Source organism: Populus trichocarpa, chromosome 7 (assembly GCF_000002775.5).
Source record: "Populus trichocarpa isolate Nisqually-1 chromosome 7, P.trichocarpa_v4.1, whole genome shotgun sequence".
Lineage (NCBI taxonomy): Eukaryota > Viridiplantae > Streptophyta > Magnoliopsida > Malpighiales > Salicaceae > Populus > Populus trichocarpa.
Window position 1 is genome coordinate 6,075,103 of NC_037291.2, and position 72,089 is coordinate 6,147,191.

At 34.8% G+C, this 72,089-nt stretch overlaps 2 protein-coding genes and 1 long non-coding RNA gene across 3 annotated transcripts; 1 reads left to right on the forward strand and 2 right to left on the reverse strand.

Annotated features, from left to right (window-relative positions):
• Positions 1-1,668: 1,668 nt before the first annotated feature.
• On the reverse strand, positions 1,669-9,286 carry LOC112328136 (uncharacterized). The gene is made up of 3 exons (XR_002982770.2): positions 9,024-9,286; positions 7,666-7,811; positions 1,669-1,835 (listed from the first exon to the last, which is right to left on the reverse strand). It is a non-coding gene; the product is annotated as an uncharacterized LOC112328136 (long non-coding RNA).
• Positions 9,287-14,392: 5,106 nt separating this feature from the next.
• Positions 14,393-16,115, forward strand: LOC18101082 (uncharacterized). The gene is made up of 3 exons (XM_006380525.3): positions 14,393-14,560; positions 14,717-15,009; positions 15,393-16,115. The coding sequence occupies exons 1-3, from the start codon at positions 14,470-14,472 to the stop codon at positions 15,927-15,929; spliced, it is 921 nt and encodes a 306-aa protein (XP_006380587.1). The 5' UTR covers positions 14,393-14,469; the 3' UTR covers positions 15,930-16,115.
• Positions 16,116-26,802: 10,687 nt separating this feature from the next.
• On the reverse strand, positions 26,803-57,904 carry LOC18101081 (uncharacterized). Its single transcript, XM_024604823.2, is given in 36 exon segments — positions 26,803-27,262; positions 28,182-28,391; positions 28,481-29,032; positions 29,238-29,516; positions 29,729-30,160; positions 30,421-30,841; positions 30,843-30,904; positions 31,001-31,291; positions 31,373-31,633; positions 32,369-33,664; positions 34,105-34,534; positions 34,608-35,014; positions 36,222-36,566; positions 36,647-36,907; positions 37,494-38,147; positions 38,592-38,813; positions 38,946-39,167; positions 39,265-39,414; positions 40,023-40,413; positions 40,509-40,731; positions 41,069-41,327; positions 41,884-42,219; positions 42,292-43,287; positions 50,438-51,670; positions 51,739-51,837; positions 51,943-51,995; positions 52,150-52,231; positions 53,200-53,268; positions 54,137-54,196; positions 54,284-54,346; positions 54,458-54,553; positions 54,821-54,929; positions 55,546-55,631; positions 55,725-55,850; positions 56,716-57,437; positions 57,670-57,904. Coding segments are annotated over 36 exon segments (11,676 nt in total). The 5' UTR covers positions 57,728-57,904; the 3' UTR covers positions 26,803-27,142.
• Positions 57,905-72,089: the final 14,185 nt, after the last annotated feature.

Here is a 72,089-nt window from a genome sequence, read left to right on the forward strand (position 1 = left end):
TTAGGGATTTAATTGGTAAAAAAAATTAAGTTTAGGAGCCCAATTTAAGCTTAATTGACAAGATTGGAATTTCAGGAGACCAAATTTAATTTTTACCAAGTCAATTGATTGAAATCAGGGGTAAAATTGCAAAAAAATTAAAGTTTTTGGGTAAATTAAAGGTTATATTGAAAATATTCACAGCTAAGGACCATTTTGCAAAAGGTACTAAACTCAGGCACCCAAATGGCTAAAATCAGGGGTGAAATTGAAGAAATTTAAGAGTTTGATGGTCAATTAAGGGTAAGATTGCATAAATTCGAGATTAAGGACCAAAATAAAAAAAGGCACTAAAATTTAGGGTTTAAATTGAAGTTCGTCAGGGGAAAAATTACATAACATTATAAGATTATGGTCAATTAGGGATGCAATTAAAATACATTAAAAGTTGGAGGACTAAATTGAACTTTGGCTAAAAATCTAAATTAAAACCTTATAAAATCCCAAAATGGCACTGTTTTGAACAGTAAAAAAAAAAAAAAGGACCAGACGACGCGTTGTCTGGTGAGACTGTTCATCTTCTTCTTCAGAAAAGCTGCTCGAATGGCTTACTTTCCAAGGCATTTGACGCTTTGTTTTTCACCAAATTGGACAAAACATCAACGCAAACGATCATCTGACATCTAACTACACCTTAGTGTGGTCAGTTCTGGCCAACTGACACCACAGAGGTGGTGTGACCGCCCCAAAATAGCCAACCCGACCAACCATTCCTCTGCAACAAATTTGACAGCCCATGATGCCTAATTTGAACCAGTGGTTTGAATCCTTCTAGGTCGATCCAAGGCCTAGATTTGGCACAAGTGGAGATCAAACATCCCTCTTTCATCCCCTATAAATATATTTGGATTTCATGGCCTGAAGGAGGGAAGAATGAGGTGCAAAAATTGAAAAAAGACAGCCTCCCCCTAATGCTGGTATTGTCGTTTGCACAAATGCTACAATATATTAGGGTTCCTTACCCTGCTCGCTCACCCTTTCATTGGGCTGAATTATTGCTTAAGTCTGAGCAAAAATGCTAGCTCGATTGGACAAACCTTCACTAAAGGTATTTCTTAGCAATGTGAGCCATGCTAACATTTAGGGAGTCCAACTTTTCTTGGAAGTAGGTGTCATGGTTAACATGTTCTTCATCTTTCATATTTCTTTGCCAGAGTTGGGTGTTGTAAATTCTACAAATCTGAGCTTTTCTGTAACATCCTAGTTAACGAAACAACATATCAAACATAATAACATAACATAAATAGCATGGTAATTTTTTTTTTATTTCTGAATTCAAATAGAAGTTGATGAAATTTCTACTGAAATTTTGACAGAATTTCCCCTATAGTTAGACATACCAAGTTATTAACAATTGCCTACTTTTCAAGGCTTTTATAACCACATAGGTTATTCATCTCAATTTCCTTTTTATATTATCCCATCCTTGGAAACATTCTCAACATCACATAGACCATTCATCTTTCAGTATTAATATCACATACATTCTTAAGAGTATAATTTGAAACATGCATTAGATCAAAGGATATAATTATTAAATCAATCATGCATAATTTTAAAGTAGGACAGTTTAAAAGATAACATGTATGGAAATTGTTGTGAAAAGTACTTAGTTATTGTTTTACATAAGACGTTCGTCTAAAGACTTCATTATATGAGAAATACAAAGATAAACATTGTTACAAAATAAAGTTATTGTTTAAATTACAAAATCTATTATATGCCCAACAAAAGTTCCTTGAAGTCCTGGAGTTCGTCTGTCGTTTAGTTATTTGGTCTACCGATATATGAAGGTCCTGCAATAAAATTAATTAAGCAAATTTTTGGATTATGATCATAGTTTTATCTACTAAGGATAACGAGATTGAGAGTACTCATTCTCTTATCGAGTATTATAGGAAATCCTCATAAATGATAGTCACATCTTTTATAACAATTACGTAGCATAATTCTTAATCATGCAATTGCTCAACAATCATGCAATTTATCTAATCATGCAAGATAAAATCAAGAATTTTACACGACTATGCTCAACAATCATTATAATATAATTCCTTTTCGAGTTCCCAGAGGGTCTTCGCTTTATAGGCCTTTGCTCATTACGAATGCAAACTCAAATTCATCGGTTACCAAAGCTATGAAAAATAATACCAATATTGACTTTCAGTCATTTTAAAAGCAAATCAAATTTGTTGTTTTCATCAACTTTGAAAACGATTCCAACATTGGCTTCCATCTATTACGAAAGAAAATCAAATTCAATGTTTCCTACAACTCTAGAAATCAATCCCAACATTGGCTTTCTCCAAATTCAATGGTTTCCGCGACTCTGAAAACAAATCCAACATTGGCTTCCGCTCATTGCGAAAGCAATTCAAAGTCAATGGTTTCCGTGTCTAATTTATACACTCAAATTTGTCAAAATACAATGGTATGCAGGTCTGTCCTGTAATGTATAGCCCGACCTCTCCATAGTGTTTTATCCATATTTGGAGTTCTATAACTCACAATAGAATAAGGCTTATTTCTTGTGAAAGTTAAGATAATGACACACATCTTTCATGCAGACATTTATTCCAATTTCTCTCAACTATAAGCCTAACATTTCAGTTCAAGGTCTAGGTCACATGGTGTCCAGAATTTTCTAATCTGACCTGTCTTCGGTTTCCTACCAATATCTAGAGTTATATAGCTCTAATTTAGGGGATTCTAGTTCCATTTAAAATTTAACACCCAATTCTACAACATTTATGAAGGACGATTCTTCTAGATTATGCATTTATCTAGGTCAATTCCTAGTCACAAGTTAACTAACAACACAACCCATATTTTTGGTTTGAATGTCCATCATATAAACCATCATTTTCATGCATTTCTTTTCTTTCTTTAGTTATTATTACTTACAAAATTCTATTTCCTCATCAATAATAACACATGGGATTATAATTTATATAAAAGTTAGGCTTCACAAGAGTATATGTAACTAAGATTTGTTCATGTGTCTAAATTTCCAGCACATCATAGTTTCTTGTAGGATGCTACATTATTATTTTATCATGTATACATAAAAATATAAAAAATGTTTTCCCCTCATCTTGTGTTCATATTTGGCCAAAGGGTTGTAAGCCTTTTATTAGTTTCCTTGTTCTTTAATTTAGTTAAGAACATCATCAAGCCTTTCTCCACCTCTCTTCCACATTTCATCCTCACCTTCAACTTACCCAAAAAAATTCCCCAAGAACTCTAATCTAAGAGCTACTATTTTTACATAAAACTTCCCCATAACATTTTAAATTACTCTAGGAAGGTTTTCGATTTGTTCTGGTTGTGTTTTCTGCTTCTTGAAACTCCTCCCTCAAATATTTTAGCTTCTCTTCCTTTCTTCTTCTGTTGCCATCAACTCCTTCTTGTTCTTCTCCCTTACTTTGTTTCATCTTTTTTGGGTATAAATCTTCACTCAACCTTCTTGTCTCCTCTCATATATTTGATTGCATGTGGTTTTCTTTGTTGTTCTTGAGAGGAGGTATTAAAGAATTGAGTGTCTCTTCTTCTTCTTTCTTTCTTTTTATGCCGTCAACTCCTTCTTTTCTTTTAGGGATGGGTTTTTCTCCTCTCTTTTTTGTTTTGTTTTAATCCCTCACTTGTTCATGCCTTTTAGATCTAGTCCTCTCTTTTTTGCTTTTCCTAAATTAGGTCACAATCTCTTTTTATTCACGTATGTATTTTTCACACTTAAAGTTAGAGTTTTTTTTTTTATCTTACCAATTGTTCTTCTCTATTTACTTAATCTCATGCATTGATTTTTAAGGGGTTTACATTTTCAGGGACCTATATTTCAACTTGTACATATATGTGATGGATATGCCAAACTATATTGGATATGGATTAGCTTTTCCAAACTAATTCATGACTACCATAGCTCATTAGGCAGGATTTCTAAGTCCAACTAGTTGTTGAAAAGGATCATTTGTCAAGTTCTTATCATAGTTGAATCCCAAAACATATTAGAGAGAAATGTGGGTCGTGACTCTCTCATAGATAATAAAAGAGTTCATACATGAATTGAAATTCTCAAGATTTAAAAGCCATATACATCACTACTTAAAAAAAAACATCTTCTCTATTATCTATGTTCTTGATAAAAGATGTGATGACACTTACATGTTTTTGATACTTCACAACATCACTTCCGATCTACGTGGCTTGTTGTTGCAACCTTTTAGCATGACGAGCTACTTACTCAATTTGCTTTGTCATTTGTCTTATCTTATCATGGAACAAGGTATTATCAGCAACCAGTACCTTGTTATTGGTTGTTAAAGCCTCATTACTTCTCTCTAACACTTGTATTATAGTCTCTAACTATGCTACTTTAGTCATTGCCCTTTGCAACTACTCTCTCTCGATATCAAGCTCGACTATTTTAGAGTTAATTTGAACTCCAAAACTATCAATATAGTCTTAGCATTCTAAATGCTCTTGCTTAGTCCTAAGTAATCCTTCTTCTATTATGAGGTAATGGCTTTTTAACTCTTTCATATGCTCTTGAATTTCCAGCTCAGATTGTAATACCATGATTTGTACCATTGAAGACTCAACTCTCTTTTGGTAGTCTCTCATGTTAGACTCAATAGTATTTATCTTGTCTTTGGTTGACCTATTGACTTTGGCCACCTCTTTTTCTATTATCACATGCTTGTTTAGTAGCCCATCATACTTATCTATTTGGTTTCTCAACTCATCTTGGATACCCTTGGCTATGTCTTCGACTACCATGACCTTTTTCTTTCAGTCTTTCACTACCTCGTGATTGTTTTTTAAAGCCTCTGGCTGTTCATCTTTCTTTTTCAACTGTTGGTTTAAGTAATCCCTCATTTTATCTTCCTTATTTAATTGTTTTTCCAAGAGTTGTTGCTACCCTTTGTTATGGCAAAGATCAGTTCTGCACTTCTCTACTTACTTTCTTAACTCCTCTTTAATATCAATTCTTTTTCTTTTCAGTAGCTTTACTTTCTATTCTGAATTTTTAAACATCCGAGAAGGCCCTTTGTTTCTCTAGATTGCATAGTTTTGACTAAATGAAGATTCAACTCCACTTCCTTCTTCTTTATTTACTAGTAGAAGCTTTTCTCAGTCTTGTTTAACACGTTCCATTTCTTTAAGGGATGATTGATTCTCCACAGACCGGTGAAATCTGCTAAACTTAGTGTTTTTGGTACATATTGTGTTCCACGTAGTTGTCTCGTTACAAATGCAAGTGCATAAATAATGTATCCAATTACACCAATCAGAGGAACCCATATCCTAGTACCACAACTCATTATACAGACTGCATCGTTCATCCCTGATGGTTTCCATTTGAAGTTGTTTTGTGGTACTGTGACATATTTCTCCACCCATACTTTCTCGTCCAGGTTCTTCCAACTTTCATCTATAATAATTTTAATGGTCGAAGATCAAATCAACAAAAACTATTAAAGATATTTCTTGGTGTTTCGATATGACTGATGATCCATAGGTGCACCATTGGAACACAGCATCTCATAGCTCATTTTCCATGCATCCTACAATGGTTAATTGATAGCATGGTTTTAGCCAAAATTTTAACAGAAGGGTTGATTCGATCACACTCATACTCCATAAAGGTATCCTCCATCAGCTACTCTACACCGGTTGATTTTTCCTAGGCATAATAACTTGACTACTTCTGAAGCTGTATCTTTAAATTTTCTTCTAATGTAGATCTTATGGCTATTATTTGGGGAAATCTAGAATCCACTACCAAAAAATTGACAAATACAAATGGAAAAACCGACATAATGTTTCTGTCGGTAAATTGCAGTAAATTTTACCAACAAAATATGCTCTCGCTATATCCATCGGTAAACACTGATGGAAATATTCATTTGGTAGATACCGAGAAAAATACAATGGGAAAAGAAGGAATTAGAACAAAGTCAAAAAGTACAATGACGTGTCATTTATATCGACCGATTAATACTTTTGGTAAAATCTATCTATAAACTTATTGGTAAACTATTAACTTCTCCCTTACATTGTTCATTATATCAATTACAAAGGATATCAATGACGAAGCTCTGGAACTATTCACTTCTCAATTGTACTATTAATTAGTGTTCTTTACAGACAAAATCACCGACAGATTGAAAAATCATCGATGATATTTGGGGGTTTCTAAAATTTTTTTATTAAATTAAAAATTTAAATTAAATATTATAGACAGAATCACCGACAGATTGAAAAGTCATCAGTGATATTTTAGGGGTTTTTGACATTTTCAATTAAATTGAATATTTTAGTTAAATATTACAGACGAAATCACAGATAAAATAATTAAAAATATTAATATTTAGTTATTCATCAGTAAAATGCCCTAATAAAAAGATTAGAATCCCTCATTTCATAACAAATGCGCCTCTTCTTCTTCTTCTTCTTTGTCATCCCTTTATGTAAAAAACATCAACGTCCATTTCTTTCTTTCACTTCTCTCCTCAACTACTTCTCTTTTTTTTATTTTCTCCTTCACGTGCAGGTATGTTTTCTCCTCTCCTTTTCTTTTCTCCTCTTAGTTTTTTTTTAATTAACATACTTTATAAATTTGTTTTTTCTTTTCTCTTCTTAGCTTCACTTGTAATTACATTAAGGTAAGATTTTTCTTTTTTCTTCTCTTTTTTGTGTTTGTTCTGCGTTATATTTTTGTTATATTATTTTAAAAAATAATTGTTCTTAATAATTGTATAAATATTGTTGTAGGATTTTTTTTTCATATGAGATCAATTTTGTTGGATTTTAGTTGGATTTTTTTTTTATCAATTTTGTTGTTCAATTTCAATTAAATTATTTTATTTGTTGTTGGATTATGGGTTATGAAATAGGTTTTCTAGGTTAGGTGGAAATTATTTTTAGTTGATTTATTTATTTGTTGCAAATTTTTTAACTTTATTTGAGTATTATGAAGTGTTGATTTATATTAATTTAATTATTTTCTACTTCTATTAAATAGATTTCTTGAAAATGTTTTTAAATAATTATTAACGGTGTCACACCCGGACGTCGTGGCGACCCGTTTAAAAATTAAAATCTCATGGAAAAAGAATAGATTTCTGGCATCTAACTGGTCAACAAAGATTCTACGGTACGAGACTGGTTACACGAAAGAGAAGATGTTATCACCCCTTAAGAGTCCTACCTGAGGCAAGCTGCATTGCTGGTTTTGTTTTAAATTGCTAAGAGTTTGTCTTTGTTCTATTTTTCAGGTCATCCTATAATATTTTTGACTCTGGTGTCAGTGAATATTCACCTATGAATATTTCCAACTCTGACGTTGGTAAATATTACGCAATCCATAAAAGTATGATATTCCTGACTCTGATGCCAGTGAATAAATCCGCAAAATTCTATATTAAAAGTAACAACAACTATATATATATTTTTTTATCTTTTTTTTTTGTCATTTATGTAGCCCGATCTTAAAACTAAAAAAAAAGATCGGGTCACTGGTCTAAACCAGTGACCTGGCTGACCATTGTTGCATGCATGCGTGATTGGTTCACACATGTATGCAACAATAACCAGTTAATTATTTTAGCAAGGAAGGAAACTTACCTGGGCGTGCGGCTGCTGGAGGCGTCGCTGTTTGCTGTTATTGCGTTGTTTGGTTCCCTCTCTCTCAACTAGTCTCGTTACTTCTAGTGCTGAGGAGGGATGTCTGCAACCATGGCTAAGGAGAGACAGTTGTTATGGATTGCCACCTGCACAGTACAGAGAAGGTCGCTCGTTGGAAGCGCAACTTGCTGCTATTCATTTACTTCTAGTTAAAATATTCAGATTGAATTGAACATAGCAGACTCTTTCAACACATGAAGAAATCGCATAGTAGCTAATATATTCAAAGACTAATTCATGAATTCTGGATCCATCCTGCAGGTCATGTTTTGTTTTTCAACTTCTTAAGATAATGGCACCATGAAGAAAGAAAATATTAAAATGCATCGTTCTTCTCTCCATTTGTTTCAGATAATGAGTCTCCATTGGTTTCAAATAATGAAAATCAACATAACTACGTACTAGTTAAAAACAAAATGAAGCACATTGTCGTCCTCTGCCAGCATAAATGAAAAATGTAGCACGTTGGAGAAAACAGAGGTTAAAGGAGACAAAGCCAAAGCCATATCGAGAATGAAGGAACTACATATTGCGATGGGCTGCCTCTGCAAAATCGAAGAAAGCAGGAAAGTATATCGGCCGGAAGGTAAATTTTTTAACATATTTGAGTCATTAATCTTCTCCCTGAACCGAAAACTTTAAAATTTCTCCTCTCTCGGCATGTTTGGACGTTTGAGTTCATTAAGTGCACATGCAGTATCGATAAAGCCTTGAAATACAAAAAAAAAAGCCTTCAAAAATTAATTAAATAAAAAAAATCAAATTAACTGATTATAAAATCCAAAAAAACTATTATCCAGTTCATTTTTAATTTCAAAAACTTGAAATTGATTCAGCCAAAATTAAATCTAAAATAAAAAAAATATATTAATATTTTTATTAACCCAAAATTAATCAAACCCACATTCCCCCAATCAGCCCTCTTTTACATTTCTGCTGCCTAGCCAACCTTCCTAAGACACATTACCCAAACTTTGTATGGAGAAGTTGGGAAGCTTTGCTAGGAAGCCGGCTAACACACATTCCCTGCTGTCATATATAGTTTTTACCATAAATTTTGCACAAACTCTACCATCTTTTCTAAGACACATTTCTCATATTTCTCCCCCCAAAAACAACACACATACACCCGTAAAACCAAAAAACCCAAAACCCTATAAAAAGTCTCACTACTTCCATATTTAACAAATAATTTACAATAAATCTACAAAATTATTCTGTAAAATTAGTTAATAAAACAATATATATTCTCTCTAAATTACAAACATAATTTTTTAAATATGAGTTTTTGATTATACCTGCTATCACACCATGTTTGCTCCCTGCAAGATTGAATTTTTAGAAGTGTAAAGTAACTGTAAAGTAACTTGAGAAAAAGTTAAGAAAACAACAAGTTATGTTTGTGGAAAATGACGCATGACAAGGATATGTAGAATTGAAATGGACATATGGGTTTGGCTCCTGGAAAAGGAATAAAAAGGAAGAGATATGGGTTAATTAGGTTTTTGAAGAATTATAGAAAGGGACAGAAGATTGGGTTCTTTCGGAGAATGAATAAAGTTTGCAGTTGTGGGGTTCTTCTTTTGTTGTTTTGAAAGTATAGATATATAGACCAATAAAAAAGCGATACGTAATTATTATTATTTTATTAAAATCAAAATTTAATTTTTTATATTAGTAACTATATTAGCAACGGCAAATCCGTTGTTGATTCTTAATATATTAATTTATTTTTTAGTATCTGATTTTTTGTTGTTGAATCCGTTACTAATATTAAAAAATTAATATATATTTAATCCGTTGCTAATCCATTATTAAAATTGCAACTAAATTATTTTGATGCTAACATCCTATACTAATTACCCTTCTTTTTAGTAGTGGTTGCTGGAACCGAGTGGCCAAGGAAGGTCTTGCTCTATGCTGAAACTACTTACTGTTAGGGCTGCTAGAATGTTAAGCTTTCAACCACACAGAAGACAGGTCATTGCTTAGGTTGAGAGAGTACCCAGGACGACACTGCTGTTGTGGCTGGAAGAAGCTGGTGCTCGGCTGGGGAGGGGAATATAACCAATGCTACCCCCCGCTGAGAAGTTGATCTTATAGTAGTCGATGGCCGGAGAAGAAGGTGTCGCTTTTTCTGCTGGAAGGAAGATCTTCCGCCACTGTTACGGTGTTGATGAAGACAACACTGCTGCTGCTGGGAAGGGAAGATTGCTACTGATTTCATCTGGGACGATGAAGACTCCATTGTTACCGTTACATGGAAGTGTTGTCATCTCGTTCATGGCCGAAACAGGAGACCATGATGGGGCAGCTGAAGACTTTGTTGATGTAGCTCTCGTCCACCATGCTGGTGCAGAGCTGTTGCTGGAGGACGATCTTTCACTTATGTCACTGCTGCGTGCTGGTGTAGACGGTTGAGAAGGAGGAAATATCCCCTGCTAGCGAAGAGACAAAATCTGTTATGGTTAAGGCTGACGTTATGTTGTTCTTCTCAGTATGGGTTACGGGGATGAGCTGAGGGAGGCCTGCCTTCTGGGATTCAAAGAAAAAAAAATGGTGAAGATGAGGGAGTCCTTGCTCTGTGAAGATCTAGAGGCCAGGGAAGAAAAGAGAAAAAGGAAAGGGCTGAGGGGGTGAGACCGAGACCGGAGAAGAAAAGTTAAAAAGTCTGAAGGGGGCGGTGGCTGGTATAGGGTTCGCCGGCCCTTTTTTTTTTTTTAGTGATGTGTTTTTTTTCTGATGTTTTTTTTATCTTATTTTGGGTTTTTATTTTTTGTAGTTCCCCCTCCTTCTTTGTGCATACACTGAGATCTATATTTATAGTGCAAGAGTCCTTCGCGTGTGAGAAACAATGTTTCAATCAAACTCATTCTCTTCTTTGAAGTTTTGAATTTGATTAAGAATCGAATTTGAAAGTTGATAACTATCATTATCTTGAAGTCAAGAAATATCTTGAAGATAGAGATTATCTTGAAGATAAGGAAAAGAATTACTACAAAAGTCATTGTATACGGTATTGTGTCGATTATATGGAAAAATTGTATACGGTATTTTATCATTGGGAAATACCGATGGAATGAAGCGAACAAATTTTTTTTGGCGTGCTTTTCCCGTCAGTAAACTCATTGGTAATTTTATTACCGACAGACCAAAAATTACCGACAAGAGTTTTACCAACAGAACATTTTCGTTCGTGAGCCTATTGCTAAATTTATTACCAATGGAATGAGAGAATAAATACTGATGAAAAATTCCGTCGGTATTTCTAAGAATTCTGGTAGTGATCCTTTCATACTCTTCTAAGGTCGGTGTCATATTGATGTTCTAAAAAATAGAACACTTGTAATTGGGATCCTAAAAATTCAATAAGGCTTTCACAGTTGCTGCTTATATTGAAAGCCTCATTAGCTGTGTAATCCTCTCATATCGCCTCTCAAAAAGGGTCTCATCAACGTACCCCATAATAAGTAGCAATTTCTCCAAATCATTTACCATGTGATTTATCTTAGTAATGTGTGGCAATCCACAGGCATCAATTCTTAGACAGTTTCCCTCAACCACTTGTGTCAACTCGGATTTTTACATTAATTCTTCAAAAAATGGATATTTTACGGGAGTCATGATTTTAGTTTAGAATCCTAAAATATAGGATTGGTATGGTCAGGCTTACCTTGATGCAATTTATAGGTAGCATATACAACCTAGAGACAGGTTTTATTCATTAAATGAGTATGAGTAGGTTTTCTTTCTAGTCTCAAAAGGATCTCAGATCTGTCTAGTGACGATCTTTGTAAAGACAGTATAGGAGCATTGCGAGGAATGGCTAAAGCATGTATGCCCACCATTACCAAGCAGGCACTCAGATATGAGTTCGGATTTTCACACACCTGAACCTTGATCGATAGTCATAGGGCAGATTGTTAATTCTCCACCTAATTTAGAAGTTTTGTTTGTGCTTTCAAAAATTAAAGCAAGTGATGTGTGAGGTATTAGTCCATATCCAATATACAAATACATGGGCCATATGTACAAAAGAATGCATGTTGATAATAAAAATGATGGACAAAAGCAGTAAAATTTAAAGTATACAAAGAATAAAAATGTACAGATTAACAAAAAAAAACACAACAATCAAACAAACAAACAAAGCTTAGTCCGTGGGGTCCCTAGTGGAGTCGTCATTCTATCGCACGTGTGCAACGTCGCAGTGATCATCCTTCTGTGTCAGGGTTATCAGGGTTGGTTATGGTGGATGTGAGTGGAAATGACAAAGAATTCTTATCTTTTACCAATAACAAAAAAGAAAAAGGGAATCACCACCTCGTATTATGGTTACTAGAAAACCTAATGGTCTACGAGAGTCTGGGTAATGGGACTGATTATGCAAGGGGAAGATGTATTACCCCCAATGCACCCTACCTATAGTAAACTACGTTGTGGTTTGTTTTAAATTGTGTTTCTATTCGTTAATCTATCCAAGGTTCGAAAAAAGTTCTCCTTAGTATAAAGATCCCTATCTCATCAAGTTCCTTAGTAGGGAGATCCCTATCTAAGGTTCAACCATTTTTTAAGTTATTATTTCCTTGAATTTGATGAATTTATTTTTTCTTTCTAGGATACATATAATAACCGGTTGAAGGAGAGATACGAGGGCAATTCTTCGACCCATCTGGATCTCGATCTGGATTTGTGGTTAGAGGCAGGATCGTCCTATGGACCCGATAAAAATTGGTTGTATGGACTCTCTGACACTACAACCAAGAACTTGCGGATATCCCGTAGTGTTTTGATAGTTGGATTCTCACAATCAATTATGAGCACTCAAACTCTGGAGTTTGCGACGATATTAGACCAACGAGTACAGGCTTGGACGACCCATCTTAATGAAAAATGTAAACGACTCACTGCTGATTATGAAGAACTCTGCCGATTGATAATAGAAATGAGATCACAAATAGGCGGTACATGTGCAACCCTTAATATGATCACAGTCCCAACGACGACCAACCTCCTCCTCCTTCAGCCTTGCATCTATTTTATATTTATTGTATTTGAACGTATAAATGTTAAAATTTGTAATAAATATTTTTTTTATTTTATTTTTTTAATTATTTTTTTTACTTATGTTTAATATATCTTTTTAAAAAATATATATTTTTAAAATACTATTGACGAGGTTTCTGACGGAACAACTCTGTCGGTATATTTCAGATGGAGTTAGAAAAGAATTACTATAAATGTCACTGATACTGTTAATTTACTAACAAAATTACAAATAGTACTATATCGGTGATATGTTATATTTACTAATAGATATATCCACAGAAAAACAAATATATTAATGACATTCCATACGGTTTTTTTTATTGGTGATATATATATATATATATATATATATATATATATATATATATATATATATATGGCAAAAACAATATTAATTCCCAACACTACATACCGATTTATACCATTCTATTTATCACTAAAAAGAAATAGTAAAGATATCGTGTCGTTGGGATTTATTTAGGGTTTGTTTGGCAGTGTGGTTGTGGTTGCTTTTCAAATAGCTTTTCGTGCCAAAATGCATGCCAATGATGTTTTTTTATTTTTTAAAAATCATTTTTGACATCAGCACATCAAAATGATTTGAAAACACTAAAAACATATTAATTTCAAGTTAATAAAAAAATAAAAAATTTTCAAATTTTGTCAAAAGCGCTTTTGAAACGCAAAAACAAACAGGGTTAATGGTGTGCAATCTTAAACGAATATATTCACTCATTTTGTAAAATATTTTTTTTAGATGTATAATGATAATAAATTAATAATTTACTATATCATCAGAGAGATCTCGCTATTATTTAAATCCAGTTTTGGTTGGTTAGGCTTCATTGCTAGGTGTTGCACACAAAATAACAATATGGGGTAACTATAAAAATGTCCCATATATATATATATATATATATATATATATATATATATATATATATATATATATATATATATGTTTATTAATGAAATACTTTTAAACATGCATAAAAAATTACCTTCGCTTTATCTAGCGGGTAATATGATATTTAGATTTCGTATACTCTTGAATAGCGTTTTAATTAATATATAAGAGATTGATGGATCTATAACTCAAAAGAGATGATATGATAAATAAATAAATAAAAAATTTATAACAATGTACAAAACATGACTTCGATAGATATTTTTATTTATAAAAAATAATGTAAAACAAAATATAAAAACTTCAATTTTATTTTTAATAAGTATTATCGCCAAACTTTCAATGTTTAAAATAATAATTATTGAACATTAATTAACTTTAAAATTACAATTTCTTTGCCCACTAAAATAATGTTAAAAAAATAACAAGGAAAATATATAGTTTCTCATTTTTGGTAGAAAATCACCCAAACTTTAATTTCATAGATTGTTTTACCCCAAGTATTCTCATCAATTAAGAAAGTTTCTTTACTTTTGGAAAGTTCATTAATTCGCCCAAATAACCAACCAAAACCAAGGAACTCTATTCAAAATTAATCCACCCTTAACGGCTAGTTTCCCTGCAAACGTGTGAATCCGTGCGCTCGTGTTTAGGCTTAACGGTCAAATTCTCTCACTTTATAAACCCTATCTACTTTGTCAAAAAATCTATTTCTTAGTTTGTTCTTCTTGCTTTGCATTTTTTTCTCCCATTCTCTTCTGTTCTCTCAGATTCTTTGTCACATTCAAATGGAAACCCCATCTTCAACAAAAAGAGTCACAAGATCACAAGCTCTTGCTGCTCTTACCAACACCACCACCAACAATATTCCTCTTTCAAGTGAGTGATTCGATTCTTTCTTAATCTTTTTCTCAAGATATCACAGATTGAGAAAAAAATGAGTTTTGCATTAAATCTTGGATTGATAATGATTAGGATTCTGCAGTTTCTTGATTTGTTTCATAAGATTTCTCGTTTTGTTGATTGCATTGTCAGGGGCCAAGATTGAAGATTCTTCTGATAAGGGTGAAACAAAATCAAGAAGGAATGCGAAACAACAACTACGAGATAGGTCTGCACTTATTGATATAACAAATGATTCGCCTATCGTTGGGCTCGCAATGGAAAGTTTAGAGACTCCATCATCAACATTACGCAATCAAAAGAGCAGTAGAGCCAAGAACAACATCCCCCATACACCCGGATCTGGAGAGGCATTGCTTAGGGGTCAAGTGAAAACCCTCTTGCATAAAGTTGAAGAAGAGGCAGAGCTCTCAAAACTTTCATTGGTGAGCCGTCCTTTTCTGAATCTTCAAGGATTTATTGATTCTCCAATAGAACTTCTTGCACGCAAATGCGCCTCAAGTCCTTAATCTTTCTGGAGATGACATTGCCTTGGCTTCTGTTACTCGTTTGCCGGTTATTGAAGAACAATTGAAGATTTGTCAGCCAATGATCCTGGCAGACTTTTCGTTAAAAAAAACTGAAAAAAATCTGAGTTATTTTTTTGTTCTTGTTGAGTTTATGCAAATTGCAAACAGTATATGGGGTTCTGGATAATCTAGAATTTGATAAGCTATTGTTTTAATTTTCGTATGGTCTTATTACATCTGTTTTTGTTAATTTTCTCAATTGAAAATATTAATTTTAACATGTTGTTGATACATGGCAGGGCGTAATTGAGATCTTTGAAGTGGAGAAACAAGACTGTCTTGAATCTCAAAAGACTCTGACAAGGTCATTAATGCTGGATTTCTCAGAGAAATCTGAAGGTTCTGATTCATTGGAATGCTCTTCTGAACTTACTTTCCAAGGAGATAGCTGCGGAGTGATGGTAAGTGAAAGCAAAGACAAGTCATCAATGACAGAAGATGACAATGCCTCAATTTGGTCCATTCAGGTCAATGCAAGTACTCATGATGAAGATGAGGAAGAAGTAATAATTGAAGGAGAGGAAGAAGAGTATTATTGTTACCATAATGAATATGAGGAGGTAGAAGAAGAAGAAGAAGGGGAGCAGGCTGATGACGGAGGGTTGCTTGATGAACTTTGTGAAGGAATTAGCAAGATAAGTGTGACAGCTAAATTTGAAGGAAAGCACACAAGATTTGTGTACAACAGTGATGATGAGATTGTTGAGGAAGTAGACTGTGGAGATATGCCAACTCCAAAAGGGAAGCATCTACGCTTTCATTCAGACGAGGAATGAGTGATTCTTTGATCCTTTTCAGTTGGTTTTTGTTCTTGGATGGATGTCTTTCTCGACACCAATTTGGAGGATAGTTCCTTGCTTTGTTTTCATTTCTTGTTTAGCATTCTGTGGGTTTGGTTGGACCAACACATTGAATTGAAACTGTGAAGCAAAGTTTGATGAAATAATAGCAATCTTTTCCTATTCTTGAGTTTGAGTTGTGTGACTAATAAAACTCTATCCGAGGAGCTTTTATTCGGTAAAACTCAATATTAAACCATAAAATTTAATAAAAATTTCATTCTAAATGATGACAACCCGGTATAGACTTGGTAATTTAATTTTTTTATTTTATTATATAACAAAAAATACAAAAAAAATATCAATAAAAATTTATAAATGATAGATAGACATGGAGAAAAAAAATTAAAAAAAAAATAATTGGCTAAGAAAAAAAAAGTTCAACCGCCTAAGCTGCCTACGGAGCAAGGCAAGTGAGCCGAAGGGTGCGCCTGCTGCTTCAATTAACTGAGCTAAAGCCATTACTTTGTTCTAAGACACTTTAAAATAATATATTAATTATTTTACTTTGTTCTCAAACTCTTGACCTCATGTTACTTCTACGTGTTAACTTACTGAGCTGCGACACGAACCAAATAATTAAAAAAATATTAACTTGTTTTATGAATTGTTTGCGTTTTCGAAGGCTTTAATTAATTTTTTTTAATATAGAAAAATAATATTTAACCCACCAGAAATTTCTTGGCATTGTGATGAGACTTGATATAAAAATATTTGCTTAGCGTAGGTTTTAAATTAAATAATATGAGAGTTGTCTCACGTGATCTTGTTTACTTAGTAGGTGTAAAGAAAGAAAAAGTCCTAAGCATGTAACCAAATAATTAAAAAAATATTAACTTGTTTTATGAATTGATCGCGCTTTTGCTACGGCTTGAATTAATTTTTTTAACATAAAAAAGTAATATCTAACCCATCAGAAATTTATTGGCATTATCACAAAACTCGATATAACTATTAAGACTTTAAAAATCTTGATCCAATTATTTTCTTAGCCTAGGTTTTAAATTAAATAATATGAGAGTTGGCTCGCGTGATCTTGTTTTTTTAGCAGGTGTAAAGAAAAAAAAAACCAATCCTAATAAAATGAAAGATAAGATTTAATAAAAACATCATATTAAACTATGCAATTGGGGAAAAAAAGATCAAAAAATAGAAGAGATCAAAAACCAAAAGGAATTAAAAAGCCCATATAAATGGATGAAATTGGAGGGAAAAAAAAAACATCAAACCAAAAAAAGTGCAAAAACCTTTTATTATATGATAAAAATACGAAATTGATTTACTATCAACTTAATATTGAATAATAAAATTAAATAAAAATCATATTAAAAGGTGGAATTGAAAAAAAAAAGACTAAAAATCTTAATAAAATAAAAACTTTATATTAAATGATGAAATTGAAAAGAAAAAAAAAACCTCAAAAGATCAAAAACAAAGGGAGGGTAAAAAACCTAAATAGGTGAATGATAAAATTAAATAAAAATTATTTTAAAGAAAGGAGTTCAAAAAATTAAAAAAAAAAGAGCCAAAAATTCTAAATGAAATAAAAACCTCATGTTAAAAAGGCTAAAAAACCTAAATGGCCAATAAAAATAGCCATGAGACAATTTTTTTTTTATTTTTTTTTCTTCAATTGCAACTCGAACATGCAATCTTCTGTTTGGGATTGTGGTAGTGGTTGCGGTTTAAAGTGTTTATTGCTTAGAAATACATGAAAATAATATTTTTTTATTTTTTAAAAAATATTTTTTATATCAGAATATCAAAACAATCTAAAAACATAAAAAAAATATTTTTAACAAAAATAAAATTCAAAACGGGCTCAAAATCTCCCACGTATTAACCACAATGCTAAAAACATGATGTGGGTACAAAAACAATTAAAATACTATATTAACCTCGAAATGTTTGGCATTATGAAAACGATTGAAAAACCATACTTATGTAGTTTACTGTTTAGAACAGTTTAATCAACTCTTAACTTAGTTTTAGATTAGTTGTTAGTATAATTCAATTTCTCCATATAAGAGACATTAATGTCTTTATTTTTGTGGCAAAGCCAATAACTTCATGTTAGGCATAACACATCTGCAATCCACTGGTGTTGTCAACTGAGCAGCAACTGTTCATCATAATACTGTTCTCAACTGATTGACGACCAACCAAGGAAATAATGGTGTTGTGCAAGTGAAAGCAAGGACAGGTCCTCAGCTATAGAGATTTTTAGAGGAAAAAAATGTTATCAAAGTGCGGACTTCTAACATTAATGTACAGAACAAATTCTCGTTTGTTTAATCAATGTGCACTTTTATCAATAATGAAAATCAAGTGTGATGAAGTTTAGCGAGATAAGTAAGATTGAAGGAAAAGGAGAGCTTCAAGATATCTTTTCCTGTCCCAGAGGTCGATCTTGAAGCTTCTGAAGCATCCATAAGATCATAGAAGAAAAGGCGAGTCCGGGCGCTGGCTTATTCTTAGCCAGGAGGCTTTTCCACATCTTCAGAAAGAGGTCGCATCACTGGATTCAATAAAGAAAGTGGTGTTTCAATATATCTCGTGTTCCACGTGTCTCAGATAAAGAAACACATTGGCAACAAGGTGACTAAGTCGTCTCTACCTCAATTTCAACAAGCTTCCACCCTGCAACCCCAAGCTATTTTGGATCGCAGAATGTAGAGAAGTAATCAAGCGACAACCCAGGTCTTGATACATTGGAAGGACCAATCTCTATCAAATGTCATCTGGGAATTCATGGATAAAATTGCCCTCAACTTCCCTCGAGGACAAGGGTGAATTGAAGAGGGGGGAATTGTCAAGGTTCTAATTCGAGAAAGGAGGGAACAAATTGCTTATATGGGATTTAAGAAAAGATGATCGTTAATAAAACGCGGAGTTTGATTGCTAAACAATGTGTCTCACTCAGAGTTGATGTGCGCCATTTAGTTTAAAAACAGTATAGGTGCTATACACTATTTGGACTAAGAACTAGTTATAAAGAAGTCACGTGTTGGCATAGCATTAAGCAGTCTTTTTTTTTTTTTTATCTTCTATCATTGTAGAATGTTAAAGTCTGTTATATATGCAGCCTAATTTATATAACAGAACGAGAAAAAAGATGAATGAATTGCTAAAGACTATAACCAATTTCTCTCTCACACGTACACACACACACACTCTCTCTCTCTCTCTCTCTCTCTCTCTCTCTCTCTCTCTCTCTCTCTCTCTCTCCTCTTACCTTCTCCTAACTTCTTCTTCCTGCTAATATACAATTTCTACAAGTCCACAACTGCAAGGCTTGTTACACTTATCCTAACGCTCCATTATCTTTATATTCGTACACACACACACTCTCTCTCTCTCTCTCTCTCTCTCTCTCTCTCTCTCTCTCTCTCCTCTTACCTTCTCCTAACTTCTTCTTCCTGCTAATATACAATTTCTACAAGTCCACAACTGCAAGGCTTGTTACACTTATCCTAACGCTCCATTATCTTTATATTCTATAGTTATTGAATCCATTCTAGTGTTGTTTGCAACAAGTGGTATCATAACCACTTATCTTCAAACAAAAGCAATGCTCCCTTGACACAAGGTCCCAAGATCTTAAAAGACTAGAAATGTAACAGTCTCAAATTGTAAACTCAAAATATATGATATATATTTGTAGTTATCAAAATTTTATATATATATTTTCTGAAATTTCGGCAGAGTTTCCTTTGTATTCTTTAGATACCAAGTTATCGACTCAATCATTTCTCAACCTGTAACATCAATTATAATATTTGTCTCATCATTTGGACTTCAAAAACTCAAGCATATTTCAATATCTCAATTCTATTTTCTATAGAACACTATAATAAAACTAATAAATTCTTAACATGCATCGTCTTTTTTTTTTTTTAAAGTATTTGTGCTCATATATACATACAACCAACCATAATTCAACTTAATAATAATAATAACATTATAAATTACATCATACACAAGATAATAAGTTAAACATTACAATTTTAGATATGGAAGTATATTACAACAAAATATTAGTTCTTCCAATTACATTAATCACATAATAAAATTATTTATCCAAGCATCTACTTTCCAGATCGAGGGTGCGATATACCTAAAAACATAATCGCATTAAACATGATTAAAACAATTGCACATTTCAATAAGTAATTGATTAAGGACTAATTATTCATATACATTAATAAATTGTTTTATTTTTTTTTTGAAGTTTCTAATTTCATAAATCCTCTTCTAGACATAGGGATAAATCTACTAAAATAAAAATATCAAGAGTGTATCCCACAAACCTGCATATTTAACTTCAAAGTTTTACAATTAATCTATTTTACATCGAGTGATTATCCCATTATGTAAATTAATTTTCTTAACATTGTCATTCAACCAGGCATAAATTCCAGTAATCAGGAAATGATCTTCAAGGCTTGCCCATTCACCAGGGTATTATTTCTAGTAACCAGGAAATAATTTTTAAAGGTTTGCCCATTCGCCAGGGCATTATTTCCAGTAACCAGCACTAGAATTTACAATCTATAAAATTCCTTCTACAATAATAATAAAAAATATATATAAACTAATTAATTACTCCAAGGTGTCGAACACCTACATGATGTCTGTACGCGTGAAGAGGTCCCTTGTTGCTAATTAGGTCCTGCGGTCTCCTCTATACAAACAAAAATTACTTTGTCATTGTTCATTCATTCGAACCGGTAAAATTCTAATACCCATTATATATTCTTTGATTAAATCCAACACCCTTAATTAAGTTTAATTGACTTTTAATTCAAGGAGGACAAAACCCTTCTTTTTGAAACATTTACTTATTTTTTCACAAAAGTCCCTATATAATTTAACCTATCAACATCAATTGTCTTCAATTTGGTAAGATTCCTCAATAATATTATTTAAACTCCATTCTCTAATTTTTCTTCTTCATTTAGCCAAAAACTCCTCAATAATATCATTTAAACTCCATTCTCTAATTTTTCTTCTCTATTTAGCCAAAAACAACCTAGGGAAGGAAGTGAAGATTTTTCTTTTCTCTTTGAAAAATTCTTACTCCATTTATATAATAACAGTTATAAAGCTTCATCTTCCCATATTTTCCAAACAATTGTATTAAACCTTAAATCCCCTAAATTATTCCTCTTTTGGCCAAATATTCAATTAAAATGAGGAAAAATAATTTTTGTTTCTTTTACTTAAAATTAAACACTTACCCAATCCTAATTCATGCTTTCTAACATGGTTCAAACATAATTTGCATCATTCCTATAAATTATAACATAAATCCACAACTTCACATAATCATAATTTTGCATAATCCTTTATCAAACATAAAATTAAAGGAATTAATCATTTGGAGCATGTTATTTACCTCACTTTGATAAGGATTTAAGGAAAGGATGCAAGAAAAATCAAGTTTTCTTCTTCTCCCTCTTCAAACCCTAGCTTGAAATCCTTCCTCCAATGCACTCACCACCTTAAAATCAACCCCCTTTTGATGTTTAATTAAGTTAATCACTCTAATTACTCACTTTAATTATTGAAATCAATGAGAATTTAAGTAGAAAAATCACACAATTCTTCCCCCTCTCTTTGTTTAAAGCTCACGGCTAAAAGAGAAAAAAATGGAGCATTTATAGTCTAACTTTTACCTATTTACACATTGGCCCTCATTTCTTCTCATTTCTATTTTTGTCACTCAACTCTTCTTTTTACTTAATTATCATCATAACATGTTATATTTTATTCTATTGTATCCAATTACAATACTTGAAATCCTTTTATTTAATCTATTCGGTATTTTATTTATTTTACTCAGATTATAATTTAACGAGTTTTCACAAGAAGATTCATTGGAGGCAGCAAACAAGGAACACTCACAAAAATATGAGCAAGTTTTGCATTTACTAGAAACCACTAAGTCTACTCATGAAGTCAAGTTTGAAAAGCTCAATGAACTTCTAAGTGGGTTAACTCGCCAATAAAATGCTTTCCTACAGAAGCGGCAACACACTCCTGGTGAGACTAGTACCAAAAATAATTACCTCACATTCAACAGAGAAGATTCTGCTACACAATCATATGGGGTATATAATGGTGGTTACTATCCCTATAAGGTACACAAACCTAAAAGAGATTTTTTTTAATTTTGATAGTGATAATATGCATAAATGGTTATATAAATACAACCAATATTTTGAAATTAAGGAGATTGTTGAGGTTGGAAAACTTAAGATAGTCTCCTATTACTTAGATGGCATGGCTTTGTATTGGCACCATAATTTCATGAAGGGCAAGAATGATCAATGCATGTCTTAGAATGAATATGTAGAGGCAATATGCTCTAGGTTTGGAGGTCAAAACGACCTATTAGAAGAGTTTAATGACCTCTGACAGAAAAGAGAATTAGAGGGTTACAATAAGGACTTTTATATACTTTGGAACAGGGCTGAAATCAATAAGAAACAAGATTTAATGTTCTTCTTATGATGGTTAAAGGTGGAGATTAAGAATTTAGTAGAGATGTTAGAACCAAAAACTTTAAATCAAGCCTATAACCTAGCACGTTTGCAAGATAACACCATAGCCTATAGGAGATCCTACCATAATTCCAGCAAACTTGTACCAACAAACACTAGTCGTGTTGCTCAATCCAAACCCAGCCAAAACCAAAGACCTTATAAAATTCCACCACCATTAACTGCCATCAACCTTAAATAGCCACAAAATGGCTTACTACCAAACCCTAACCCATACCCTTAATACAAACCTAAGCCCACCAAATCTGTAAAGAATAAGGAGTTGGATGGAAGGAGAGCTAAGGGATTGTGTTTTTGGTGCGATGAAAGGTTTGTACCAAGCCATAAATGCAAAAATAAAAAGTTGTACTAGTTGATGGTGATGGTGAAGAAGTAGATGATGATGTCAGTATCAATGACAAGGAGCCTAACCTTGAATAAATAGGTAATTCCTCACATTTCTATCAATGCACTGGAAGGAGTCATTGGCTTCCATACTCTAAGGATCACTAGCAAGGTGGTTAAACACTATTTTGTATCATGGTGGATTTAAGAAGTACTTATAATTTCATTGACTCTACCATTACTAGTAAGTTACGATGTGAGTTTACTACAATCAAATCATTAACAGTCGAGGCAACTAATAGAGGCACAATGTTGTGTACTATTGTTTGCAAGAATTTTAAGTGGAAGATGCAAGGAAACAATTTCAAGGCTTATGTATTCATTTTTTAATTGAATAATTATGACATGGTGTTAGGTGTACAATGGATGGAAACTTTGAGAGACATTATGTCAAACTATAAGGAGATGTGGATGTCTTTTAAGTAGAAGGGACAACAAGTAGTATTTAAGAGTGACAATCCTATGAAATTACACGCCATCAGATTTGAACATTTCAATAGTTTATTGAACATCCCCACTCAAATATTAGAAGTGAGCCTATATAGCTTGAGGATAGTCATAGAAGAGGATTGTAAACTACATTTTATTACTGTTACACTTCCACCTAGCCAAAAAGGGAATATTGAGATGGAATTACTAATGAAAGCATATCAGGATTTATTTAGGGAGCCTCAAGGCTTAACCCCGCTTAGGTTACAAGACCACTCAATTCCACTCAAGGAAAGGGCTTAGCCTGTCAACATGAGGCATACAGGCTCTTTGGACTTCAAAAGGATGTTGTGGAAAAGTTAATGTTTGAAATGCTAAAATTTGGAATCATACAACCCAGCCACAATCCTTTTGCTTTTCCTGTTAAATTAGTTAAGAATAAGGACAACTCATAAAGATTCTATATGGACTACCGAGCACTAAACAAATAATCAAGATCAAGTACCTTATACCCATTGTTGATGGGTTATTGGAAGAATTAGTGGGGGCAACCATATTCTTAATATTAACTTAAGGTCTGGTTACCACCAAATTAGAATTAAGCCTGAAGACTGCATTTAGAACTTATAGTGGTCACTATAAATTATTAGTTATGTCATTTGACTTAATCAATGGTTCAACTACTTTTCAAAACTTAATGAATGAAGTTTTTCATGAACATCTTATGAAATTTGTACTAGTATTCTTTGATGTTATCCTAATCTATAGTCAAACTTTCAATGATCACCTAAGACACTTTTAGGCTATCTTTGAATTGTTGAGGGTATATAAACTGGTTGCTAAAGATAGCAAATGCATTTTGGTAATGCATCAGTGAAGTGTTTAAGGCACATCATTACTAAGGCAAGTATGGCTACTGATCCAAGAAAAATACTTGGCCACTCCCTCACACTATCATATAACTTAGACGGTTCCTGAGATTAACTGGTTACTATAGAAGATTTTTTAAATATTATGGCTCCATTTGCAGACCCTTAACTAGGATACTAAAGAAAGATAGGTTTGAATGGAATGAAGAGGCCATTACGACTTTCAGACTTTTTAAAGAAGTCATGACTACACCATTAGTACTGGAACTCATAGATTTGAACAAGTTGTCTGTAATAAAGAATGATGTTTCCAATATGGGAATAAGGGCAAACTTAATGCAAGAAGGCCATCCCTTAGCCTTTATTAACAAGCCTTTTAGTCCTAGATAACAAGCCTTATTTGTCTATGAAAGGGAAATGCTAGCAATATTACATGTTGTAACTAAGTGGAGACATTACTTATGAGGCATACATTTTGAGATCAAGATAAACCATGTCAGCTTGAGATACTTATTAGACCAAAAGGTAACTCTTCCTTTTCAACACTTATGGCTAGTTAAACTAATAAGGCATGATTTTGAAATTGAATATAGGAAGGGAAAGGAAAATATTGTAACTGAAGTGTTATCTAGACTCACCAGTGTAAAGCCTTGCATATTGGGATTGTCCACCATTTCAACTAGTCTTATGGATGAAATTAAAGTATCATGGGCAAAGGACAAGGGATTACAAGCTATTATACATGATCTCCACCAAGACCCTGTTTCTCATCCCCATTACAGATGGGTCAATAACCATCTCAACAAGAAAGGAAGGTTGGTTGTCGGCAATGTACCTACACTCCATCAGAAATTGATATCCTTATATCATGATACATCATTAGAGGGATACTCAGAGGTTAATGTCACCAGCAAGAAGGTAAATAATCTATTCTACTGGAAAAGGAAACAAAAGCATACCAGGCAATATGTGCGAGAATGCCTATATGCCAGAAAAATAAAAGTGAAAATGTATTCACTCCTCGACTCTTGCAACCTCTTCATATTCCCCAAACACCTTTCACGAACATCAGTAATGATTTCATAAAGGGTCTGCCTAAATCTGATGGAAAGGATGTCATTTTGGTGGTGGTTAACAGGTTCAGCAAATATACACATTTATTTGCTTTAACTTATCCCTACACTGCATCATCAGTAACTAAAGTTCTCATGGCCATGTCTACAAATTACATGGCTTGCCTACTACTATTGTTAGTGACAGAGACCTGATCTTTCCCGATCAATTCTGGAAGTAACTTTTCACTAAACAAGGGGTTAATCTTCACTATTCCACTACATACCATTCTCAGTCTAATGGTCAAACTAAGGTGATTAACAATTGTCTAGAGAAATACCTACAATGCATGACAAATGAATCACCAACAAACTAGGTCAAATGGTTACCATTAGCTAAATGGTGATATAATACCAACTTTCACACCTCAACATAAACTATTCCCTATAAGTATGAGTTATTGTACGAGCTTACTCCACCCATTCATGTGCCCTACTTCCTTAAAGATTATATGGTGGATGCTATGGATAAATATTTAACTACGAGGAAAGGGATTTGGAATCTGCCCAAAAACAGGATGATCCACATGACAAATCGAAAAGGAAGTGAAAGTTAGAAATTAGAGACCTAGTTATCTCAAACTACAACCATATAGGTAGAAGACTACAACAAATAAAATATCACAAAAAATAGCATTAAAATACTATGGCCCATACTTGATTCTAGAGAAAATTGGCATTACGGCTTATCGTCTGGACCACCCACCTTCTGCAGCAATACATCCCGTATTCCACATATCTCGGCTAAAAAAGCACATTGACAACAAGGTGATTGAGTTGACCCTACCTCAATTGCTACGGGTCCACCACCACAGGGCTTGTTGCACTTATCCTAACACTCCATTACCCTTGCATTTTATTGCTGTAGGATCCATTCCAGTGTTGCTTGCAACATATTCAAATCATACTCTCCAACTATTAAAAGTATAGTCATGAAACCACAATTCTGCTAACAATTAGGTAAGATTTCTTCTCGTCGAGTCCTGGCTCCTCGTGGCTCTGCTGCCGCCACTGCTGGGATGCACCGTCAATTCTATACCACGTAATAAAAATTGTAAAAGATTCAGATCCTACTCTCCAACTATTAAAAATATAGTCATGAAACCACAATTCTGCTACAACTGGGTAAGAAAACGAGCAAGCAAAGGGATGCATAAAGCCAAAGAAGGGCAGCGATTCATGAAATTGAATCCCATGAAAGCAACCGAGAACAAAAGTCAGCGGTGACGTATAAAAGACACAGAAAAGGGTTGGAGGAAGAGAAGCGGGCGAGATAAGATAGGTCGCCATGAAGAAACTGGTAGTAGTAGGATGTTTGGTCTAGGCTGGTTTTTGTTGATTAATTTATTTATTTATTGTAATTAATTTAAGATGTTAGCGAGGTGATTAACATAAGAATTGTAATAATTTTTAAAAAATAAAATAATATTTCAATAAATACTGATAATGATTTTCTAAAAAATGTAGTTATTCATTATATTTAAAAAAATATATATTGTCAGTATATTTCTTCAATGCACACCATACCCAACACTACCTTGAAGATTTTTGTAAGACGATCTACCGAATAAAAATTGATTAAACTACAGGGGTTATTTATCTATCTGATGATGCAACTGCTAAATTGATTCATTGATGGAACAGCAGCTAATCCGTTGGGGTATATATAAAGCCTACTGTTAGCTATCTAGAGTCTGGGCTTCAAAATGAATGACAAACTAGCAGCAATTTCCAGATTCAGCTGTAAACCACTATTATTGACATTCAATCTCCACCCTCCATTCCGTGGCTTAAAACCACGGATGCCATGTTGGATCTATCATGCACAAGTTCCTTGGTGTCAAAGCAGCTTCTACCAACTCAGTGACACCCCTCTGCACCGACTGTGGTGGGTCATCAGCATTTTCCTCCTGATGCAGCACATAATAGAAAAGAAAAGAAACGAAACATGAAAATAATTAGTTTTCGGATCTTAGATTCTTCCGTAGTGGTTAATCACTTTATCGGGCATGCATATTGCTACCATGAAAGACTTGGGGCAACATATCTCAAGTCACCCTTTTTGTAATATGCCTCATTGACTGCTCGAATACAATTGGTGCAGAGTAACTACTTTTGTCTTGGTTTTCATTCCAATTAATTAGGGTTGGAATGTTATGAATTTCCTTTTACCGGATTCCAATCTTAAGTTGATACCCAAAATTTCCCACGACCCAACTGTTGCAATTACAGATACCAAAAGACCATTATCCTCACAAGCATGACTTTTGCATATTGATTTAAGTTGTTTTTTTAACTTTTAGCTGAAAAAAAAAAGGTATCAAGTATGTTTGGTTAGAAATAAAAGTTGACTTCAACTATAAAATTGAGTTGAAAGTTTGCTATAATCAAAATTTGAAAATTTTAACTTCCAGATTCTAACTTACATTACTTCTCCTTTAAAAAAAGGTGCCATTAGTTATTTTTACCAAACATATTTTTCAGTCAAAGTCATTCAACTCATTTTTATTATAAGTTATTTATGAAAAACAACTATTGAATTAGGACTCAAGTCAAAAGTTACTTTTCATGAATCATGCCAAATGGACCATAAGTCATAGTTCAACACACAGAAAGTGCGAGACAAGAACTCGAATCTATTTGACATCCAAGGAAAATCAGGCAACTAATCTAAAAGCCTTGCCACTACATGAGGTATACATTGAGGTTTTTTGCCACAGATTAGGGGTGGCTTTAACAAGCTTGGGTGCCTGTACGTCTACTATTTATAAATACCAAAATATGTAATCAAGACATCACATTTGATGAAAGATTGGAGATAGTGGTTACCTCTTCAGAGAGAAACTGTGGAGCGATTCCAGTGATTCGGCTGATGACATTGTCAACGTTGGTGGTGACCTTGTGCTGGAAGTCAGCAGGGTTCATAACACTCCCTCCAGCACCAGGTCCTAGATTCAACCCAGGCGGTCTTCTCCAAGACCAAGACAGAAGCTCATCACGGAAAAACATGGCTAGTTGATGCCATAAATGTTGGCTTTGCTGCAAAATAGAAATTTGAAAATATTACATCAGGATGATGTCCATCAAAGAAACTCACCAACCAAACAAATGCTCTTACTAAAACTTACTTTAGGTGAAACCACAGCCTGTGCTGCAGCACACATGGCAGACACAATAAGACCTTCAACTCCAAAATGGGAGAAGAATGCCTGCATGTTCCTTGTTAGCCGAAAAGGAACTGGTTCATTAAACTCAATCATGCCATTTGCATCATATGCAGGGTGAAAATCTGTCTGGAAAATTTTGCCAGTGTTCTTAGCAAATAGTATCTTATTAGGCGACCTTCCTCCAATTTGCAGCATGAAAGACATGAAACTTGAAAGTGCTAAATGGATTGCAAATTGCTTTTTAAAAGACCACATATGATTGCCACTGAGTAGAGTCTTGTACATATACTGGGAAAAGATGCCATCAGACACGCAAGTCTTAGTTATCTCATTATATGCTTGGAGGCGAAGATCTACAACAGCTTCAGGAGAGATTTGGCCAGATATAGCTTGGTTTAGTTGCTCCTTGAAGTACGTGATCGGGAGATCTGCTTCTCGGTCATTCCTTGCACAATGGTTCTCATAAACTTCAAGAAAAGTGCTATACATTAAATCATCTTCAACCATGCGGACCTGTCCGTAAAGAAAATAATTACCAGAAGTATCTTCTAGATAGGTTCTTATCCGCACTATTATGTGCAAGCTATAAGAAAATAATGTACAAGCAAAAACGAGAAAGGAAATTAAGCAAGGAACACCATCTACATCCTCTCTCTAAATCATTTTCATCATGCTTATCCATTTCAAAATTGTAAGAAATTCAGGAAGAGATAATCACCTGGGACCATACAGGAATGATGATTGGAGTGTGAATGCATAAATGACGACGTCTTGATTCTTTGTGCTTATCAAACATCTGGTTCATTACACGGAAAAGCTGAAGTATTCTTTCATCACTTCTAGCATTTGGGGTCAAGGATGTCTGGACAATAAAATGACGTTGAGAGCCATCAGAACCAATGAGAGTCAGACGCCTGAAGCTGCTTCCATGCCTTCGAACAATTGGAATATCAGCTCCAACCCTTTCTAACTTAACTGTGTGGTCTGGTGCAATTTCCTGGAAATAGTTAAATAGTTTCATAAGAAAAAGAAAACAAAAAATGAAATAATTAGGTGGGTTCAAAATTTCAAATGGTGTATGACATGGTACGAGTTCAAGTAATAATATCAGTTACCTGATCTATTTACCCATACTAGATACAAAAACTCCAGTATGTAAAGCAGAGATACATCGCAGAAGTTGATATATGTCAAATGTGGCTCAATTACCTGATCACAAAAATACTGTCCTGGAACCTCTACATCAACAACATGGAAGTCACGCAGCACCCTACTTTCTTCTTCAAGCTTTAAGACAGTTGGAAACCTGTCCTCCACATTGCTCTGTAGAACATTTTTCCAATGTTTCAATCGAGCAGTCAGTTCAGAAAGAGTGGCAGGGAAAGTAGCTGTACTTTCTGGATCAAGATCACGTTCAAAATCCTGCTTGTAGTCCCTCACAAAATCAACATGCTTGTTCACAGCATCAGCAGAGAAGCAAGCCCTGCAAACACCAGAGAGTTCTTTCTTAAGAGATTGGGGAACCTCTCCTGTAGTGGCAGTTGGGTACTTGTAACAGCGGTGGAGCAGTGCATTAACAACTGCAAGAAGTCTCTCCTCTGGCAGAGTCACAAACCGGGAACCAATTTCAGTAAGCAGAATCTGCAAAAACAGAATTTTATTACAAACCAAATGGCTGGAACCATTCATTACAAACAAATATAATTGAACATTAGTGGAAAAGAACAACAAAAAAGGCATATAGTATCACGAGCGGGTGTTAAGAAATGGAGGATTTGGTTTCTTGTTATTTTTCCCTTCCCAAAAGCTAGTGAATTTTCTGTCATAACATGTATAATAGTTTTGTGAAGTATATAATAAAAGTGCATCTTAAGCAAGAAATCTAGCACGACAATCATCACCTCCAGTTCACCAGCCAAATTACTGTGTTTGCTTCTAAGAGCCTCCATTATTTCCTTTGCAGCTTCAAAAGCACTGGCAGCAGAGGTAACAAAGCCCAAAGCACCATTACGCCTCACTGCATTCTGACCACTTTCACTTATCATCAATGAACTATGTTGTAAAGGTTGTTCATTCCCAGCATGCATGCTGCTTTCGACTGCTGTGGATCTTTCAGGTTCTTGTCCGTGAGTGTTTCCACCGTCATGAGTTCCAATCCCACCACTAGACTGAGCGCCTTGATGAACTGGACTATCTGTGGCCAAGGCACTGCTGCCTCCATGACTCTGCACTCTTGCATTTCCATCAACCAATCCAAGAGAACCAGCCCCAGCAGCAGTTGCAGTTTGCTGCATTCTTTGCTGAGCCATTGCCAATCTACCTTTCAGATTTATTTGCAACATCACGACGCTCAAGCAAATATGTGCGGAGCCAGTAATACAGAGCCTATAAAAATTTAGATGGGAGAAAAATCAAGATTAATGTAAAAATAATGGGATAACATGTTTGTTACCAATCTTTTGAATGAGGAACAACATTTACCTGTGGATACACGGTGGCAATTTTCAGTAGAACAAGTTTGCTACGAGGTGCTTCAGTCCTCTGCAAAGAAAGTAATAGCTGTGGAATCCACGAAAGCCAAACCCAGTGGGGTACTTGCTCCAAGTATTTATCAAATGCTCTCCCCACAGATTCACTGGGAGTATCGAAGCTAAGAAGATATAGCACCCGAGCTAGATGGCTTCTGGAATTGGAAACACCAAATTTGATGCCTTCAAGAAAGCAGCTAACAGCATATTCCAGCCAAATTTCATCCCGAGTATCTCTGTAAGCCTAAAAGCCAGATAGTAAATCAGTAACAAATACCAGAACCTGGCAACACAAATTGCAATGTAAGCAAATAAAAACATATACCATGTCACAATAATTCCCCCAACTTATCCATCCTTTAGGCAAGTTTTTGAAAAGGCTGATGGCATTGGAGTATGCAAGATTAGCACCTTCAGAGTCATTTAACTTCCACAAAAAATCTCCTCTAAGACGAATAATTTCAGCTTTGTGTTTCACTGGAAAATATTCCAGGTTTGTGCCATCAATCAAATTGAGACCACTTGTAAGCTCTCCCTTAATCTCCAGATATGCCTTTGCCTGCTCTCTTATCTTAACAAAGGCTTCCTGCAAACATGAAGCACAAGAACCGATGACATACTTCATCTATTCTCCCTCCTAAAAAGGAGAATCAGAACAGCACAATCACAAAACAGAAGAAAGAAGAAAACATTTGTCAAAGAACCGATTCAACTCAATAACTTAAGCTGTTAGGTGAGGCCCCAAGATATAATTTATATTATTCTCTAACACATCTTCAAGTGAAAGCTCTTTGAGCTTGAAACTTGCACAGGCCCACATTACCTTGTGCTTAAATTTTTTTATCAAATAAATGAGGATGGTGAGATTCGAACTCATGACCGCTTAATCAACAAGGCTCTGATACCATGTCAAAGAACCAATTCAACCCAATAGCTTAAGCTGTTAGGTGAGGCCCCAATATATAATTTATATTATTCTCTAACAACATTTAACGTGCAAAATACAAAATGACCAACACACTGCTTAGTTGGCAAAGAAAATTACTAGACCATTCACTATGATCATCAAAGTTATTAAGAAACTAGTCTGATCATACAAGTGAATATTTGATTAACAAAATTCCAATCGCAGACTGCAACATATTAATTAAGAGATGGTCCAAAGAATATATATTAGCAAATAGTCAGGACAATCCTACATCTCTGATTAAGAACCCACAAATTCAACATAGCAGCAAATCAGAACACCTAAACAGATGTCAATCTCTTGGCAGATGATAAATTTTCCTACCAGACAAAAAGACTTCTAAAGTGCTCATACCTGCACTTCCATGGTTGAATGGCCATACATCTTTTCAAGAATTGTCACACAAACATCATAAAGGCCTTGCTTACGAGCAATATGAGCAAGCTTATTCACATTCCACGCTTTGTCTCGAAAACCAAGGTGATATAGTTGTGGATTTGAGGTGCCAAAATCCTTGAATGCATCGATTACAGAATTATATATTTCATTGCGCCACTGGAGCAGATCATACCAAACAGACATGTTATCCCATTCATTTGGGGTTCTCAGTCTCCAAGTTTCAAGAATGTCCTTGAGATCTGCATAGAGGTTACCATGCACACCAGCAGAAGTGCTAGAAAGTTTGTTTCCATTTGCAATGTCCACAAGAATTCGAGCAGATTCTTGAACTTCAACCAGCTGCTGGAATTGCTGCAAAAGAGGAATCCTGGAATGTACAGACATTTCAGGCAACTGCCACCACTGTTCTAAAGCAAGATCAACTCCTTTTCCCGCTATGCTTTCTGCATCCCCAATACCATTTGTATTTCTATCATGAAGAGCAAAAAAGGCTTGAATTAGACGGAGTTTTGGAGTTTCTTCTACTTGAGCCTTGGGGATGACATGATCCTTCATATATGCCCAATCAGGAAATTTCCAGAGGCTATCAAGAAGAATTTCATAATTGTCAATACTTTTACCAAAATCAACCAATCCATCCCACTGACTCAATTGACTTGCACAGTAAAGCCACTGCTCTTCCCAGAGACACATCTCAGCCTTAGGGACCGTGTTATTGTATGTGCCTTGAGTTGCCTTAACCATGGCCTGGTAAAAGAGGCTTTGAGCACGCTGCCAGTAACCATGCTGAACTAGTGAAAGTCCAGCTCTGGTTTCTGCAGTGATTGACCTCTTTTTCCACAGCCCACATCTCATATCTTCTTCATTGAGCAAACGATAAAGCTCAGCCAGAGACTCAGAACAACTTGTCTGATTCATGAATAGCATGACATGACTTTCTAACAAAGCCAAGGCAATGTGCCATGCATTATATGTTTTTCCAATGTACTTAATGAGTTCACTTGGCATCCGAGGTTGTGGGTGGCTCGACTGAAGGCCTTCTAGAAGTGCTTGCACCACATTTGGTCTGCTGGCTTGCTGCTTCTTGTGATAATCTTTTGATAAGAGAGTAATCATTGGTTTTGCTAATGTAACTTGTTGTTCTTTGTGCAGGGTCACCCAGACAATGGGAAATACCAGCACCCACAAATGGTATGCGACATTTGCATCTGTATGGGCCAACTCTCTTAATGGAATAACCAGATCAGCCACCTGGAAGAATAGAAAAGGAGTTAAACCTAAGATGACATTCAGTGAAGCAAAACTCTCAACTCACATGACCTGGAAGAATAGAAGAGTTAAACCTAAGATGACATTCAGTGAAGCAAAACTCTCAACTCACATGCTGGGCTATATGGGCATACGACATCACTAAAGTTAACAATGAAGCAGTTGAATCATTAGCTGCATTCAATTGATAATGAAATAGAATAAAGACCAGAGGCACAAAATGTATTGATTGTATTACTTGCAAAAGAAATACTGCTACTTGAAAAGATGTTTTCAGCATAATGGAATAAATAATAATGCACAAATATCAATACAGCACAAAAACATGTACCAACACTTACACTTCATAGTAATACACACACTTAGTTGTTAAAACATGAGATATCACTAAGTAGCAGAACGTTAAATATAAATGCAATAACCTGAAGTTTGTTCATCTCATTTAGAAACTGGGCATGCTTAAGAACAAGACTGTCAAAAGTGAGAGGAGCTTCCTCAGAACCATCTGGAACATCAGCAACCTGTTGCAGCATCCCAGAACTATCTGGAACAGAACTCGAGACCACAATTGGCTGAACCCTGGCAGAATTAGGGGCAAGTGTGATTGGTTTGTCCTCAACTAAGATTGCCAGAAGAAGATCAAGACCCTGTTTGAGCCAGAAAACATCACCCAAAGCTTCCCAGTCCTGAACTTGGATAATATAGTGCAACCTTGTAAACAATGATTTCCCAAGAGATTCATGATAAAGCAAAAGGAATTTCTTCCTAATGTCAGGATCTCTTGCTCGTAATCCAAGCATGCATTGCCTTTCCACCTTCTGAAACACCTCCTGACGTAGGGCCAATTGATATCTGGACATCAATAAAATATTATAGTTATACCATTATACTATAAAAACATCAGTTATGTCAAAATATTGCTTACTTTGAATCAGCACAAATTCCATAAAGAAGCTGAAGATATTTCCTGTCCCACTCTTCAAGAGCATCAGGGCTGAGGTTTTGCTTATCAACTTGTGAAAGCTTTTGAAGAAAAGAGACAATTTCCTTATGACTGATAAAACCACTTGATGTGACTCTTCCTGGTTTGCAGAAATCATCTTCAATCCACCCTTTTATCACATCTAGTATGCAAAGAAGCACACTGGAATCAGTGCCTTTCTCTGAAAGCAAGGAATTCAAGACTTGAGTTACAGATCGTTTGCAGTCAGGAACAGCCATCACTTTTTCGCTAACAAGCTTCAGCACAGATTTTAGATTAGAGATGACTGCTACAAGATCTGCACCTTGACGAGAAGAAGAGACTGCGGAATCTGGATCAGTTCGCTGACCCTGATGTAGAGAATAGCATGATATAAATCAATGCAAGTGAGAAGGAGAGATACATCATACATTATCCCTGATTAAGGTAAACAAAGCTGGAATATAAAGGTTTTGCACATGCAAATAGGTTATTAATTAGATGCTGCTAATCACCAAGAAAACAACAGAGTATTCTGCATCTGCATGGCCCCAATATATACCAAAGAGAGGCTACTGATGGTCTTTAATAGGCTTGGATACTACAAGAGATATTATCGCTAACTTTTGTATCATTTGTCAATGTAGAAGGACAACACTGAGCCACTTATCTTTTACACTGTTCAGTAACTTCAAACATGTTGGACAGAGATTTTGCTACTAGTGGAGAGTCTTGGGTGATCCTAGATAGATATTTTTTTTTAGTTCTATTTCTGTTAGTGATAAGAGTGCAGGATCTGTCCTCCGGGAATTTCAAAGGTTTTGGAGGAGAAAAGACTATTGAGTTCATGGAAATGTTCAATGTTTTCCATTAATTAGAGCATTTGGTCAGAGCACAACTAAAAAATCTTAAAAATCAAACTATATGGAGATAACTGATTTGTCATAGAATAGGGTTTTATTTCTGGCCTTTATGGTGTTTTGCTTAAAAGGGATGGAAGTGGTATCAAAGGATTTAAAATCTTTCAATATTGAGGCGGATTTGGCATATGATCACACAAAATAAAGAGAAAAGTTTCATAACTAAGTGTTAATCACAACAGGGATTAAACATTTGGGGACACCAGACCCACACCGTAGATTACACGAGTATATGGATGAAAACGACGTAGGATGGCTTAGCCTGTCACTTTTTAGTTGGGAGACTAAGCCCATTTAGATCTATTTCATTGTTTATTTTATTTATTTGAGTTATTTATGTTAAACAGTTTTAATTGATGGGTTGAGCCCAATAATGAGATGTTTTAGGGCTATGCTATTTATATGTTTCTCTTTTAGTTTGTGAGAGTTTTTTTGATGAATTGATTAAAAAATTGCAGAGTTGCATATTTTCCAATCCTCATTCTTCTCTTTCCTTGCTTTCAATTCTTAGCTTCTTTCTCTAAAGCTTCTTTCTTTCTTGCTTTAATTCTTTTTGTTTATTGTTTCGCATCATAAGGTTCTTTGGTATTAAACATCACCACAAAAAATAAGAAAGGTTATATGAAAAGAGAAGGAAAGAAAAGGATTAGTGGCATACTTGTCTCAAATGAGAACCTGTTGATGATCCCATATCACGTGCTAGGTGTTGAAGGATACGAACCAAGATGGGTGGTTCAATGTACTTCCCCACCTCTGTCAGGGTTTTGATGACAAGCAATATAAAGGAAATTGAACTAACAAATGTATCCTCACCCGATGTCTGAGGGGAAGTAACAGAGTCAATGTGCTTCTGTATCAAGTCATCGACTTTCTGATACAATAGCTTCACATCAGGTGGTGTACTGGCAGCATCTGGTGGAAAAGCAACAAAGACCATCTTCAATAGAGAGCACAATGACTTGCCAGCATCGAACAATTTCTGTTTGAAACAAGGCTCTAGAATCTGATAAAAAAAACAGAAAAAACCATTATAAACCCAAGGATTAAGAAGGAACAAGCAAATGCTCATTGTGTGGGAAATACCTGAGAGATCTGGTTGATGTTATTTCTAATGAACAAATGAGGTTGCTTCTCCAAGACCTTATTCATGACATCCAAGCCCTGAGCAAGAGCTGTAGAAGGGTCCTTTGACTGAGATGGTTGCATGCTGTTGAGCAATTTTTCTAAATAATTGAACTTGACATTAGCATTGGGCCACACCTCCAAAGCTTGAGAAAGTAGCTCCAATGCTTGTTCGTACATGGTAGAAGCTTCCTTGTCCTTAGGCTCTATGACCAAGGCAACCTGTTCCGTACAGCTGACAACATTGTTAACTTGTCTTCATACTGAATAAAGAATATGAACAGCAGCTGTTCCATAACAAGTGAGGTAAAATAGGTGCCGCAATTTGACCATGCACAATGATGGTAATGTAAATCATAAATGATCTCTATGTTCTTCAATTTGCAGAAAGCTGCAGCGTGAAACACTGTATCCATCTTTAACACAGATCAAATGTTCTATCATGGTGTCAATGTGACTGCATTTTTTGCAAAAGCAAGCCAAACATTTCTGCAGGTTTTGTCACTGTGAGTTGGAAAAGGTTGGGAAAAAGTTGAGAGGTCATTTGACTAAAGAGGTCATATTTTAACTAAATTCAAAGGGTCTTGTCCAATTTCATAAAGAATGAATAGAACATAGGACTTTATTTTGATTGCAACATTTCAGTTGTTCTCTGGTCACCTAATTCATGCAGGTTATGCAATGAGCTGTAACATCTAAACCGACAAGGGTCTGTGACCAGAAAATGCAAACAGAAATAAAATGCTAAGCATGATCTTCATCAGATCTTACTCTTATGTTTAAAGCAAAATTGAAACAAAAGACTCACTCTTATAAGAAAATTGATAATCATCTCTTCCATAGCAGCATTAGGCTTGAATTCTTCATCAGGTTGGCCACCAGGTCCAGGGGTTTCTATATTAGGGATTGAAGAGGCACCACCTGGTGACATCACACAGATGGATTGAAGGCCAGGTTCAACTTTAAATCTCTTACTTGCATCTTCAGGGTAGGTAGATCCATCCACAGCACGCTTGGGATCAGTACCAGCAGAGCCAGGGTTAAATTCATCATTAGACTTACTGGGGACATCACTATCAATCACAACTTTTATTTCATTTTGCCTTTGCCTTTCCCAGCCAACCACCAGTCCAGCAAGTTCTATTGCGAGGCGCCTGTTTTCTGTTGTTGTGTTGAGTGGCAGTCCAAGTCGACTGAGAGAATTGACCATTTGGGGAACAAACTGTGCTCTGCAGCTGTAGAAGAGATCTGAATGACGCACAATAAGCTGGAAAATGTGAATCAAATTAGGAATCGAGTGACCTTCCTCAACAAGAATTTTTTTCGTGTATCGTATCCAAATTGGCATCTGAGAATCACCAAGAGGCAACCTCCGTGGTAATGCTGGCATCAATATATCAAGAGCCTGCTTGACAAGCAGTTTATTTTCTGGCTGGCAAGTTCTGAGAAGTGCAACAAAGACCTGCATTTTTTAATTTGTACAAGGTTTATCTTCATGATGTATAAAGCACAATAATAAAAACAGATGCAATAGGTTTATGAGTGTTTCTTTTTCTGCATGCTCGATCAATGCAAATTACTTCAGAACGATGACAGCATATCAAAATACTCAATCACAACAATTTGTATACAGAATTGCAGGGTCATATAATCTGCACAAAGGTAGTTCTTCTGTAATCAAAATCACTGGTGTCCTTCATAAATTAGATTTTTATAATGTACAATCCATTTAAGAAAAGAAATTTATGTAGGTAATGGGTTATTCAATTCCATTCCATTTGACAGAAGTTAGGGCAAGGTCCAAAAGTTATGTCAAAAGATATGATATAAAAACCACTGGAAAAAAAAAGAGAGAAGAGACATCATGTCTGCAGAGTTGTTGTCATTCAATTAATTCTTAAGGTACCTGAAGTATAATTTTTTCTGGGGCCTCGTAGGCTTCCAAGAAATGGCAAACATTGACAAATGCCCACTGCTTACTAGCACTGTCCTCACGCTTGAGATGATTCCAGCCAAATTTAATGAGCTCTTTCCGATGTTGAACAAGGTCATTTTGGAGATATTTTAGTAGTAAAGTGGCGAGCTGCAAGAGTTCTATCCTCAAAGGTTCATCATATTCAGCAGAAACCTAATCACCAAATTCAGAACATTTTGATACTATAATACTTTAATTAAGGAATAAATTAATGCACCTACAAAATGTAGAGCTATTAACAAAATCCAGGAAATAAATAAAGGAAAAATGAAATTTCAAGAGAACCTCTTCCGGTGGATCAAGAAGTTTGTCAACAATGGTTTTTATAATACCAGAGTCAACAACCTCCCAACTTCGACCATTTTGGAAAGCATGAGCAAGCATTGGAAGAATGAGCATTTGCATGACAACCACCAAATGATCATGACAAAGTTGTTTTGATTGGAAAAGGTTCAAAAAGTGCAAGAGGAGAGCTCTCTTCATGTTGGGTGGATATCCTTCTGCAACCTGAAATTGAATAATTATTTGTTCAAGTTGTAACAGCCAAATGAACAAATAAATCAAAAGGCAATATTTACCATGGGAAAAAAAATCAACTTAGTACCTTAATAATATAAAACTCCTTCAAAAAAGTGTAGTCAATGCGACTGTGAAATAAGAAGATGGAAAGGATATCAAAGAGAACATTAACTTCTGTTTTGTCATGATGCAAGTAATTCAGGAAGCATTTGACAATCCATTTGCTTTCTTTAACCTGCATTTGTGAAACGAACAAAAACCAAAGGTTTTACAATAAATTGGTCAATCTAACTCAACCAATTAAGTGCATGTTTATTTTCTTCAAAATGTAGACTGCTTTTATTTTAATTCAAGATTATATGTTCAACATCAGAGAATTGGTAACACTGTTTGAACCAACTGCAGAACATAGTTGCCAAAAAAAACCAACTGTGTCCTAGGCATGCACACGTAAGACCAGATTCATAGAGTATTTGTTTTTCCTTAAGTTCACAGGAGATGGGGCTGAAGGACCTCCTTTTGGTAGAAGACAGAAAAATCACAGATGCACTTTTGAGCAAGTTAGGCATAACTACAATAGGGAACATATAACACAAGAGTCAGCATTTAAGGACAATAGAAATGCGAAAAAGGTAGAGAAGAGAAAAATTAAACCAGCTAACAACAGATCAAATTCAGTGTTCAGCATTATTTCATAATCAATTGTGTGTTGGTGTATATAACACTTTTATATTCACCAGTCAACAAGGTTATCAAGCAGTGCCGTAGTCATCTCAATAATAATAAAGCCAATTGAAGAAAGTTGATATGGAATAAATTACAAGACATGGTAACTAAACTTACTTGCACTAAGTTCAGCTCCTGTTCATTGTGCAAACGGGATATTCTAGCAGGTGACTTCCAAACTAGCACCAAGGTATCAAACACAAGACGATTACTCTGCAACCAGCCCGGCATCAATTTGGCCAGTGTTTTGATAAGTGCAAGACCTTGAAAATAAGCATCCAAAGTTGCACCAGGGTTGAAAGATGGTAAATTAGCACCATCAGCTGGAGGGGCAACAAGGCTTTCATCACCCAACAAAGCAGAAGGTGGAGTTGAAGAGCCAGGAGTCATCTCCACATCTGATTTTGGCAGAAACTCAGGAAAGGCACTTGCAAGTATCTTCTGTTGGGACTTAGCCAGTTCATCTCTCAATGGTTGGCCAGCATCTGATCTTATAATATACATGAACCTGCATTTCACAAAAGAGCAAGAAAAAATAAGAACTCCAACAAATTCATTTCCAGTAACATAATTCAGAATTTAGCTCCAGTATTTTAACCTTACCGCCTGAAGTATTTTGGATCACTTAATCGAGCGAGAAAATAATCAACAGCAAGTGTTGCATATCGATTTAAAAATTTTGTAAGAGGTAGGCGATATGGACTGTTAATTTCACTGTGTACTTGTCCAGGAGGAAACGCTCCTTCCAAATCAATAGTCAAGGTCACAAGTTCATCAAGAAACTTTGATGCAGCATGGGGAAGTAAGTGGAATAGCTCAATGATTGCTGCACAGAACCAACAAAAGATATAACAATAGGAATAAGTGTACATGTATTTAACAAAGGTGCACAAATCATGACCCTGCATGTCCATTTCTAGGTATGCATCCATGCAGGAACACAATATCTAAGACACTAGCTAGGCAAACGAACTATATGTGTCCACTGGAGAGGATCCCCTAGATGCTTACCAGCCGTACATGTATTATCAATGGTGCACGCAAACATGACTACTCATGTTCATTTCTAGGTATGCATCTAAGCAGGCACATGATATCTATGCTGCTAGCTAGGCAAACAAACCATCTGTGTGTCCACTAAAGTAAATGGCCTAGATGCTTACCTGCTGCAATTTTCGGCTCTTCACCAGCCTTCCATGACTTCAGACTCTGGGCAAGCTTTTCAGGTTCCAACCATTTCTTAAGGTGCTCCAACAGCTTACCACCCAGGGTAACATTAAACCAACTTGACAAAAGTTCAAGCAGGCGGGCCAGACCTTGCAGAAGAGGCATGCTAAGATTCTTGGTGTGTGCCAAGTTAACTAGAATAGGCCTGAGGCTGCTCTGCAGAAGTTCTTTGGGCATTCTTTGCTGACTAATAACCTGAACAAAGTCAAGACAATTAAGCAAAGTAATTTCTTTTGTATTATAAATAAAATCAAGATCAAAAGTAAAAAGCATTTCCAAGGCCAGAATGAGCAAGCTACTAATGACATGATGAGTTGATGGGTTGATTAGATAAAAAAAATAATAAATGTTTTTATCAGAAGACAAATGAAAATTGAATAAAACAGATCGCTCATAATGGATGTATGTGATATCGGCGCTTCTTTTATTAATTTATTTTTCATTTGTGAAGTGATATGTGCTTCTGTTCCCCCTAGTTTAACGTTTCCAATTTTTCAAAAATGAAAAGTACATTTCTATGCCTAATGCATTATTCTAGTCCTTGAACAAACAAATATAATGGACAGACTCAAATACACACAACAGCTGAGATGGTATACCCACAGAATCACTATATGAAGGTCTCTGCTCCTTACAAAACTGCTGCTAAACCTACATTATCTACAATACTGAAATCATGGCCAAGCTAAAAGGAAATGAAGAAAAATATCTACATGCAAGCTATACCTACGTGAGAAAAGCTATACAATACCTGGCGTAAGCCTTCCTTGGCAACAGCAACAATTTCTGGTGTCCGACATGTCAAAGACTTGAAGAACATGGAAATGATCTTTGCACGCAATTCAGAATGATTTTGAGTCTTGAAATCAGCCCACGCCATAGCAGTACAGAGTAGCTCAATGCAAGCTGTTCGAAGCTTATTCAATGGCAAGGCATACTTGGGGTTCATAAACTTCACAGCCCATACATTTTCATCAGCCTCTGCTATTTGCAATGCTTCTTGCAGAAAGTTAACCAGCTCTTGAGTCAAATTGAGAAGAGGGGGCCTCAAAGCCAGGCAAAAATTCAGAGCTGTAACTATCCCAACCTATAAATACCAAGTCAAGTCAGCAAAGAAAATTGATAAATTACATTAGCTGTAGGCAACAACAAAGCATACCTGTTGATCAACAGTCTTTGACCTGAGTGGCCGGGTGATAAGAGGCTGAAGCAAGGGCTGGTACAAAGGCTGAAGCAACTCCGATACCTCACTGCCAGTCCTACTAGCCAACAGTGCCAAACATGATTGCACATTCTTTCGTACAATAATAGATGCATTGGGATTGAACAATTCTGAAGCAAGAAAATCAACTACCCCTTGAAAACTTTTCCTCCGTGGTTCACTGTTTGCTTCATCTACATTATTCACCACACGAAGAACCTGTGTAAGCACTTGACTAGTCTCTTCCTGCTCTTTGCTTGCATAAAGAGGAAGTCTTTTGAGTACATAGACCAGACCCTGCACAATTCTTACTTGGAAGTGGCACAAAGTCTCGACAGTGACCTTTCCCACCAAAGCACCAAGCCCCATAACACCTCCCACCTGTGCTTGCCATGTAGTTCCATAGCAACAATGCAAAAGACGTGGTAGAAGATGCTCAAAAACTGGGATGCGAACACTTGGGAGTGGTGAATATACAGGATTCATTGAGGGACTAGACACAATTATAGGAGTACCAGGGCCTCCTCTTGACATCAGCACATCACCGTGTTTTGAGCAAGCCAGGAGGAGAAGTGTTTCAGCAAAAACATTTAAAGCACCTAGAGCAGCTATGGCATGGACCCTATTTTCATCAGCTAGCACATCAACCAAAGCATCCAAGAATATCAAAGGGTCCAACTCTTTCAGATTAGTGCTAGCCTTTGACCTGGAACTGACACTAGCAATTGATGAAAGCATAGGCCCACCAAGGGCAGCAGTTGGAATTGAAGGGTTATTTGAGGTATAATCTATATGAAATATCATAGCAAAATGGTGGCAAACATTGACAACAAAATCATCTTTGGGGTCATGAAGATCTGGTTCAGCACTGGAAGCAATTATGGTCATTAACAGAATCTTGAAAACTGATTTCTCAGCCATAAGCTGGGTTTTTGTCTTCACACCTAAATCAGCCTGAAATAATACACGACAAATGTCACAAAGCAATGCTATACATTTTACACAATGGATATCATAACAGCCCGAATTAGCTCTATCCAATTTGGAAAAAAAAAATCAAATATAACGATATGGAAAATTAATAGAATAAATGGGGATAGTAAAAGATGCTTCTAAATATTATCATAAACATAACTTTACAGTATACAAAGCATGAGAGCGAGCAGGCTCCAAAGCCCTAACCTCTCTCACACTCTCTTTAACGATATATATTAGTTATTAGAGAAATACATTATAAATACTTTATATTAGTAAACAACACCTGCAAGCTTTTAAGTAATAAATTAAAATGAGCTAAAATTTAGTAGGAATAGTACCCTGAACTAACTAAAGCTGAACACCAGTGATATTGAAATGTTTAAAAGAACAATCTGATCTAAAATTGAGGAAGAGAAGATTTTGTCCTTATATTTTGTTGTGCTGTTCCGAAGAAAGGATATTTTTCAGAACTTTTCACATGCATCGTGAAGTATCCTAGAAAATTTAAACTGAACTTACTAGTGTGAAAAAAGAATAAGAAAATAGTGAAGATGGTGAAAATCAATAAGTGAAAAAAGAATATTTCATACAGAGCAGAAATTTCCAATATGCTGAATATACAAAATTGCATTACAGAGACATTACATCGTAAAGATACCTGAGAATAAAGTTACTTAAAGCACAAGACACTCATGGCTAATCTACTCAATTAGGCACCATGAAGCATGTGATGAAAAAGAAGTTAGAAATAAAACAGGCATGGAAATAAAGAGTGGAAAATAAGATAAAACATCAACGCTAAAATTCTTGAGAGATTCAGAAAATGAAAGAAAACTAGAACTTCATTTCAATTCCTTCAAATACAAGCATATGGTGTCTAAGAACTGAATAACAAATTATTAGCAAGCAACTATTAATAGAAAAAAAAAAAAAAAACATTGAGAAAGAGCACTTGGAACTCTGTGAATATCAGCTAGGGAAGTCCCTCAGGAAGCACCTGCATGATAATACTAGAAGCAAGAAACATGTGGAAATCTCCCTCAAGATTAGTTAGGAAAATCTGGTATTAGCTAAACCAGATCTCATAGATTATTCCTTTCTAGTTTAGCATAGGATCCTTTCCTGTCTAGTAAATATTTCCTATTTTGATAGATTGTAGGGTTAGCACTCTTCTCCTAATATATATTGTATTATACTCTTCAGTTATAATAAGAATATAGAGAAACTTCTCTTAAATTTCTTCATGGTATCAGAGCCTCTAGATCCTAAACCTTAAAAACTCTAAAAACTGCTACTTCAATCCAAAACCAAATACAGCATGGCTGCAACAGGACAAAGCTCTATCTCTAAAGTAACCTCACAGCCAGAAACAGCATCAGCTGGGAATAATCATGGAGGTACTTAAGGCATATCACATCCTATCACTGGTCACAAACTCAACGGGCATAACTATCTTCAATGGTCATCATCAGTCATAATGTTTATTTGTGGGAAAGGCAGAGACGACTACCTCACAGGAGAAGTCATCATACCAGAAAAGAATGATCCCAAGTTTCGAACATGGAAGACTGAGAATCACATGGTAATGTCATGGTTGATCAATTCAATGACCAACAAAATAGGAGAAAATTTTCTTCTATATGGAACAGCAAAGGAAATCTGGAATGCAACAAGAGAAACCTATTCAAGTTCTGAAAATACATCAGAACTATTCAAAATTGAAGCAGCATTACATGATCTATGCCAAGGAGATCTTTCTATAACACAATACTTCAACACACTCTGTCGACATTGGCAACACTTAGACATGTTTGAAATTCATGCCTGGAAATGCCCTGAAGACACAACCCTATATAAAAGAATTTTAGAACTGAAACGAACTTTCAAGTTCGTTCTTGGTCTCAACAAAAATCTAGATGAAGTCAGAGGGAGAATAATGGGGACCAAGCCCCTTCCAAATCTCAGAGAAGCATTCTCTGAAGTTAGGCATGAAGAAAGCAGAAAGAAAGAATGATGGGATCTCACAATTCAGCCTTTACATTGGAAGGATTTGCCTTGCTACTCGAGGATATCCAAACAATAATCATTATAGTCGACAGAAAAAGGGAAGACCCTGGTGTGATCACTGCAACAAGCTAGGACATGTCAAAGAAACCTGTTGGAAGATTCATGGCAAACCTGCTGATTGGACGCCATCAAGGTTAACAAATGACAAAGGCAGACGTGTCAACAATGTTACCTCAAATGACAACCAAGACAAGAACACCAACCTTCTACCTGAAACAAGTCCCTTCACCAAGGAACAACTTGATATATTACAAAAACTGTTCAATCAGAGTTTATTATCTCAATCAAGTACGTCAGCCTCTGGATCTAGATTGTTAGCTCAGAAAGGTAAATTTTCAAAAGCCCTTACTGTTAGTAAGAGACACTCAAGCCTATGGATCATAGACTCCGGAGCATCAGACCATATGACAAGAAATGCAGCCCTTATTAATGAATACAATCAGTGCAATAAGACTTCTACAATCCGTATAGCTAATGGATCTTCATCCCAAGTGAAAGGAATAGGCCTAAGCAAAATTTCGAGAGGCATGCTCCTAAATTCCATTCTTCATATTCCTAAACTGGACTACAACCTCATCTCAATTAGTAAATTGACTCGTGATCTGAATTGTGTTGCTAAATTCTTTCCTAACTTGTGTATATTTCAGGATTTGGATACGGGAAAGAGGATTGGTTGTGCTAAGATGTGTTCAGGGCTCTATCTCCTCAATGGATTCACTCCTCAAAAAGGACAAACTCAGAATGGAATCCTTGCACCTCATAAGGGTCAGTCAGTTTTAAATTTCTATGTCAATAAGGATAGTGATGTTATGTTACGGCACTATCATCTTGGTCATCCAAACTTCATGTACCTAGAGAAATTAGTTCCTTCTTTATTTACCAATAAAAATGCAAAGTCTTTCAAATGTGAAGTATGTCAACTTTCCAAGCATATTCGTAATAGTTATCCCACTATCTCATATAAATCATCAGATCCTTTTGTCATAATCCATAGTGATCCTTTTGTCATAATCCATAGTGATGTATGGGGTCCCTTACCAGTAAAAAATATAACTGGAACTCGTTGGTTTGTCTCCTTTGTTGATGACCACACCAGATTGACATGGTTATTCATCATGAAAGAAAAATCTGAAGTGGGCCAAATCTTTCAAAACTTCCACTCCATGATACAAACACAATTCCACACTAAGATCCAGATCTTGAAAACTGATAATGCCAAAGAATATTTCAATTCTGAACTCAATACTTATTGTCTAAATCAAGGCATTCTCCACATCAGCTCTTGTGTTAACACTCCACAACAAAATAGAGTGGCAGAAAAGAAAAATGGAGAGAGGTTGTACTCACAGCCACTTACCTCATCAACAGAATGCCTTCTAGAGTTCTAAAATTCAAAATTCCTAGTCAAGTCCTCCTACAAGCATTCCCACACACCAAAATACTCTCTTCATTAGATCCTAAAGTGTTCGGCTGCTCAGTCTTTGTTCATGTCCACCCTCACCATCGCAACAAATTAGATCCTAAATCCATCAAGTGTATCTTTCTAGGATACTCTCCACATCAAAGGGTACAAGTGTTATTCTCCCATCAACAGAAAGTTTTATACCTCAATGGATGTCACATTCTTTGAACATCAAGCCTACTACCCCAAGTCTGATATTCAGGGGGAGAACAAGCAAGAATATCAGAATTGAGGTATAAATTCTGATATACCTCACACGAGAGATACCCCACAGAGTCATTCGCCTCTCTAGAGTCATTCTCTAGTAACTATAGTCTCAGGTCCACCAATTCCAGTTCCAAATCAGCCCATTCAACCAGCCCCAATTAAATCACCTGCACCAAAACAAATTGCAAATCCTGAACCTGAACCTGAACTTCTTACCTATACCAGAAGGGAAAAACCAGAGAAGCAGATAGAGCATGCAATACCTCTTACATTGGACCAAGATTCAGAACCAAGTCCAAATTCTGCTCAAATACACGCAGGTATGGAAATTTCAGATTGTGAGAATCTTGCTTCCTTTGATGACTCAGACATTCCAATTGCAATAAGGAAAGGTGTTAAATCATGCACAAATCACCCCATCAACAGATTTGTTTCATATGAAGGGCTGTCACTATCTTACCATGCATTTGTTTCAGCGCTTGACAATGTACAGGTTCCCAAGTCTACTGAAGAAGCTCTCAAAGACTTAGGATGGAGAAGAGCAGTCAGAGAAGAAATCAATGCATTAAACAAGAATAACAATTGGGAAATGTCTGAACTTCCACTTAGCAAGAAACCAGTTGGGTGCAAATGGATATTTACTATCAAACACAAGGCTAATGGGAGTATTGAAAGATTAAAGGCCCGACTGGTAGCAAAAGGATTTACTCAATCTTATGGGATAGATTATCACGAAACATTTGCTCCAGTGGCCAAACACAACACCATCAGAATTCTCCTATCTCTAGCAGCTAATCAAGACTGGCCATTACATCAACTAGACATTAAAAATGCATTTCTTAATGGAGATTTGGAAGAAGAAGTTTACATGGAGATACCTCCAGGACTAGAAATATCCTCCAACTACAACAAAGTATGTAAACTGAAGAAATCACTATATGGACTCAAGCAATCACCACGGGCATGGTTTGACAGATTCACAAAGACAATAGTCCAAAATGGGTATTCTCAGTGTCAAGCAGACCACACCTTGTTTATCAAATCTTCTCCAGAAAATAAAAAGGCAATATTAATTGTATATGTTGATGACATCATCCTAACTGGTGACTATAGAGAAGAACTAGTGAAATTGAAGACACTCTTAGCCAAGGAATTTGAGATCAAAGACCTTGGGTACCTCAGATACTTTCTTGGCATGGAAGTGGCACGATCAAAGAAAGGTATATATGTTTCTCAAAGAAAATATGTCCTAGACCTACTAAAAGAAACAGGAATGTTGGGTTGTAAACCTGCAGAAACACTAATGGATTCAACCAAGAAGATAGGAGCAGTACAGGACAGAACACTAGTTGACAAGGGAAGATATCAAAGATTGGTAGGAAGACTCATCTACCTCTCACACACCAGACCAGACATTGGCTTCTCTGTCAGTGTTGTAAGCCAATTCATGAATAATCCAACATAAGAGCATATGGATGCAGTTAATAGAATTCTGAGATATCTAAAAATGAAATGACCCTGGAAGAGGTCTGCTATACAAGAAAAGTGACAACAGAAATGTTGAAATACACTCGGATGCAGATTGGGCAGGAGACATTTTAGATAGAAGATCTACCTCTGGGTATTGTTCCTATGTTTGGGGAAATCTAGTGACTTGGAAAAGCAAGAAACAACAGATTGTATCTAGAAGTAGTGCAAAATCTGAGTTTAGAGCTCTAGCACTTGGCATCTGTGAAGGAATGTGGAGACAGAGGCTATGTTTGTTTCTCGGAATTCATTTTCCGGGAAACTATTTTCCAAACTTTCCTATGTTTGTTTGCCATTAGAAAAGTTGGTCAACGGAAAACACTTTCCAGTCAAAGGAAAATTTGGCTTGGTTTCCAGGAAAGTGTTTTCCTGGAAAATTTGGGCGGAAATCACTTTCCAGAAGTTGTGAAAAATTTAAAAATGTCATTATTTGCTGATTATATCAAATTTGGTCCTCGAACTTTTGATTGTTACATATATTTTGTTTTGAATATTTATTTTTCAATTTCATCTCTTAAAATTTAATTTTTATATTAACTTTGGTCCTCATTTTTATAATTGTTATTTGCAAAACCCTTATCATTTTTTTATTGAAATTTTTTATGTATCAAATTTGGTCCTCATTCTTTTGATTGTTACTTATTTTATTTGAAATAATTTATGAAATGTTAATTATTATTATTTTAATTTCTTCATCTTTCATTTATTTTTTATTTTTTAGATTTGATCTCTATTACTTTGATTATTATTTATTTTATTTTAGATAATTTATGAAATTATATTTTTTTTCAATTTCATTCTCATTCAACTTTTTAATATGTAAGATTTGTTCCTCATTATTTTAATAAACTTGAGAAAAATAAAACATTAATAAGTTATTTTCCAGCTCATTTTCCATGACATAATCAAACACTGGAAAGTGTTTTCCAACTTATTTTCCATTACACTACCAAACATCAGAAAATAATTCATTTTCCCGGAATTCACTTTCCAAAAGAAAACTACTTTCCATCAAACAAACGGGACCAAAGATTACTCAAGGAATTTGGAGTGAAACTATTAAACCCCATCAAGATGTTCTGTGATAATCAAGCTGCCATAAGTATAGCTAAAAACCCAGTGCATCATGACAGGACAAAGCATATTAAAATAGATAGACATTTCATCTCAGAAACGATTGAAAAGAAAATTGTCCATCTAATCTACACTCCTACCAAAGATCAAACTGCAGACATACTTACCAAAGCACTTCCCATAACTAATTTTGAAGATTTGAGTCACAAGCTGCGCATGTATAACATATACAACCCAACTTGCGGGGGAGTGTAGAAATCTCCCTCAAAATTAGTTAGGAAAATCTGGTATTAGCTAAACCAGATCTCATAGATTATTCCTTTCTAGTTTAGTGTAGGATCCTTTCCTGTCTAGTAAATATTTCCTATTTTGATAGATTGTAGGGTTAGCACTCTTCTCCTATAAATACTGTATTATACTCTTCAGTTATAATAAGAATATAGAGAAACTTCTCTCAAATTTCTTCAAAACACAATCCCATGCCACAACAGATCCAAAGTCAGTGTTCAAGAGATATGAGATCCAAAGTAAATTTTGTTTTTCTCTAAAAGGATGGGTGCAATATGAAAACTTCCTATGAGGTCACCCATCCAAGCACTACTCAACTCCATAGCTCTGATGGGTCAGGTGCAATAGCACTACTATGATTGTACCCACATCCAAAAGTAAATTTGATTCAAATGGAGATGACATAAATATGGAGGGAAATTTTGAAATTGCTAATTGTGGAATAGAAAGTGCTAACAATTGAGAATTTAGCAACACTTCAATCAATATTTTTCAACTAACCTTTACATCTGATGTCTCAGACCTACGCCAGGATGAATCAACAGCAGAAACTAACAAGGTTGACAACTGTCTGGCTGTATATCCCTCATCAGAAACATTACCAGGCAAATTAAGTTGAGATGATAAGCAAACGCGGAGGAACATCAAAGCCTGTTTTCGGTAAAAAGCATCCATGCCACTGTTTTTGTTTATGACAGCTGTTACAGCAAGATTAATGCATCTATCCAAAGGCACCAAAAATGGAGTTGATGGCTCAAATGTAAGTATCAGACGAAGCCCGTGCTCTGGGTTATCCTTGCACTCAAGTGCAAGGGACTCTTTAACAAAACGTCTGTTGCAGCCACCTAACTTGCCAAGGATTTGCACAGCTTTTCCACCCCATGGATAGGGTGCAGGCCTCAAGTGAGACCATAAGGATAAAATCACCTCTGACATGACAATAGCCATACTGGGTTCCAGGAAATCAGGATTCAAACTATCTATCCAAAATTCAAGTGTTCTTAAACCTAAACTCACTAGGTCATCACTTCCCTTTAGACAAAAAACAAGAGGTCTCATAAGATGAGGAAGGTGTGGCAGCAATGAGCTTAAGCGTGCAGGCAATGTTAAGCATAGTTCAAGTAAAAGGTCCCTCATATCTTCACCAGTTGGGCCCTCGAGCATTGTTAATAACATATTCAGGCAGGGCTGTAACATTGGAATCAGGTCCCGGAGAAGAAGCTCAAATTTACATCCAGCAAGTGCCCTGAACATTGTTCGAAGAAGCTGCATATAACCAAGAGGTCTTTCAACTTCAGTAGCATTCTTCATGCAAACTTCCATAATAAGAAGGGCATGAGGCTGCAAAATACGTTCAAAATCTGCTGGTACTTTAGCAACAGCACCTAATATAAACCGAAAGAGGTGCAAAACCAGTTTTGCTGCAGGTGAATCTGGGTTCTTCAAAACATCAAGTTTCCTGCTTACGAGAAAGTTAACCAAGGCATCCGCAAATGGCCGATATACTTTTGAAGATTGCAAGAGCAAAGAAAATATGTGAACCAGTTGAGTATTGCTAATCATGCATTCAAAAAGTTCAGGCATGCACAATGAGAACATGTCCATAAGATCTCGAGGTTCCATAATACACAGTATCTGGGAGAAGACATTAAGCATGTCCCTCTCCTCATCCTTCTCCTTAAAGAGAGCTAAACAATGCACCCCACTCTTCAGGACACCTGATGCTTTCCCCACCTGCCCAAAATCAAAGTCAGACCATGCCGATCATGGGACAAACAAACAGAAGACACATCAAATAATACCTCATCTTCTCTCATCCCTTTGAATGCTTGAGGAGATGGTAAGTTAGATGGCGGTGAAACAAGCACTTGAGAGTGTGTTCCATGTGTTGAAGGAGAAACCTAAACCAATGAAATTAAGCAATGAAAAAGAAGAACGAGCTAACATGTAAAGAACTGTTAAATAAAAGGCTGTTTTGGAACAAAGTTAAATTTTCAGACAGAAACCTGTGATCTTGGCAAATGTGCGTGAGTGATGCTCCATATAATAGTCTTCATTCCTAAAAACATAACCCAGAGATTCTTAAGTTCTCTGAAAATAGGTTAATTAACAATGAGAAACATAATTCAGTGGCATTCATCTCCATGGTGTAGTTATCATTATAAAACATTGAAATAGAATACAGATGGTATAGCAAGAGGATATATTATTACCCATAACTAAGGTCTTGATCAGATTCTTACAATCACTGACTTCCTTGGAATGTTCCACTGGAACTTGCAGATTCAAAACTGCCTGCAATCAACTGCATGTCAGATTGAAGACAAACCCCAAAGAAGATATATGATGGATTCAGAAGAAAAATATTGTCCAGTTGTATACATCCAATCAAAAGGATTGAAGACAATCCTGTGATGCCTTAATGACAGTGCTTCACCGAAAAATTCTAAATGTTTCTATATATTTCCCAGTACATCAGGATATCTGTGCATAATTATTCAAAAGAACTCGACAATGCTGGAGAAAACACTCAACATTTTCAAACTATGAAAGTTCATTGAGATAAAATAAAGAGATTGCAGATAAACTAAAAGGCATTTTGTTTCAAGGATCAACTAAACATTTTCTATTTATTCTTTGAAATTTTATGAGAGATACTTCTAGGTTCTAGCAGTTTGCTTCTTCCCAGAAACAACCAACGTCATCACAGTCAGGCTCTAGCAGTTTGCTTAACCTACAAACAACTAACTTCATCACAGATAGAGAGTTCCATATCTTAAACCATGCACACAAAAAAAAGCACTTTTGAAGATTGAGTAATCTGGCCATTCCCAGGATTTTCATTATATATTTATTTCTAGACTCTAGATTTGGGTTTGAGGAAAGCAAACTGCAGGTGATATTCCAAATGCTTCACCGAAGCTTCTTTATCACAAGAACCAACAAAGAGATACAATGCACAAGCAACAAATAAACAAGTCCTATGAGCAGACACCTAGCAAATGCTGAATAGTTATAACCGATAGTAAAACATAACAGTTTCGAATCAGTAGTGAAACAGAGTGAGTGTAGCATTCTGGTAAGGCTCAACATTTGTAATAATCATATATACACAGTAAATTTGAAATTAGGGAATGCATAACAAAGCACGTTCTTCTAACAGAGGAAACATGATGCCCAGAGAACAAAGACTAAAATTCAAACTGTTGACCCAAGCAACATGAAACAATGATTTAAAAGCACACAGAAAGTCACAGAGCTACCTGCACAGGGAGTTCAAGCTTTGACCTCATTGTAGCATGCTCCCTTCCCTCCTTACCCTCTTCCAACAGCTATCAATTAAAAAGGACATTAAAGTTCACAAGCAAACAAGACAAAGTGTAGTCAAGAATATTAGAAATGAACAAGCGAAAAAGACAGTCTTCTAAAAAATGTGAAGAAAATTAATCAAAGATATCTACAAAGAAACAAAGCAATGTTAATTATATCCGAGGACAGTTGGCTCCACATACTTAGAATCTTGAACAAGCATATGAAAGCACGTAGGCCAATTAATTAACTCAATGCAAAAGGTCAGGAAAAATCTTATTATAGTTCAATTTCTTTTCTATTATAAATAAATTATCAATGGAGTTGCCTTAGGACCAAGGATAAGAAGTAAGGGCTACAGAAAAAACTGGAGAAGGAACATTTGTGAGCTAAAGATCTGCAATGAAATACTTCAGCTAGATACCTCCACAAGTAACATCAACATGTTCCAATGAGCTAGTATCCACCAGAGAAGAGCAAACAAGAAAAGGGAATTGTGTTTGTGTCACTACACTTGTAGACCATGTCGAATTGCATCTGCCTTCAAATTTGTAGCAATGTAGAAACCCGATAAAATAACATGAATCTTCCATCCACTCCAAAATCTTAATCAGAGTTATCCCAAAAGATGAAACTTATAAAGGAATCATCCTATAACCCAGATCAAACAAAGACATGAACCTGTAAATTTCTATCTCTAACACAGTTCCAAAGGTGATGAAATGCTTCATATGCCAAGACATTCAAATGGCTCACAGTCAAGTAATTGACCAAAAGTGAGCTTCATAAAGATACCTCCCAGTAATTAAACTATTCACTGTTGTAGCATCACAGCTAAGGTTTGTCCCAACACAATACCACATGAGAAAGGGATCACCAAGCAAGGATTACCTGTGGAATGATGCGCTTGAAAGTGCTAAATTTGCCAACAAAAGCATCCAAAATACGCCCCTGTAAAGCAAGATGAGTTACTCCAAAATATAATAAGAAAATCCAACCAAAAAATCTTCACAAGAATACTTAAATTGATGTCAATACCAGTAAAATACGAGCTTCATCCATGGTTGATTGGTCCACACCTTTCTCAAAAATTGGCTCTACCTAAACCCAACAAACAATTTAACAGCATAAAAAATAGATTGTAGAACCAATCTTAACTATGCACCTAATTAGGCAGCTAAAGCCTTTATTGGCCCAAGCAAGCATACACACCAGATTCAACATTAGCCTGGCACAGGTAGTATGGATGCTGAGCGACAGTGAAGCATCATGCATGTTACTTGAGAACAGGTAAATAATCCGTGACAACTGCAGTAGAGATAGAAAAGAAAGTTAGAAGACAGATTTTTTATGATAAGAACCAAAGGAATCTCAGATAAAATATATTTGAACCAACAGATATCACCTTATTCCCTTTTTATATGAATAAACTGGCAACAAATCACTCAAAATGGCAACAATACTGATCAATAATTAAGAGTCTAGCATAGGTAAGAAAACAAGAGATGAAAAGGTAATTGAGAAATTTGACGTCAAAGTAAAATTTGACATCAGGTATCCCACAAACAGCAGCACCTGTGATAAGGAAAGGTCACTCCGGACATGATGAACAATCTCTGCAAGTAGGCTATATGCCAATGGCCTCAGAGTTTCATAGCATGCCCGACCAGTTCCAACTAGAACCCTAGAATGAACAGGAAATATTCAGTAACACACAGCAATAATGAACTTAAAATCAAAGAGCCAAATATCCACAACCCATCCGAAAGTGATCAGATGCAATGTCAAACCATAAAAGGAAAATTCTAAGAAATTTCTCATAGGCAAACTATTAAATAAGCAAAAATAAAATAGACAGAAAATTGAATCCATTTTATGGAAACAATTGCACAAAATACATTCAGAAGAAATGTGATGGACCCCTACATTCCTGTTAAGCTACCAACCACATGATGCTTCCTTGAATAAGTTCAGTTTCAAATGATTTGTCAGCAATTTATACAGAACCTCTGTCAAATTATTATTTTCCAGGTGTGGATATAGGTTGCCAATTGTAATGTTCATGTTCAATTTGCTCCTCCTCTGTTGTGATTTTTTTCATCAAATTCTATAAACACTAGACCATTCCTTCTCTTAGTACCACCACTAAGCGCACACAACAAACAGATTAGAGTGCTATTTCAAGTGTTACTCTTATGCCCCCAAAATTTAATTATTCAACATTTTTAGAATCTCCTGGGAGTTTGTGATCATCAAAGCTCATTGAAATGTATGCCCCTTAATAAGATAAAGGATTTTACCTCTCTTCTAAAAGTGTGTCAATTAAAGGAAATAAACCCCTCTTGAAATCTGTCCCCAGAACATGCTTCAAGGCAACTAGCAGCTCCTGCACCCAAAGTGCTCAGATATCAGTTTTTGACACTACAATAGATCAATATTCATAAAGAGAAAATCAAATTAAAAAGCAGGGATCATTAACCTTTCTAATGGATACAGAGTCTGAGCACGCAACAAGCAGATTCACAATGCTTTTACATATACTTTCTTCATGTGGCCTGATATAGTCGGCAAAACTCTTCAACAGGTATGTTAAGAAGGAAACTGTCTGCAAAATGAAAAATAGTGATAATTAGTGGAAATCATAAGATACAAACAAATTGAAGAGCATGCACAGTTCTGCAATTTTGATTACAAGAATCTGATTTCTGCCAGACCTACTATTTGTTTTTTCCACAGATGACATCTATTTATTTTATGTAATTCTCTCCCACCTTTTTGAGAAAAAAAACTGGTAAAATTGCAGTGTAGCACTGAGCATGACAAGAAAGGACGTCAAGTGTAGCTCAACAGTGAATTTCATACAATTGTGAGCAGAGGCACATAAGAGTTTTTGTGGATATATTTGAAAGTTTTTATTGTATTCAACTAAAGAGTTGCTTGACATTTTATAAGCTCAGCAAAAGAGGTCACAAGTTGGATCCTTACAACCAGAATCCCATTGAAACTTCATATCCTTAAATACAAATCTAAAAGCAAGACTCAAGACTCCATCAAGTGGTTTCACAAGCCTACGACAAAAAGATTTTAACTTATTTGCAGGAACTACAACAACATCATTGTTTCCGCAGTCATGCTAGATTAAGAATCCCAAGAATTGAATATCTTTCTATAACACCATGATTCCAAGGCCTGTGAAAATAAGGTTTCCCTTCAATATTTGCTAGAGAATTGCATATTTTGGTTGAGAAACAATCTCTCTCATTTAAGAACATGAGCACACGTATTTAACAGGCATATTAATGACTACAAAATCCCCTCTATGAAAAAAGTGGTTTTCTCCCCTCCAGAATCAGTCTAAATATGCTAACAAACTCAGTACTGCCATATGTCATCTACAAAATCAACATGAAACAAGCTTTATTGCATCAGGGAAAACATTGCAGGGATATCAGTGAGCAAATGAAACTTACCTTAACCTGTGCACTCTTCAGCTCAATGAAGTTAGTTTTCAAACGGGGAGGAACCTTGTCAGGGCCCGGGACAGATATTGCAGCAACCATCAAAGGCAACAAGTGAGGAATATTAGTCTGTACAAGTCGGCTATACAATTGGAACAGAAAAATAACCACAAGTGGACTCTCGGTAACTATCTTAAATGAACGAGTACTAGGATTAAGCTGGCCATTCCCAACATGTCCAGCACTCAAAAGCCCTTGGTCTGAAGAAGTAGAAATTTCCATTGGCTTAACATCCTCTACAGCCACGCTTGTGTTATCAAAGAAATGGCTAATAGTCATTCTAAAATTCTGGTAAATCTTACATACAAAATCTAAAAATGGCTGAACCTCATTTTCTAATGTTGGCCTAAAATTTCTAAGAAGATCAAAAATAATACGAATGCATATCAACCCATTTTCTTCATTATCCGTGGTAAGCACTTGCATTGCAACTTTCAAAAGATCCTGAACAAAAGGCCGAAGAACCTCACTATGCGGTAAACGATTCAGAATCTCCACCACAATGTTCCGTAACTTATGCTCAGGATTATCTACAAACTGCGGTTTTGTAATTTGTAACAGAATAACTGAAAATGCCCTGAAGTAACATTTAAGGAAATTCAAATACTCCGCAGTATGAGCAATCTCGAGACTATCCCGCACCTCCATCGCGTTCTGTAGCCTCATTTGAATTGCTGTCCGAAAATTATAGACAGAATATAATTAAGAAAGTGAAAAATAAGGAATTAAATTTCTAAAACTCTATCAGCTTAGCCTAATAAAACGATCATTTCCCTTATATTACTTCAAATTACACAATAAACAACCAAAAAAGAAAAACAAATTACAATTATATATTCCATTTCCTTCATTTTCTCTGCGAACAAACAGTAAAATAAATAAACAAAAATCCATAGAGAGAATTACAGAGGTCAGGCTCCACGAGATGGCGAGAATGCAGCTCGAAATTCTGAATTGGACTCATGGCATAAAAAAACCGTTTGTTCTCAAATTGAGCTTCTAGGGTTTCACGGTAGTGAGGTTTTGGTTCTCTCGCTTCGGTTCTGGTAAAAATTTATGGTTTTCCAGAGAGAGAGAGAAATTTTGGGTTTTTAGGGTTTTAGATTGAGAGTAAGAATTGGAAATTTTAATGCTACGAGAAAGTTTTGTTGAACTATAGTACCTGCCATGACTTTTACTATTTTATTAATTATTATTGTACCGTTAATATTTTTAAAAATATAAAAAATAGTTTAAGTATTTTAGATTTGGTGTTCCCATTGAATTTGATAATCAAAACTTAAGAGTCTTTGATCTATCGAGATCTGATAGTCATACTAAACCTAAAATACTTAAATCTAGTGATTATATCATACCCAATACTTGGATATCCAAGTTACTTGAATCATAATAATAATAAAAAAAATATAAAAATAGTTAATTATAACCGTGATTGTAATTATGATTGTAATAATAATAATAGTAGCAACAGCAATAATAATAATAACAACAACAATAAAAATAATAATAATAAGAGTAATCATAATAACAATAACAACAAAAATATTAACAACAACAACAACAATAATAATAATAACAATAATAATAACAACAACAATAATAATAATAATAATAACAACAACAACAATAATAATAATAAGAATAAGAATAATAATAATAATAATAACAACAACAATAATAATAATCGTGCTAATAATAAGAAGAAGAACAACAACAATTATGTCAGACCCCAGGTGTTTGGATATCACAAACATGTCTGATCCAAGTTTACTTGGGTCTGACAACATGTCAAACCCACGTTACTTCGATCTGGCGGCCATGCTAGACCTAATAGCTTTGGGTCTAACAACAATAAGGTTGAGCATTTCCGGTTCGATCCGGTTTTAAATCAAAATAAACAACCAAACTGAAATTTTTTTTTAATTTTTTGAACCGAACCGAACCAAAAACCGGTCCAAACCGATTAATTTCGGTTCGGTTTTTTTCCCTTCCAAACCGGTTCAAACCCAATGGTCCTCTACCAACACTGTTCATCCTCTTCCTCCTCTGAAATACAAGAACCCGCCTGGAAAAAAAATGTTGGTCTTTATTAGAACCATCAACACAACTAAATCCAATCCACATTGTAGATCAGGTTGTCTACCACAAATTCCATTTTGTTCCAGTTTCCTTCACCCCACGATGCGTCATTAATGTTAAGGAAACTCATTACCAACAGTCTAACAATAGCAGGACTGTTGGTGTTCTTATCCCACCAAATACAGAGCAAAAAAAATAAAATAATTATCAACATACAAGATCACTATCCCAGGAAGATAAGGATCGAATTTCTCTCGAGGTTCGGCCTTATAAAATCAGAGAGACAAAAAAAAAGGGAACCTAGAGACCAAAGAAAGGGAAAACCCAAAAACCAGAGAAGGGAAGAACAAGAAACAACAAGAAAAGGAGAGAGAGGATCGGGGTTCCATCCACCAGATCCAACAAAAACAAACAAACACACATTTCTCACAAAAAAGTCATTGTTGATTAATCTATGATTTCTCAAGAACCCGTGCTTTCCAGGAAGAAGCCACAGCAAGATAAAAGTCTCATAGATAGTAGAGGGAGGGGAGAAAAATCAACGTGGAGAGTAAAGTGAGAGATAATGAGATATGCAGAGAAGGGAGGGGGGCGGCTGATAGGTAAATGTTACTTTAGGGTTAGAAAATATTCTAGTTATAGTTGTTTTTTTTTAAGTGCTGGCTGGTTGAACCGGTTTGGTTCGGTCCGGTTCAATCGGTTTCAGACTTTAGAAACCGAACCGGAATTTTTTTTGTGATTTTTTAATCAGTTAATTCGGTTTTTTTTTCGGTTCGGTTTTTTCAGTTTTCTCGATTTAATCGGTTTATTGGTTTTTTTGTTCACCCCTAAACAACAATGATAGATCCAGGTACTTGGATTTGACGACCATGTCAGACCCAACAGACATGGGTACTTGAATAATAATAACAAGAATAAGAACAACAACACCAACAATAATAATAATACTAAAAATAACAACAACAACACCAATAATAATAATAACAACAATAAGAATAACAATAATAAGAATAATCATACTAAAATTAACAACAACAACACTACTCATGATAAAAATAATAACAACAACAACAATAACAACCATGTCAGACTCAAAGTGTTTGGATTTGACAAACATGTCTGATCCAAGCTTGCTTGGGTCTAATAATAACAACAAAAACAACAATAATAGCAACAACAATAATAGCAACAACAATAATAACGATGTCAGACCCAACGTGTTTGGATTTGACAAACATGTCTGATTCAAGTTTACTTGGGTCTAGTAACAATGACAGACTCAAGAGACTTGGGTCTGGCTTGGATCTGACGGCTATGCTAGATCCAAGAGCCTTAGATCTAGCAACCATACCAAACCTAAGTCTATTGCGTTTGACGGTCATGCCAGATCCTAGAGCCTTAGGCCTGGCATTGTTGCTTGACCCCAAGCAAACAACAAGCAAACAGAAGACAATTGTCCACTTTAGTTGTTAGGAGAGATAAAAAAAAAAAACGCAAACAATCAAAGAAACATCTCGCGAAAAGATAAGATGAGAAAATGAAAGTGAAACTATTATTACAATCCACAATAAAAGATCTCTTGATCTATAATGATTTCCCCACACCATTTAACTTTTATTATAACAATCATTGCTTGACCCAAGCAAATAACAAACAAACAGAGGACATTGTGCACTTTAGTTGTTAGGAGAAAAAAGAAAGAAAAAACACAAACAACCAAAGAAACGTCCTGCAAAAAGATAAGATGAGAAATTGAAAGTAAAACTACTATTACAATCCATAGTGTCATAACCCAATTTTTTATCCTTTTATTATTATTATTATTATTATTATTATTATTATTATTACTATTATTTGATTTACTGAAAAATGATAATGAAAAAAATGAAAAATGATGATGAAAAACAAATAAAAAATTAAATAAATGAAGAATGAATTAAAATTTGGGTTAAGGGCAACATAATTGAAGTTTAGAGATTTAATTAAACTCTTGACTAGTTTAATTAATAAAATCAAGGGTTTAATTGGAGAATTGATAAGTTTTGAGACTTAATTGATCTTAGAATTAATTTAATTAATCAAATCAAGAGTTTAATTGGAGAATTGATAAATTTAGACTTAGTTGAACTTGAAATTAATTTAATTAATGAAATCAGGGACTTAATTGTAGAAATACCAAAGTTTGAAGAGTCAATTAAGGGCTGAATTGATACATTCTGAAACCAAGGACTGTTTCGTAAAATGCGCAGAAATACAGGGGTCCAATTAAAGTTTACCCAGGGGTTTGCTTACAAAAAGTTCAAAACTTCAAGGACCACATCAAAAATAGCAATTTGAATGGAAAACGGAGCCGTTTCTTGGATAAACTGTTCACTGCCCATTTCAGCTTCCGTTTCGACAGTTAAAGAGAAGTTTTATGTTTCAGCGTTAAAGGCATTAAGAGGGGGGCAACCCAGGAGACGAAGAAAAAAAGGCAAAAAATGCAGGAGACACAGAGGAGGGGGAGAGAAAAAAACAGAGAGAGAGAGCGACCGAGAACGGGAAAGAAAAACCGGGAGGAGCATACGAAAAAAACAAACACAGAGGGGAGCAAATTTTTTGCCCCTGTTTCTTCTCAAAGAAATAGAGGCGTTCGTGCCTCACGATCGTGAGGCACGAACACGTGAAGAGAGGCCATTCTCTGGCTTTATAAAAGCCAGAGAAGGCCACAGATAAAGGGAACGAACAAAAAAAAAAAAACCAGGGGCTAGAACACGAAAACCAGAAGAGAGAGTAAAGAGAGTCAAGAGAACAGAGAAGATAAACAGAAAAGAAGAAGACGACAGAACAAGGAAAGCTAAAACAGATGAGAGGAAGCAGTGTTGGTGGAACAGCCTTTCCACACCGCCATCTTCGTTAGCAAGCAGCAGATTCCAGGAACAGACGAAGAAGGAGAAGAGAGAGAGAGACCGGGAGAGAGAGGACCGACAGACAACAAACAAGGAGGGAGGACATCGTCCGGCCAGAGTTAACCGGTCGTCACCTTCGTCTTCATCTTTACCCCGCAGCTGCTCCAGGTAAACTCTCGGTTTCCCTCCTCTTTTGCATTTGCATTTTAATTCACTAGCTGTGCATGCAAATACAATTCGCTTGGCACTGTACACTTGTAATTTTAATTACTCTTGTAGTGCGTGTTTGGCAGTGTGGTTGCGGGTGCTTTTTAAATAACTTTTCGTGCCAAAATGCATGTCAATGATGTTTTTTCATTTTTTAAAAATCATTTTTGACATCAGCACATCAAAACGATCCAAAACGTACAAACCATATTAAATTTTAGCAAAAAAAAAAATTCAAATTTTTTGGGAACGCCGCCGCAGCCGCGTTCCCAAACGGTGCCGTAAAGTGCTGAGCGTGTGTGAGGATTTCTTGACCAGCCGGGTCACGGGCTTGGACCAATAACCCAGCGAGGCCTGTTGAGTCCTGCCCAACTAAAATATATATATATATATATATATATATATATATATATATAAAATAAAAAATATGTGCATTCATATAAAATAAATTTATTTTCTTAATTTATTCACTGACGCCAGAGTCAGGAATAAAAATACTGATTTAATTGTATTTTAGTTTTATTTAGCTACATAAAAAAATAAAAAATATGTGTATGCGTAAAAATAAATTTATTTGTTTATTCATTGACGCTAGAGTCAGGAATAAAAATATTGATCTAAATTTATTTTATAGCTACGTAATATTTACCAATGCCAGAGTTGGAAATATTCGTAGTTGAATATTCACTGACGCCAGAGATAGGAGCATCACATTTTTTTTATTTGCGCGATATTTACCAACGCCAAAGTTGAAAATATTTGTAGGAATTGTTTACTGACAACAGAGTCAGGAACATGAAAAGAAGGATAGAAAAGGAAAAAGAGAACAAATTCTTAACAATTTTAGATAAAATCAGCAATGCAGCTTGGCTTAAGTAGGACGCTTAAGGGGTGATAACATCTTTCCTTTTGCGTAACCAGTCTCGTACCATAGAGTCTCTGCTGATCAGTCAGGGTTTCTAGTGACCATAATATTAGATGACGACTCCTTAAACAAGACTTTTTTCCATAAAAGAATAGGATGCCAGAAATCCGTTCTTTTCCAAGAAAATTTTTAAGGCCGCCGCGATGTCGGGTGCGACACACAGTAAAAGGTTTTTTGATCTACAACCTTATATTACTTCAAATTACACAATAAACAACTGAAAAAGAAAAACAAATTACAATCATATATTCCATTTCCTTCATTTTCTCTATGAATGAACAAACAGTAAAATAAATAAATAAATAAACAAAAATCCATAGAGAGAAAGAGAGAATTATAGAGGTCAGGCTCCATGAGATGACGAGAATGTAGCTCGAAATTCTGAATTGGACTCTTGACATAAAAAAATCATACATTCTCAAATTGAGCTTCTAGGGTTTCATGGTAGCGAGCTTTTGGTTCTCTTGCTTCAGTTCTGGTAAAAATTTATGGTTTTCTAAAGAGAGAAAGAGAAATTTTGGGTTTTTAGGGTTTTAGATTGAGAGGTAGAATTGGAGATTTTAATGCTATGAGAAGAGTTTTGTTGAACTATAGTAGTACCTACCACCACTTTTACTATTTTATTACACACTATAGAAGATGGTATGGACCGCCGACTCACGCTTTATGAGTTAGTGATAGCTATGCTAGATAATGATATATTGGTATACGATAATTTTTTTGTAAAGTTATTTGGTGTATTTTTGGATAGGATAAAAAATAATTTTTGTCTTGTTCAAAGTTATTTTACTGAAGAAATTTTTGTTTGACTAAAAGGTAAGATAAACTTATTTAATTTTCTGTATAAGGGTTAATCTAAATGATTTAAGTCAATATAAAGATAAAAATGATTGTTATCATAGTTTTAAAACTCGACTATTGGCAGACCCGGGGCAAAATCCGGGTCACAAACTAGGTTGACTATTGACTTGGGTCAACATAAAGATAAAGCCTAACTTGGGGGTCGAACCAAGGCCAAGACCAGGTCAAGGGTCGAGTTAATTATTGACCCGGTTCAACGTAAGGATAAAAATAATTATTGTTATAGTTTTAAAACTCAACTTGAGGGTAGACCCGAGACCAGGCTCGTGTAGTGAGTCAGGACTATTGAACCAGGTTAAAGTAAGGATAAAAGTAATTATTATCATAGTTTTAGAAACTGACTTGAGAATTGATTCAGGACCAGACCTAGGTCAGCCGGGTTGACCATTGACCCAGGTCACCATAAGGATTAAAATGGTTATTTTCATAGTTTTAAAACTTGACTTGGAGGTCAATCCGGAGTTAGGCTTGGGTCACGAGTCGGGTTGACCATTGACTCGGGTCAAAGTAAGGATAAAAATGGTTATTATCATAGTTTTAAAACCAAAATCAGGGATCGACATGAGGTCAGGTCCTGATCATAGGTCGGGTTGACCATTTACCCAAGTCAACATAAATATAATTATTATTATTATTATTATAGTTTTAAAACTCAATTAGTGAGTCGACCTGAGGCTAGGTCCGTGTCACAAGTTGGGCTGACAATTGACATGATTCAACATAAAAATAAAAATGGTTATTATTATAATTTTAAAATTCAACTCGGAAGTTGACATGAGGCTATGTCCCAGTCACAGTCTAAGTTGATCATTGATTCAGGTCAATATAAGGATAAAAATGGTTATCAACATAGTTTTTAAACCCTACTCGGGGTTGATTTGAGGCTAGACTCAGGTCATGGATTGGGTAGACCATTAATCCGATCAATGTAAAGATAAAAATAATTATTGTCATAGTTTTAAAACTCAATTAGGGGTTCAACCTTAGGTAAGGCCCAGGCCAAGATGGTTAACTCGGGATGACCCAAAACAATGTAAAAATAAAAATGGTTATTATCATAGTTTTAAAACCCAACTCAGGGGTCAATCTTAGGTATGACCAAAGTCACGACTTGGGAGGGTCAACCCAGGTTGACCAAAATTAAAAAAAATCAAAGAAACCTCGTTTTGACCTATATATATATATATAAAGTCAATGGATTTTTTACTAATGTTTTATTTGGGGTCGACTGGATAATAAGTTGACTTGAGTTTTTGAATAGGTCAGGTTGGTTTAATCATTTCTCTATTTTTTTTAACTTGGAAAGCTCTAAAACTTGGGTAGGCTGAGTCTCGTCTAGTGTCAAGCAAACACAAAAATAAAGCAAATTATCCAGTCCAATCCAAAGCACACCAAACACAAGACAACAAAAAATTATTTGTCTAGTCTTGTCCAGTTCAATCCAATCAATATTGTTTAGCATACCAAACACTACTTAAATGTGTGTTTTATACACTCTGATGCTAGATGGATATTTTTTCCAATAAAAAAAAAGTAAGATTTTTTTGACATGTTTTTTTACATAAAAATTATATAGTGTAAATAAAAAATCTTATGCACACATCTAATTAAATAAATTAAGAACCATTTGTGTAAATAAATTAAAAAAAAGTCATTAATGATAATTAAATATGTATATGAAAAAGTCAAAAAGTGGATATAAATCAAGATATTTGATATCGCAACACGGTCCATCTACACAATTGCATTCAATGACCATCTTCATTAAGATTATTTTTTTATTTAATCAAATGATAGTAGAAATAGACACACATATAAAATTGATTGAATAAAATCAAAGAGAAAAAAATATCTCGCAAGGTTGAACATATTAGAGATAATATCCAGAAATAAATATTTTTTATTTTTAAAAATAAATTTTAATTATATAAAACATAAAAAAAATTATAAGTGAAATAGAAAAATCTATTAAAAATTAAATATATACAAAATACTTAATAAAACCACTATTTAAAAAAATATTAAATACAAAAATAAAAAAACCAAAGAGAAGAGGTATTAATAAAAAACCATTTAGGAGGGTCGGAGCACGAGCCCATTTATTTTTAAAATGTAAGTAGGGTGGATAACATGTTGTTTGCCCTAATGTTTTTTGAAAAAAAAAATAAGTCATACGAAACGTCCCCTGACTTAGGCTCTTCTAGCCATTGTAGTGGCTGGAAAATCAAGCCAAAATATTATTCGATCCAAAAACCTATTTTCAACTTATTCTTGACCTAAAACACTTAGAAAACACCTTAGAAACCTTGATAAATTCATCAATGGCCTCAAAAAACTATTCCAAAATCTGAAATCAACCCGAAACCAAAATCTTCCCAAGCTTATATATGTTTTTTTAGGCACTCTCAATATAAAAAAAAAAAAAGGGAAAAAAATCTAAGTTAAGCTTCTCTCATTAAATGAAATAATTTGACATAAGATCGACTCTTTTGGTGGTTTAAATTAGTGTCAACAATATTTGTTTCTCTCTACCGCCAAAATCCGACGATCTCTCTGCTATTTCTCAAACCAGGGACTAAAAACAACAAAAATAAACTTTTTGTATCAAAATTTAATTTTAAAAAATATTAAGGGACCAAATAAGAATAAATTGTTAAGTTTAAGGACTAAATTAAACTTTATGTCTGAACTTTAAAACCATAACCCATTTATGATACCTTTTTTACTTTGGTCTCATGTTTTTCAATTTTCTTCTTAGTTCAATTGTCTTGGAATTTGGCTTGGAAAAAATGCAATTGCGCACAAAAAAATTTGAAAAAAAAGAAGAATTTTGAATAATAGATCAACAATAAAATATGAAAGGGTCAAAGACACGTGTGTATAGTGTTTTGGCCACATCTTTTTGATAATAATGTGCAGCTTAGCTTTTGTAAAATTGTTTTTTTAATTAATAATATATAAAAATAGTTTTTTAGATTTTTTTTATTTTCAATATAAACGCATTAAAATCATTAAAAGCACATAAAAATTAATGTGATATTTTTTAAGCTAAAAACAGTTAAAAAGCATTTTGAAATACATGTTAAATTGCAAAAACAAACATACTTTAAATAACTTTAGGTGTGTTGAGAAATGGAGTAATAGATTGTTTTAGGAATTATGCTTTGTGATTTTTATTTTATTTTATTTTTGATAGGTTATATATCAATCTTATTGATTTAAATTTTTTTCTATTTCAATCCTCAACATTAGATATGTTAGAAGTGGAGCTTCGTAACTTTTTTTTATTTACTTTCTATGAATTTATCTGAATCTCATGACTCAGGTCACTAGTTTCACATGTTACCTGGATTGACTCGAGTTATTTTTTTAGCCATTTTTTTTATTGATTTGTTTTCAATTTCATCATTCAACATTGAGTTGCTTGGAATTAAGTTTTGTAATTTTTTTTACTTGCTTTCAAAGAGGTTATTCGGATCTCATGACCCGAATTACGGGTTTGACAAGTTGACCTAGGTTGTCTCTATTTATTTTTTTATCCTTTTTAAATTGAATATTTTTTTAATTAGGCTTCACAATTTTTTTTGCTATTTATTAAGTTATCCCAATCTCATAACCCAAACCACGAGTTTGACAAGTTGACTCGGTTTATTATTGTTTTCTTTTTTAATTTTATTTGTTTATTAATTTCACCCCATAATAACTGATGCAATCATATTATTCGATAGTTTCACCCACATTTAAATAGAGTTTTGCCTATGTTCTATATATAAAATGCCTTGATATTTTTTATTTTATGTTTTGAAGGCACTTTTAGATGAATGATACAAAAAGGAGTAAATTGGAGGTAATTGACAGATTTGACCTTCAGTCGATGTTTTGTGCAGAGCGCGAGCTCTAGAGGTCGAAATGACGTGATTTTGGTGACATTAAAAAGCTAACATCCATACCTTTCTGGACATCTAAGGCAAGAAAATAAAATAAGGAAGGGCATGAAAATCGCAGCCTTCAAAGTCAAATCTCGCAATCTGCCAGTGTTGCCCTTCGGCCATTACGACTTGAATATCCAGAGCTACAGAAGTCCAATTGATGCAAACTCAATGTTTTTGGATTCCTGACTCAAACACCTTTGGATTCCTGACTCAACGCTCCAAATTTCAGCAAACAATGATGTCATATGAGGGAGATATGATTTTGTAAAGATGACAACTGAATTCTGCCAACAAACAGGTTTCGTGAAGAAACGAGTTCAAATTACGTTCCGAAGCATCTAAACCGACATCCAAGTTTTTATTTCAGTACTTTAGCTCCTTTAAGTCAAATTTTGAAGATTTCATGCAAGGGTATTTCTCATTTTTTAGGAAAATAGTTATTGAAGTATATAAATGTAAACTGTCTACTTAAGGGAGGACTATTTTGTAAAATAAAGACTAGGGTTTCCTAGGATATAAAAAGAATGAGAGAAGAGAGGGGGGCACCCAGCCAAGAAGAGAAAAACAACTCCTTCCTCTAAGAAACCCGAAATCATGCATTCTTCCTTCTTTTTTATTAGTTGTTCAACAAACATGCAAGGCTAAACTATTTTTCTTGGTTGCAAGGACACGGAAACCTTCGGATTTCAAGAACTGTGAGATTTATTTTACCTTTTTTTTTATTTAGTTTATATGATGAATATGAATGTTCTCCTATGCTTATTTTTTCTATGATTGTTTATTTTAATTGTTAGAGCGGATTCTAAGTTATTATTGTAGACAATCTATTGCTAAGTTTGATATCAAAATCGGAGTTGTAGTATATGAACTTGTGAAGCAACTGAGTTTAATAATTGTGGCGGATCTACGTTATTAATCTTAGGGAGAACATTCAATCAAATTAAACATAAACTGCGAACACTTATGTTTTCTTGATAAATCAACTTATCTAGTTCTTAAGGCTGCCATTGAATTAAATTGCTAGTGCGGACACTGTGGTTGTTTGATGGTTAGGGTTAGTTATACGGTGAATCCGTTAAGTAACCAATGTTAAGAAGAGATAAATATTCAGAATATAAATCAATGTCTCGTTTACATGATCAATTTTGATTTCTGTAGGTGGACGTTTACTTGTGACCAAAGTTTGTTCTTTTGATAATTTTCTAATTTTATTACTTTCGCTTGATAGTTTTATGTTTTATTTTACTTTAGCTTAGATAACGTCCACCCTCCCCCCCAAAATTGCATATCATCTAGCATAAAAATCTGAATTGAACCTTCCTCGTGGGATCGACCCCTTGCTTGATCTATATTATCTTGTGTGTTGTGTTTTTTTTGTCCCAACAAAGAAGGAGAAGTTTACTCAAGCAAAACTGAATTTCATTAATGTCTAAAGGCTACCCCTAAAGTTGCGACAAAATAAAACATAATATAGTCCTAAGATAATAACCCTAATGGTCCCATATTGCACTGCAAACCGATAGGCCTTAACTAAAACTTAGCAAAACACAAGACTAATGCCTAAAACAAACCTAAACATTGATTTTAGGTCAAAATTTGGATCTAGACTTGCTTGGATCGTATCAAGGTAAGCCAATATCTTCCACACATGCTTCCAAGAGTATTAAGAAATCCTTGTATTAACTAAAATCCATAATACACAAGGAAACAATGTTTCTCCAATTTTTGCACATTTTTGACAGATTTCAGTTATGGCTTCAAACATGTCATTCTCCTTTGTCTGAATAAATTAGCAGGCTTACCATATATCTCCGAAAAAGTATGAATGTCTACTTTCCAACCCAATTAGAATATTAACATAATTCCTTCTTTATCTAAAGATATATTCCAAATAGTAAATGAAGGTCCAGATAGATAAATTTGACAAGATTTATCTAGCAACTTTAACCCTCTAAAATAATCCCTTACCAAACTCTGATTTACTTGAACTTTTAACCCATTGTATAACATGTCTAGAAGCTCCTGTAAAATGTTTAGCTTGATCCAACAATCTAATTGAAAGTTATGCTCGATAATGTAAAACTAATAGGAGGAAATTTTACACCAAAATCCAAATCTAACCTTGCTTGGATCTTTTTTTTTCTTTTTATATTATGTATTACCATAAATAAGGATATTAATGTCTTCTTCAAACAAACCATAATCCAAAAAGTCATCAACATCAACAATCATATCATCTTTTTCTTTGAACTATTCCTCTAATTCGATCAAAGCATTTGTTGAAGCCATGTTACAACTTGTAAGATTAGTTTGTTTTGAAGTATAGATGTTGTTGTTATCCTTAGACTTTACCACTATTTGTTTCTTTATAAAAGGGAATGGTTTTCCCCTATTAGAGTGCTATTAATTAACACCGTTTTTTTGTTTCTTTCTTTCTTATTGTAGGATTGACAAAGACTTAGGTTAGTGTTATGTTACTTATTTATTTTGTTCAAGCACCTTAGATGTTGACCAAGCATATGGGACAACATTTTCTTGTTGTTATTTGACATCTAGTCTTACTTTAGCATTAGGTGTACTCTTTACTTTTTCAACTTATAAATAGGTTTTTTCACAAACTTTTTAACTATCTTTATGATATCCTTATCTACCTTTCTAGAGGTTTATTCAGTAATATATTTCTTTAGTAGGTCATGGTCTAATGTAACCTCTTGAGATGAAGATGTTGTTGGGGTAGGAACCCTCTCCACTCTTTCTACAAATGTTTTTTTTTTTATTATTGTATGATTTTTTTAGTAGAAATTAATCGTCAATCATCGTTATTGATTTGTACATGATTGGGAGCAATCTTGTCTAACATAGATCGATCTTAGGTGCCTCTTGTTACAAACCTAAATAGTGATTGAGGTTGTTTGTTATTAACCACTTTATTGATATCTTCAGCATTCAAAACCTCTCTTTTTGGTGAGGTGCATGATTGTTTATCATCTTCTTTTGCCAAGATTTTTAGGCATTATATTCTCCTAAACTGAACTTTGGATAAGTGTCCTTGTTTTCATCTCCTTTTCATATCTAGGAGATACTAGTGGTTGATGACAATATCATCACCCTCTTCATTGCTAAGTTAAGATGATTTATATTGTTGCTAGTGTTTATGTTAGTCATTGTTAACTAATCTTTTAGGCCTAAATATTTTGGCATGTCGCTGAGTTAATACTTGTATAGATTTGTCATCTAGGTCTTTGGAGTGATAATATAACAAGTATGACACCTATATACCTCATAAAGAAGTATGTTCTGCACTTTTGTCACCATTTTTTTTTGTTTGCCATTATTTATATATTTTCTCCTAGTATTATTATCCATGAATAATTCTAGCCTCTATCATGGTCCATTATGTTTTACCTCTTACAATTCTCTTTAACCAATAAGTCCTTTTAGCTTAGGGGTAACCACTATTGTTATTACTTTGGGGAATGAGTTGTTATTTACTTTCATCTTTTTGTTTAGAAAATGAATACGACAAGTTTTTAATGCCTTTTGAATCTAGTTTATAAAGATAACAAAATTGTTAGTGTCATGCCACTTTTAATACTTCTTCCTTTTAATTTAGTCAAAAAAGGAGGGGGATGTAATAATTGTTAGGGAGCTTAATTTTTCCCCATCAATTGATCAAATATTTTCTCAACTTTTTTTATGTCAAAAGAGTATTCCTTATTTTCTTCAACCAATTGGGTAACTTTTGTTTCTTTGCTACTAGGTTTAATAGCCTTTCTAGACTTTCTTAATGTCGTTATCTCAAATAGTCTTCCCTTTTTTATTTGTGTGATTGATATTAACTGTTGGATTTCCTCAAACTCTTCATCTAAGTCTAAATTAGTTAGGGAATGTAGATTCACGACATCGTTTGAATAGTCAACTAGGTATGTTTCCCTAAGTAGCTTCTTTTCTACTTGTTTTGCTAACATTTTCTTATAATGAGCAACATCGTCTGTTAGGGTGTAGATGTTTAATTATTTATTTCCTATGAATCGCTTCCTTATGTTCTACTACAGCCCTTTTAGAATGAGTATAATTCACTTCTACTTTATTATAGCTATAATGAACTTAATTTTTAATGTCTTGAATTAAAAAGCATAACCCTCAGTTGATTCCATAAGTTCTAGACAATTTTGGCTAAGTCATCAATGTTACCTCTGATTCTGTTATGTAAAAGTGCTCATGGAAACGAGTCTCTATCTTTTACTAACCGTTGATGGAGTTGGGTGGTAGCATCAAGAATTAGTGGAAAGTTGTCTTAGTTAATGATAAGCCAAACAACTTTAACTCCACAAAGGGGTTTACTGCACCATCTTCACTTTAGTTTATAAACTTGATGATGTGTTCCCTTATAGATCAATTTTCATCCTCAAAGAATTATTTGAAATATACAAT

Coding starts and splice junctions, on each gene's coding strand:
- LOC18101082 (XM_006380525.3), top strand. CDS start 14,470: ATGGAAACCCCATCTTCAACAAAAAGAGTCACAAGATCACAAGCTCTT. Junction 14,561..14,716: donor CAACAATATTCCTCTTTCAA/GTGAGTGATTCG, acceptor TTGCATTGTCAG/GGGCCAAGATTGAAGATTCT. Junction 15,010..15,392: donor AGCTCTCAAAACTTTCATTG/GTGAGCCGTCCT, acceptor GATACATGGCAG/GGCGTAATTGAGATCTTTGA.